General features: G+C 38.8%; 2 protein-coding genes across 3 annotated transcripts; one reads left to right on the forward strand and one right to left on the reverse strand.

Annotated features, from left to right (window-relative positions):
* Positions 1-34,027: 34,027 nt before the first annotated feature.
* LOC110912836 (polyadenylate-binding protein-interacting protein 4) lies at positions 34,028-37,882 on the forward strand. Its single transcript, XM_022157650.2, has 11 exons — positions 34,028-34,315; positions 34,795-34,916; positions 35,025-35,185; positions 35,468-35,582; positions 35,707-35,741; positions 35,818-35,899; positions 35,981-36,202; positions 36,792-36,890; positions 36,974-37,024; positions 37,098-37,170; positions 37,446-37,882. The coding sequence occupies exons 1-11, from the start codon at positions 34,138-34,140 to the stop codon at positions 37,601-37,603; spliced, it is 1,296 nt and encodes a 431-aa protein (XP_022013342.1). The 5' UTR covers positions 34,028-34,137; the 3' UTR covers positions 37,604-37,882.
* On the reverse strand, positions 37,835-41,473 carry LOC110912837. Of its 2 annotated transcripts, none has more exons than XM_022157651.2 (4): positions 41,317-41,473; positions 41,151-41,202; positions 38,963-39,952; positions 37,835-38,178 (listed from the first exon to the last, which is right to left on the reverse strand). In XM_022157651.2, exons 3-4 carry the CDS (start codon positions 39,920-39,922, stop codon positions 38,083-38,085), a joined length of 1,056 nt encoding a protein of 351 aa, XP_022013343.1. In that variant the 5' UTR covers positions 39,923-39,952; positions 41,151-41,202; positions 41,317-41,473; the 3' UTR covers positions 37,835-38,082. The 2 variants fall into 2 exon arrangements, with proteins under 2 accessions (XP_022013343.1, XP_022013344.1); XM_022157652.2 differs by having other exon boundaries at positions 41,151-41,204; positions 41,320-41,463.
* Between the last annotated feature and the right edge of the window lie 30,616 nt (positions 41,474-72,089).

Consider the following 72,089-nt stretch of genomic DNA (forward strand, 5'->3'; position numbering starts at 1 on the left):
GCACTTAAACACCCAGCGAGTTCCGATCTTCTTGTAGTTGTCGGGCCTGTCAACCAATTTCCATACGCCCAACTTCTCAAACTGCTGAAGTTCTTCTTGCATGGCTTCCACCCAGGAATCATCTTTCAATGCCTCCTTCCAAGATCTAGGCTCTTCTTGGCTAACATAGCAGGCGAAAGACCAATCATTTTGTTGTCCCGATTCTCGTATCTCAGCATACAAGCCAGCATTTTCGTTATTTCTGATTTGATTCCTTGTCCTTACACCACTGAGAACATCACCTATAATATTCTGCTGAGGATGAATGTTATGAATTCGGGTTTCAGAAACTGGAGGAACTTCAACATTTGACCTCAAGTTATTGATATTTAAATTCCCGATATCATTCTGAAGCTGTTGAGTTGTAGAAGATGATGCATTTTCTTCTTGGATAATTGGCGCAGACACTGGATCCGTTGCTTCTGAAGTACCTTGAACCGGACGCAGTGCTTCACCATCATTTGCATCAACATACTCCTCATCTTCCGATGACAAATTATAATCGACAGCATCATTAAACACCTCATTTGAAACGAGATTGTTGACAGAAGAAGATGCTTGTGAGTCAACAATGATTGGGCGAGCTAGCTGAGAGCCAGTCGCATTCTCGCTTTCAGACAACATTTGAGCAATTGCATTGTCATCATCAAATGTCGGCAGATTAAATGAGTCGAAAAGACCATCATAATCGAACATCCATGGATCTCCAGAAGGCTTCGGAGGATTAGAATATCTTTGAACTCTTACTTCACCCCATTCTTCAATCCTTTTGGTAGTCAGGTTCCATACTCGCAGATTAGGAGTAGCATACCCAAGGAAGTAACCTTCGATAGCTTTGGCACCAAACTTCCCGTCAGGCTCAATCATTGTACATGGTGCACCAAAAGGTTCTAGATATTCCAAGTCAGGAGTCTTCTTGTGTAGGAGTTCGAAGCACGTTTTTCCATGTCTTTTCACTGTGAGAACCCTGTTTAACGTGTCGCAAGCCGAGGCAACAGCTTCAGTCCAGAATCGAACTGGAAGCTGAGACTCAACCAACATGGTTCTTGCAGTCTCAATTAAGGTTCTGTTCTTTCTTTCAGCGACTCCATTTTGTTGTGGTGTGTACCGAGAGCTGTATTCATGAAGGATTCCTTTTGCAGTGCAAAATTCATCCATAACCCTGTGTTTGAACTCGGTTCCGTTGTCGCTTCGAATTCGCCTCACCTTTAGATTATAAAGATTTTCCAACAAGGTGATCAAATTCTTTAGAATTTCTGGATTCCCACTCTTGTGAACCATGAAGTCAACCCATGAAAATCTTGAATAGTCATCAGTAACTACCAAGCAGAAAACTTCCCCATGCACACTCTTGTGTTTGACAGGGCCAAAAAGGTCCATATGCAGACGTTCGAGTGGCATGTTTACAGTGTTAACCTTTTTCAATGGATGTGATTTCTTGATTTGCTTCCCTTTCTGACACGGCACACAGACATCTTGAAGTTGAAAATTCTTCACATTGACACCTCTCACCAAATTGTTTTTGACAAGGTGATTCATTTTTCTGAGGTGAATATGACCCATCCGTCTGTGCCAAGAGATCGTCTCCTTTTCAGTGACTTTTGAAATAAAGCAAGTAACTTGTTTTGACTGAGTTATTGCTTGGCTCATATCAAGGACATACAAATCATTGACTCTTGGTGCTGATAAGAGAATCCATTCAGCGGGAATCTTGAATCCTGGCTTTAGCACATAACAACCGGCATCATCAAAATGCACGGTGAACTTCTTGTCGCAGATCTGAGAAACACTCAGGAGATTGTGATCCAACTGTTGCACATAATTGATTTTGTCGAAACTCACAATTCCGTTTGAGATCATTCCCTCGCCGGTGATATACCCTCCTTTGTCTCCAGCAAACGCAACATATCCTCCTCTTATACTTCGCACATCGAAAAGAAGACGATAGTCACCCGTCATGTGCCTGGAAGCCCCACTATCAACAATCCAAAGACTATTAATAGTTCCTCCTGGAGCCGCCTGCACATGCAACTAAAATATCAGTTTGAGAGGGGGACCCAAGCCTTTGTGGACTTGGGTCGTCCTTGATCATCAAGGAAAGTGATCTCAATCACTTGATGATTAGGAAAAAGAACTTGTGGTGCTCCCCCTGATTGAATTACCTGTTTTTGTTTCCAAGCTGTTTGTCCTTTACTAGTATTTGTATTAATTGTTTTTGCATTTACTGGTTTTACAGTTGTAGATTTTGCTTGTACAGGTTTTTCTTCTTTGACCTCTGATTTTAAGGCCTTCTCAATTACCTTTTGATTCTTTTGTTTTAACTTCTTTTCCCTTTCTTTCAAGACACGTGGGTCTTGTTTCGGGGAAACAGGTCGTTTTTGGTAATTGGTTTCTTGGGGAGCACTTGTTTTTCCCTTCAACTTTTGCAGGTATGGGCAGTATCTTACAATATGCCCAACTGTGCCACACTCAAAGCACATTCTCTGCTCTACAAACCTTGGAGAAACATGTTGATGACCAGACGGAGAACCAGACAATGAACTTTGTGATCTAGATGTACTTGGACCTAAATCACATCCGTTTGTGTGTTGGGTGTAATTATTCTGATCATTTCTTTTTAAAATTCTAACTTGTTTTATAAAATCAATGTTAGATTTATCCTGAAATGTTTCAAGTTTATCTGTACCCTTGGATCCAACAAAGTTCACTTTCGGTTCTCTTTTCTTAACAGGAGCTCTTTTGTTTTGCATCTTTTGCTGTTGAACCTTAGGTTGCTCAACCTTAGATTGTTGAATTTTAGGTTGTGCAGCCTTAGGTTGAGTAGCCTTAGACTGCTCAACTTTAGGTTGTTGAACCTTTGGTTGTTCAGTCTTAGGCTGCTGAACTTTTGGTGCATGAACATTCTTGTTCTGAGCTTTCTTTCCCTGAACCTGACCCTTACCCTTTCCTGAATTGACTTGTTGTTTTCGCTCAACTGGTAGTTTTTGGTTTCCGTATTGTTTTCTAATTTGTTCACACGGAATTGGATCACATTGAGTAACTGTCACTTTGCCACTTTTGTTCCCCAAAAACTTATCAGTGCATCCTTCAAAAATTTGCTCAATTAAATCTTGATTTACATTTTTAATTGGAAAATCTTTGTTAGAATAAATTTTGCTATCTCCTTTGAGCGTATACAACAAGTTATTCCCTTCAGAGCTAACTACAGGGGATTCCATTGCTTTTGACATTTCAGTCTTACTCGGTTTCACTGGTGGATCACACAGAATGTGATTCTCGATAGGAATATCTGTTGTAACCGAGTTAGACTGTTGTTTCACAATTTCTTCAGATTCATCATCCGAAGAGTCAGCATCCTCAATAATGGGAGGACTCTGTTCCTTAACACATGATGAATCTGTCACATTCTCAGATTCTGATTGACCCGAGGATGATGTACCAGTTGTGAACCCGAGGCCTGCTGCAAAGTCATCTAGACCGAGTGGCACAGTAGGTTCAAAACGGGGCATATCCTCGTCATCAGGCAACTTGGAGTAATTGTGATTCATCGGGGGAGGGCATGATTTGTAACCAATACATTTTGCATCCCCCTTTTTCTTTTGGACATCAATAATGTGATCCAAAACATAGCGGGAATTGGAATAGCTTTCCAATTTCTGCTTGATTGTTTCAGATTCACATCGAGCTGTTGCTAACTCTACCATTTGTTTCTCAATTGTGTCAATTAGATTATTGTTAGCATGTTGTTTTCTCAAAACAGCCTTTTGTAATTCAGAAACATCATGTTTTAATGACGCAATTGTTGCTTTAAACTCCTTTTCATTTCTGGTTAAAAACAAGTTAGCTTCAGTTGCTTTAGAAAGATCTACAATCAATTCTTGATTGTGTTTGTGTGTGATTTCAAACTGAATTTCCTTTTCTGCATATTCTAAGCACTTTGCACATTCAGTAGAAGCAGAATTAGAGTCAGAGTTAGTATCACATACCTGAGAGGTTTGACCTTCTACATGAGCCATAAAGGCTGTATGAAAAGAAAAAGATCCGTCTTCAGAGAAAAATTGAGAAAGCTTCTCGGAAGTTCCAGCAGATTTCTGGCAAAGAATAGATCTCCTCTTGCATAATGCTTCAGCGTCAGCCAAGAGCTCATCAACCTCCAAATCTAAAGCATCACTTGATAAATCACCAGCATCAAGTGATTCCCCATCCATGCTCCCACTGTAACCCGAGCTATCTTCATCTTCTGAAGATTCACCAGCAGACGCGGGTTCTACAACTTTCTCAACCACTTTAGCATAACATGCTGTTCCACCATTTCCTCCTTCACCAAGCTGAAGATTCCAGTTGCAAATCTCATCAGCTTGAACCACTAACCCTCTGTGGGGATTAGTGTTTGTGGATCCAGATGTATTTCCTCCCACGGGAACTATTTGTCTGTCAGAATTATTGTTCTGTTGTTGTTGAGGCTGTCTTTGATTCCTGAAAGGATTCTGATTGCCTTGCTTAGATGGCTTCTGACATTCCCTCTTGAAATGACCCTTTTCACCACAGTTGAAGCATGTGACAGCATTCTTATCAAAACCATACTTGGTGTTGTTGTTGCTTTCCAAGTTGGTTCTCCCCGTCCTTTCCATGAACTCTTTTGCTCTTCGAATAGCACTAGCAAGAGCCCATTTGATATCCATCATCTCAAACTCTTCTTTATCCACTTGCTGATAATCTTCATTGGTTAGATTGATATTCCCAATCTGACCTGCAACTAATCAACAATAAGCACTAACCAAGGTATTCAACATCTCCATATGCTCCTTGGCTATTTCAACAGTGACTTTGGAAAAGTTGGAAGTGTCTAATCTGACTGTGTTCGGATTGGAAGTGGCTTGAAAGTTTGAAGAGTTTCCATAAAACCCTTGCTGTTGCGGTTGTTGCTGCTGAGCTCTGCTTGGGTCTAAGAAAGGCGGTGGTGTGAATTGTTGAGCTGTCTGTTGTTGTTGTTGTTGAGAAGAAGAATCTGGTCTTGAATACATCATCGTGTATGCTGAAGGATCAAACTGATTCGTTGTGGAAGGTCCGGTGTTAGAGATGAAAGTTGTTTGAAGCTTAGCATGCTGAGAGGCTGGCTTTTCTCCACTAATGCCACCTGCAATCCCAAAATACATCTCTGGATTCTGAGGAGTTATTGTTCTTTTTGCCTTTAGCTTTTCTTCTACATCTTTGTTTTCCAATTTCTGAATTAGCTCATAAACGGTGATTGTGTCCAGAACACCGTTTTCTTTGAGAATCTCAAGATAACCGCTCCATTTTGCTGGTAAGCCATCAGCAAATCTCTTCACCATTTCTTGTGGAGTGGCAGTGACTCTGAAGGCAAACATTTCACTCAACAGATGATGGAATCTTGTAGATAATTCTGCCAAACCCTCGTTCTCCATACACGTGAAACCTTCAAACTCTTTCTTCAGCAGCTCTTGCTTGATCTTCCTCGATTGAGCGTTTCCTTCACACCGTAACGTGAGCATATCCCACAAGCTTTTAGTAGTTGTACAGTAAACGAACTGGTGGTATATGTCTCTGTGAAGAGCTTGCGTGAGAATCATGAATGCTTTCTTTTCCAACTCAAATTTCTTCTTATTATCATCAGACATTGTGCTGTAAGTTTCTGGATTCGATCCTGCAACTTCCAACTCATTTTCAAATGGAGTGAAGAAACACATCCATAGATCTTGACCTTGCCCCTGAACATAAGTTCTCAGCCTTTCTTTCCACCATCCCCAATCATTGATGTGATTTAGCTTTGGCGGTTTTGTGCTTGTACCAGTTTCACTGTCGTTCTGCATCATTGCTTGAATGCTGCTGCTTTGATTTGTGACCAATGCCCATTGATTTGCAGTTATCATTGCAGCTTGAGGTGGGGCAATAGCCTACATCCATGCAGTTTTGTTGAACTCTGACACAGATTGTGTGGCTGATGATTGTGTAGCTGATGATTGTGGAGTCAGAGTTGTTGTAGTCCACGCGGATGGATCCCACTGACCGTTTGTTCCCATTTTATAAAAATTAATATATTAAGTGAAAATTGATTTAAAAATTTGAAAAACAAGTTTTTCCTTTTGAAAATTCAATGTTCACAAACTATGTTAATATGTGGAAATGAACAAACAGCCGAAGGATACTGGATCGAAAGACCTGAAAAACACACACTGTTAATCTTAAACAAATAAGGAACAAAGGATAACACTTGTTCGAAGGATCAACAGTGTTAGAAAGATCACTGTTGAGTTTCGAACAATAACTTCGAAAGATTCTCCTACACGAAGGATCCTTATCTTTCGAAATGTAACAGTAGCTCGAATGATATATCCTTCGAAAAGATTCCTTGGCTCGAAAGATAACTCACTGACTTCGAAAGATGTTCGAAGGATGGGTATCTATCGAACCTCCTTGATCAAAAGATGATCTTTCGACTTCGAAAGGTATCTTTCGATGAGCTCTGACACACTGACACAAAGTTGACAGGTTGGTGAAAAGGTGATGTGGTTGGTGGACAACTTTCGGCAGAAGGGATGTTCTGACTTCAACTTTTCACCAACTTCAGATTTGACTTTCAAAATATTGCCCAAAAAGGAAGGCTTCTTATCCAGAAACCAGTACCGAAGTTAGCCGGAATCTTGGCCGGAAATAACCAAACCTTTTAGAACAAGATTTTTTAGTTACCCAAACCTTCCCTTAACACACCCGGTTAGTTTAGAACACGTTTTTAAGGCTAAAAATGCAAGAAACACACTAAAAACGGGTGCTAAACCAAGTGAGTTTTGTCCAAACACTTCCAAAGTCTTGTACAAACCCGGTTTTTAACAAGGAAAAGAGCCACGGCTCTGATACCACTTGTAGGTCCCTCGGAGGTTGAGGTTAAACCTTATCCTTGTTATGTTTAACACTCTAGCAAGTGCGGAATCCAAGCTAGAATGCAAACTGATAGTTTAGATGAAAGCACAAGTTACAAAGAGAAAGAGTAGACAAGCAATATATCAAAGTTTTCTCTTGTATTTCAGTGGACACGGTTACAGCCCTTGACCAAACTGAAATGCTCTCTACAAGACCTTGGTTCACTCACATGCACTATAAACAACACTTGAAAGACTTTTCAAGACCAACCGTGAAGTGAAACCAACATGGGATATATATATCCATAACAGATAACATGTGTCGAAGGATCAGAAAGACTGTCGAAGGATCATCTATCGACCACAAACACTCCGAAGGATCCATACATACCTCGAAGGATGATATATCCTTCGAGGTCCATATGTTTCCTTCGAAGGTTATCCTTCGAGGTCATCGAAGGATACAAACCATCCTTTGATGACATCCTTCGAACACAAGTAAACTTACACACTAAGTGTTGACTGTTTGGCCAAGTCAAACCAGGAGGATGGTTGACTTGGTCAAACATACAGTCAAACACATATACAAATCAAACACAAGACGTAAACAAGACTAACAAAAGACATCGTTTATAACATTACAAAATACAGACAAAGTACAGACACAAGTGCACCAACAGTAAATTATCTTTTCCACATAAATCAAAGTAAATTAACTTATGACTTGGTAATATTTTCATAAAAGTGGTAGAACTAGGTAACTAACAAGTTTTAATGGTTGTGAGAAGCATGCTTCTACACAAGGGTTGAGATTTGTAGGTACATTATGTTCGGGAGACGACCGCTTTGTTGAAAAGATGAAGAGCACACGAGTCACTAGCGAGAAAACCAGGTGCATACGTTTCTTTTTATCTTTGATTTTTTTTAGTTAGCAAATAAGTGGAATGTAATTTGTATTTTATTTCCGGGATGAAATTTTGGGGAAGTTAGCCGTGTCACATCCCTTGTGCGTTTTAAAAACTCTAGTTCTTACACATTGAGGACAATGTTTACCTCAAGTGTGGGGATGGGGGAGTAAAAGTTTTTCGATTTTTGACCCGTTCATTTAAACACTACACATTGAGGACAATGTTTACCTCAAGTGTGGGGATGGGGGAAAAATTTCAAAAATTTTTCAAAAATGTCTTTGTTTGAAGCGATCTAAAAAGCACAAGTAACTAAGTTAACGAGGGATGACACAACCCATTTGGTCTTTTGTCATGGTCAAGTTCAAGTTAATAGCATGACGGGTATTTAGCGGGTGGTTATTTGGGAGTAATTCTCCTAAGAAACTTGCAATTCATGTATATCATATTCCATACCCATATACGTGAGATTTTGAGCCACTTGTATACATTATATATACACATATTTCTTTGTTTGAGTGGACCATTAGTCATGTATTGTAGAACTTGCATCTTTTGATACGTTTGAGACCATAGACCGAATACAAGCACGAGAATGATTAAGGCATTAGGTAAACCTTTTCCTTTTACACCATTTATATATCCTTACCCGAAATCTATCCCCTAGTCGCCAACTTTGAGCCTAAACCTTTCGTTTGACAACCCACTTAGCCCATAACCATAAGCCTTTTCTTTTTAAACCCGTGTGATGAAAATTCGATTATTATAGTTGTGAGTTGTTTTTATATATATAAAAAAAAGCAAAAATTCAGAAAATGTTGCGAAAAAAAAGAGAGATTGATAAAGCATTGAGAAAAGCAAAAAAAAAAGGAAAAAAAAAAGATGTGTAGCAGTTATTGAATAAAAGGCGAAAATTGTTGCCTATTAGATTGATGTTTATAGTTAGTTTTGTTTAGTATAGCTGTTTGTAATAAAAGAATCGAATTTTCGTCACCTTAACCACTTTAAAATATCTTATTTCCTACCCTTAGCCTTGCCCCGTTACAACCCTTTAAATACCTTTTGACTTGTGCTTAGTATTCGTGATCAGTGGTGGAGAATGATTGAGTTGCAAGCTTATGCGGGTACATGTTCTATTCGGTTTTTGAGTGGTTACTTCCAAAAGTGCTAACACATCATAAAATTAGCCGACTGGTAAACCAAGTGGAGTGAACATTGTGAGGGATATGCATTATTTGTGAGTTTCAAGGGCGGGTTAATCTTGGATAACCACTTTTACATGATTAATCATTTATTGCTAAATATGTCGAAAATTGTAAAAAGTTTGAACTGAGCATGACTTTAGACCTTAACCTTTGTCTCGGGAATGGGGAGTGTGTTTCTCATGCGACCCACGTGAAAGTGAAAGACAGATTTGCTTGAGGGCAAGCAAATGACAAGTGTGGGGATGTGATATGTGGTCGAAAACCGGTGTTCTTATTGGTGTAACTTGATGTTTTTACATGGGTTTTAATTTTGGATAGCCTACTTTTAATTAAAATTGTGTTTTGCAGGTTTGATGAAGTTTAAGGAGCTATTCGGGAGCTTTACGGACTATCGGGACGTAAAATGGACCATCGGAACGCGAAACGGGTCAATCGGAAGCGAGAAACACAAAAACAGAAAAATGGGTTTTCTGTGAGGCATAGCCTACGCCACCAGGGGCGTAGGCGACGCCCCCTCCTGATGCTAAACGAGATTTTTGGGGTTTTCTTGGTTGGTGACGAGTTTTAATGCTTGTTTTGACCCATTTCGGGAGTTACACTTTGAATAGAGTTTGAAATCACTTCTTGGAGCCATAACCTATCATCCCTTCCATTCTCAATCCATCTCTATCACCAACCTTCATCCGAATCAAGAATCATCATCACCCAATTCATCTTCATCTATATTCACCAAACCCTAGTTTCTTCATCCATTAATCTTTCAATCACCAACACTCACCAAAACCCTAATCCTCATCATTTCATCATTCCTCCAGCTTCAAGATGATCCTAATCAAGTTTCCAACATCCAGTGATCAAGTTCCTTCGATCATGAGCGGCTAGTTTCCTGGAGGTTTCACCCCGGTGTAGGTTTTTGTAAGTCTAGGGTTTTAACATTGTTCTTGGTTTGATTTTGTGACAAATTGCTATTTGATTTTGAAGCTTATGACAATTGTCTTGCATTTGTATTGAATTCATAAATTGTCGAGTGAAGATTAAATTTGACTTTATGAAATGTTTATGTGCAATTATGCCTTGTCTAGGTTAGAGTTTACATGTTCTTGGTAATGAAGTGCATTTTTGTCCGTTCTTTGTAACGTTGATAGCTATTGGCACCTAAGCCTTGTAACACTAAATTCGTTAGTCACTTTTGCAATTGAATCAAATCTAAAACGTGTAGAAATCCTAGGATTGCAATTACCGAACCAGGTGTGAACCTTGTTTATTTATCTTGTTTACATCATCAATTATAATTTCGTGCAATTGTTTAAGTTCTTGTTAGTCATAATTAAAAACTAAGCTTGTAGGTTCATTTCAACTTCTTTTCAAAACAAACAAAAACCATAAAAATAATCTAGTAAGCTTTATAATAGTGACAAACCGTTAACATCAATCAAGTCCATTCGCAAACCACATACTCTTCGTGGTTCGACCCCTTGCTACCACTAGCTATTTGTTAAGGGTAATTAGGGTTATAAATATTATCTTTGACCGGAGCGCGACACTCTGATCAGTCACCATTGTTTTGTGTGTAATAAATGAAGTGACAGTGATAAAGTATGATGTACGACTATGTATCTATCAGAAATCAAGAAGCAGTTTAACCACCTTTGTAAGCAAACACAGTAATTAAGCATTAATTATATATAAATTAATCGTACGGATACCTGAAATTTTTAGAGTTGTCACATTCTCCCCCCATTAAGAAAATTTCGTCCTCGAAATTTGTACTACCTTAACTCCTTATGGTTACGTCACACATGTATATATATATAAATAATATCGAGGTAGATAATCATCAAACCGAATCAAACCTTACTCACATTTGGTGAGTCTAAGAATATATAACAACCCGAATTCTAGGGTTAAAAATGTGTGTGCTCATAGTAGTTGATGTCAGAGGTACAAGACGTACTTGACGTATAGCCTAGTGTAAGCAGGGGGTCCACAAAAGAGGAGCCTTGACTAATAAGACTCTCAAACGATCGATCGCAATATGCACGCGACTTTTCACGAAACATAGCACCCGCTATATGAATTCAAAAATCATCAACTCAAATGAAATAGTAAAATGATCTGTCAACTGCCGAGTAGACGAGTGGTAAGGTTCAGTGTGTTGGACATTTTGAATTGCGAGAATACGCCGAGTGAGTATAAGCGAATCTGGTGTATCCTTGCCTTGATTTGTAGTTGCATCAGAAATGTTTAAATGGCAGGTCAAACGAAAGGATATGCAGTTTTGTGTGAAACGGTTGACCATGATTAGCACAAGCTACAAGTTTGTAATGACACCACAAGGTGTCGCAATGACATGATTCCATAATAGCGATGACTGAACAAGTTCACCGTGTTTGAGACCAGATGAAGATGTACCGAAACAAGCCGGAAGATTTGATTTACACAAGGTCATAAAGTTTGCAGTTGAACACCGAATCATTAAAGAGCCACTGTTTTGGTCGAAGATAAAAAAGTATTAAGTACTGCAAGGCATTTGATTGACAACGAAAGAATCGTTAGGAGATACTTTGTGCTTATGAAATGAATATATGTGCCATTGCCTCAACACACAATTGTGTTAAGACTGCTTCGATCGGGGATATCAAAATGGATTGCTAACAAATAAATAGGCAATTAAACTCGGGTATGAAATGAGTAACCCAATTAGCGCATGCTTCAATTTTGTGAAAGTATCACTGCAAGGTATCGAAATCAATCCACGATTTAGTGTAGTCATAGACCAAACAAGTCTACCACGACTCGAAACAAAAGAATCTGTGCCAAAGTATTAGAATATGATGCTCTCAATACATCATATGGCGTCTCAAATCAAACATGTGAACTGGATAAATTCAAGCAATTGAACTTAGTTTCAACGTAACCCAACAATAAACGTACATATCAACAAGGGAATCTTGGCATGATAGCAAACATGTAACTTGAAAGAAAACGGTTTCAAGAAAGTGCGTTGACTTGATAACAAAAGAGTCAACAATGACAAGAATGTAGGTCATTCGAATCACAAACCAGTAATTAGATTTGGCAACGTAATATCTGAACTTTAATGAAGCGTTTATTCGAAATGAAACCGCATGCGTAGCAAACGATGCATGGGTTATATATAAGTTTTCAAGTGATGAAGCGGTGCATTCTTACCAAAAGGGAGAAGTGACCAAGTATACGAAGCAAACGTGTGTTCGCTCTCAGCGAAGGAAATCAACGTGATGCAACTACTTGAGGGGAGTAGAAATGCAAATATCTACTCGTTAGAAGTGAAAGTGAGGACTTCAACGGAAGAAAATTTAAGTACTTTCGGTCTCGTTAACTGCAATGACAAGTTTGTCAAGTTAATGATGTTTGATTGAGTTGACAGATATGGTTCCTAAGTAAAACCCTTACGAGTTTGGTCCTGGGTTCCCAAAGGTCCTAGATATAAGTTTTCTTGGTTCTCCTAATTTCGTATTCCGTGTAGATCCGGCTTGTACATTGTGTAGGAAGCACCATTTTGTCTATGTCTAAAAACAAGTCATTGTCCCACAATTTCGCCCTGGTATACTTTCTTCCTGAATTCACTGCTAATAACGCCCAATTGTCGACCAGTCGGGTAATAGTACTTGTGTCCTCACAGTCAGTTATGTAAGAAGTTCGTTAATCCTTAGCAAGAGTCACTGACTCTGTTGGGTTAGCTCGTTCGGCTCCTGGTAGTTGATGTTTTCTTGAAAATCATCATCCTTCTTTTTTACGAGCAGAAATGGGGTTACCCAAGAGGAAATTTTTTTTTTGGTCTGTTATCTTCCTTCTCTCTCAACTTCTGAAACTACACTGTCAATTCTTGCATCCCCGAAGGTGTAAGTCGTTAAGGGGTATTGACTGCAGGTGCGATGCCTGGAATCAATCTGATGCGAAACTCGACTAGCCATAGAGGAGAAAATAATGGCAAGTCCTCGAGGAAGACCTTAGGATATTTCCTTGTCATAGGGATATCTTCGTGCTTTGGTTCTTCGGCTCCTCCTGTCCCCGATGTGGGCCAAGAAACAACATATTCTTTACCCAACATCCTTCGTGCCTTCAAGCAATTTGCAGTCTATAGAGGCGTACCATGCTTCATGAGTCACAATTGCTTCGTTGTTCGACATCGGGATGCGGATAACGATCTCCGCTTGGTTGCTCGACCGCGGGTCCATCCTAGTTACTACGTCGAGGCCGTTTATTAACCAGTTTTATCAAGAGTGGGTCGTGTATCTTACCCTCTACTAAACTAAGTATATTCCTAAATTCATGAGATGCGAGGCTATGGTCGGTACAGGTATCAAATAACATGGATGCAAAAATTTTGGGTTGATAAAGAACGTACCAGTAACCATATCTGGATCCTTGCATGTTTCACGAGCTCCGATGTTGGATGCTCCTTCATGGTCTTGGTTAATCTCCCTTGGGCAATTTTTCCCAAGTTTCCCCATACTACCGCAGTTATAACATCACTTTCCTTCCTTTCCACTTTTCGTCTCCTGTCAACATGTTTCCCTGTTGTGTCCCACTTTGCCACAGTTGTCACACTTCCTATTACTGCATTGCCCGGTATGATGGCGCTGGCATTCTTCGCACTTAGGTAGTTTACCCATGTACTTCTTTTCCCTTTTGGCCTTGTTCTAGTTATTTGCCTGACCACCTTCTTGAAATTCACTGAGCTCTCTTTTGTTCTTCTCAGATGTCTCCACTGGAGTTTCCTTCTTCTCGTCCGAGATTGAAAGTTTTACCAATCTAAGTGCTTCCTTAGTGAGCTGCAGGCTTATCATATGAGCAATCATAGGTTTTGGTGGTGTTGATACCATCATCAAGCTCAAGGCTTGAGGTGTCAGTTCCCAAATGGATTGCTCCATTCTCTTCAATTCGGGTTCCACCAGGTACGGAATGACTCGCGACAAATCGTAAAGCCTTCGCACGTGCTCCACCACATTTGGACCTTCCTTCTATAGTTTCCAGAATCTAATTCCAGCCTTTGGATATCCATCTAAGAACAATACTCCCTACGCATTATTTCCTTCAGCTCACTCCACGGCATCGCATATGCTACAGCCTCGCCCAATTCTCGAACCATAAGGTCCCACCATAACAGAGCCCCATCTTGTAGCAATCCGGAAACGTATGGGACTTGTTGCTCTGGCGTACAACCACTCGTTCGCACAACGGCGTCCACATTCTCAGCCCATTTTACAAAAGCTATGGCACCTCCTCTGCCACCAAAGTTCAGGGGTTTGCATTCTAGAAAATGCTGGTAGGTATAACCTGTATTCAAGAAATCATCATCACAATAGGTATTAGCAAGGCACTTTGGGGATTTTCTAGACGTGTCGAAATGTGTCTTGGATGACTTAAACATTACCGTTAGGTAGGTTTCTCCTTGAGGTACCTTCGCTGTGCTTGTAGCGAAGAACCTCGTGCCGAGCTCTGACTCGTGAGGCGTGCGCTAACCATTCTGCCTCGGTCAGTCGAGTGATCTCTTGATGCGACATCTTCTAGGAAGGAGTTCAGGTTAGTTAGGTCTCTTCTATTCAGGGAATGTAAATAGTCGTTTAGAATCACATGCATTCGCACATATTTAAATCATCATATTACACATCACGCAATACTACAAGCAAGCAATTGGAATCATGTTTACTGAAAGTATAACAAACAAACACGTATATCTCAATCATAGCACATTCCTGTTATATTGGTAGCACGTTTTACGATTAGGTTTTCATTAAACAGGTAAGCACATTGCATCAGGATCATAGCATCAGCACGTGATTTGGGGATTATGTTTAATGAGAGTATAGCAAGTACGCACGTAGTATTAAAATTTTAGTACGCACATAAGCGTCACTGATCGCATTTAACAAGGACATAGCGACTGAGCTTTCGTTGGTTGTTGGCCACAAGGTATTGTCGCATGTTTAATGACAATTGGTCCCATCGTTTTCCGGCCACAATTTCATTGTCTTACAAAATGTATCACATTATCAGGGTCACTGGGTCACCCTACCCTTGCCCAATAAGTATATCAGCATATCTGAATTATGTAGTCAGATGTGGTCTTCAAAATTCTTCATAATCTCGGCTCATCATTAGTGTCTTTACCCAAATGCAATCCGCATAGTCCAGAAATCAACCATACTGGTGACTGAGGTGGAGGAGGAAAGAAAAGTAAATTGTTACCCTGAGTGGAATCCTCCTCGAGCTTGTGTATGCATCGAAACAATTAGCTGATCTTCCGCCTGGCAGTAAAGGAATGAGCATCAAAATCCCATGTATGGTGTAATAGCAACGGTCGAGGGCGCAAAAGGAACCTTGATGTATGTGGCGGATCAAAGTATGCTGGCAATAGACAGGGTGGAGGACGGGGTGTCCTGCATAGACTTTTCAGACAATATGTTGTCTTGTGATGTAGGCTCCTAAATCATGTTTTTGGTTATGTAATGTTTTGCATTTGAAGTTGCCCATTGTGGTGTCAGCTCAAGCTTTAACATTCCGCGACTCATATCCTCAAACTGCAGTTGATGTTACAGGAGCAACTCATTTCGTGTGTGGCCTCCATAATGTGAGGGATAGTAAGGGTCTAAAGTTAGCATAGTGTGTTTATAGGAACCATCAAACCGGCTTATCGAGCGTTGTAGAGGTGAATGTAGCAAGCGGTGCGGCCCGTAGAAAATGTTGCTATAACAAAAAGGATCGTTATGCGGGTGCCAACCTGGAGCATCTCTCTGGGGTGCGGGTATGTCCTGAAAGAAAGTGATAGGCATGATGGCGCAATGGGCGTTGGTCTTCACAGGGGAAAGAAGCGATATCAGCGGTTGCGGGTGTAAAAACAAACATCTCAACAAATGAGAAGATTGCCCGATGCAAGTAGATATAAGGGGTGCAATGTCTGGCAGACCAAACAGAAACAGGATCGTGATCACGTAAAGGTGTAGGTTCAGCAGGCGTAATATCAAGCTGACCTAAATGGTGTAGAAGCTGGCTCAAGAGCAGGCTCTGGGTCTTGTAACGGTGTGGTAAGTATCAGCGGTAAGTGTGGGAAACAAAGGTGCATCCATAGGAACTGAAACAGGGGCTGAAACAGGAGCCACAGGGGGGTGTAACAGGAAACACGAAAGGTGGGAAATCATCATCATCGTCTATCCACCCATTGTCGGTGTCAGCATTTCGTGGATCAACATGGGTCCAAAAGGTGCACGGTCGATCATCACCGGCACACGATCAGGAAGTGGGGTGACAACAGGATCTGCTAACAAGAGTGGAGCATCAGCATGAGCATTAACAACATGATCACCCTCCAACTGTGGTGCAACAACAGGATTATCGTCAGCAGGTATATCATCAATGAAAGGAGCAACAACAGGTGCATCGGTATGAACAGGGTCATGCTCTAATGCGAGGTCGGGAGCAACAGCTGGCTCAGGGGCCACAGCAGGCTCCAGATCAACAAACTCCATGTCAAAGTCAGCTGGATCAGCAAACACAGGTTCGACAGGGGCTACAGGATCCTCCGGGGGCTGGTCTAAATGAACAAACTCAATGTCATGGTCGAGATCAAAGCCAGGTGGAAAACAGGATCTGAATCAAAGCCAGGTGCAAGTGCAGTGGATGACACCATGTCAGGGTATGTGTCGTGCGAATGGTGCTGCACTCCCTGCGTGTGCGAAGGTGCGGATGTCACAGACTAAAAGGAGTCTGGAACAGGTGAATGGACAGGTGTCTCCTCTGCAGGAGCATCAGCAAGAAGTAGGATATCACCAGCAGCAATATGGGCTCGCCCTCAAGTCATCCTCGAGTGGGTCCTCCTCAAATAGATCGACATCGTCGTCAGAGACAACGTCGAGGGGCATATCAATAGCGGGGTAAGCAGCAAGGGGCACAGGGGCAGGGATAACCGCGAGTGGCAAATCCCCAACAAGATGGCCATCAGCAGGCTCTACTACGACATCAGGCAGCGCAAAGGGCTGGAAGTCGTCATCGTCCGTGCTGGTAGTATCTGAAGTATACACCTCGTGCTCTGATGAAACTATGTCGTCTGATACTATAGCCATGGGGTCTGTAGTGTCCGACTCTCCAGTACCAGATGAAGGCATGTCGTCTGTAACACAAATACACATATGCACAAATAACCAATCATATAGTCAAATAAGCACGTTAGTCCCCAACAAGCAATCAAGTAATTCTCCTAGTCCCACTAGTCTAACCTCCCAGCCTCCCAGACTGAACCTCCTAGTCCCACTAGATTAACCTCCCAGCCTCCTAGGCTGACTCCCTAGTCCCACTAGACAATTCTCCCAGCCTCCCAGACTGAGCCATAACTAACAAATAAAATGTGCTCATACTCTTGTTTGTAAAAATGTTTTGTGACCTGGATCTGGACGTAGTGTATGCAGTGTAAAAATGTTTTCGTGAGAGCCCTAGTGATCATAGTCTAGACTCGAGAAGGAATCCTAGTTCGCTATGATCAAAGCTCTGATACCAAGCTGTCACACCATGGCTTTGCGGAAGCGTGGGTTAATTTGGTGTGACTTCTTAATACCATAGCTTAATCACAACAAAGCTATATGTAAGTAAAACCATGAAGATCATCCACTGATTTAAGTTTGAAAAGTAAAATACGACAACATTGCTTAAAGTTGACACATGCAACGAGTTACAACTTGACAAAATAAAAACATTGTTCAAAAGACACAACCACAAACATAAAACAAACACAGCTTAAGACTTGCGACTCGTCCAGGCAAGAGCCACAACCCCTAAACTTGGATGACCTCATTTCTCTTACGCGGCGTGAAAACGTAGCATACCTTGCCAGATCCTTAATTCCCTGAAATACATGTAAGTTGGAAAAATCAACAAAAATGTTGAGCGAGTTCATGTAAAGTGAGTATGCAAAACCTTTGTAACCATAAAAATCCCTAGTATGTAGCAATAAGGAAATAAAGAGATCACCAATGGTTTGCAAGGCCATTGATATGTGTGATGTGCAGTAGGAAGACTCAAACCTAGCAGATTTTTGCGATGGGTACAAAGTCACCCCAAGGTCCGTTCAGTTGGGCCTGGGGCAGGGCTCGCTACACCCAGATAGATCTACCGCTACTGTCCCTCGGTCCTAAAATGAGGATTAATGGCCTTCAGTTCCTGCCTACCCACTCACATGATCTAAGTAGTAACCCTCCTTACGCTAACCATACCATGTAAAAAGTATTCGTAATCATAGTAACATGTATTTCACCCCCGCAGTTTAAAAACTGAAAACAGTTAAGAGAAAAGGGGGGACATGAACTCACAGAAGTGCGTCTCGAAATAGTAATCTCCCAGTCAACCTGCTGCGTAACGACCTACACGTACTAACTTCTATTAGACGGACGGACGTGCCTTAGCTTAAGGTTTAATGTCTTTGGGAAATAGTTAGGCAACTATTTCGTATTTACACTTCGTAATTATGTATTAATTATATTTCTTCCCAAGGATGGGGGTTTTAATACATGGGCGTTTTTATAACTTCAGAAATACATTATTAAGTCCCACTTAATAAAATATATTTTAATTCATTTGTCTAAAATATTCTACTTCCAAAATATACATAAGTTACATTTAAAGTTGGTGTGGTAATAGTAATACCGGTGTAACTTTAAATATTTATATGTGAAAGCGTTGGTATTATTTTGGAGCCGTTACTTTTCAGTGTATTCCAGTAATATTATTTTTACTCTAAAAATAATATTTATGTAGTTCACAAAATAATCATAAAATCCACGCCAGTGTTACTATGAAAAATATATATATTCTAAATATATATATTTATCAAGTTTTATTTACGAAAATCCACCTCCAACACTCGGTAATTTTGTAATAAAAATCATGGCGAAATTTATTTGGAAAAACAAGTTACAAATATATTTATAGACATTTGTCATGAAAATATTCTAAGTGATATTTCAGGAAAAATTTCGCCAGAGTTTCCTCTGTAACTGGAGGTGGCCACGCTTACTAGCGTATCATTTTCTTTTCAAAATTCAATCAACAATTTTCCATTATCAGCAAACAATATTCAAACATTAAACTAGTCAAAACAAGTATAAATCGCAAACACATGAAGTTGTAAGTTATGTGAAAATACGTAGTAATCTTCCAACACTTTTAGTAGATCTCTCTATCTTTAAAAATAACATCGGTTTCGTGAAAACTTTATTTTCAAAGAACATGTAACTTTACAACTTCTTAGTCAAGAATTACGAAAATACTTCTTTGTTAAAACCTTTTGTCACACAAGTGTTTATACACTTGTTTGTTCACAAGAATGATTTTGGTCATGAAAGATCTGGCTTTTAAACATGATTTGTATCATAAACTTGGTTCTTCAAAAATACCACTTGTAGATCTTTAGATCTACTAGTTTAGAACTCCATTTTACAAGAAAAACTATTTTTACACAAGTTCATGTTTATGTGTGGAAGGGTTCATCATCTTGTATCTTTCAAGCTTAACATATTGCTAGTTCATGTTCCATGAACATGATCTAGCATGGTTAGATGACGATCCGTTCCACTACTAGCCACTAACAACATAAAATAATCATTTCTAAACAAGATTTATGAGTTTTACACCATTATTTACTCTTTAACCACCATGTTCATCTTTCTTACAAGACTTTTAGTTTTGTTTTCGCAAGTTCTTGATTTTTATTCGTTAAACTTCTTATTAACCACCTTAGACAAGATCAAGAGGGTGTTTAGAATCACTTACAACTAGCTCAAGGCTAGAGAAGAATCAAAGCGAAAACTAGGTGGATAAAAGCGTTGTAGAGAGGTCCTTGTGATTCTGTAAGCATCGGGTCTCCTCGTATGATCTCTAGCACACTTGTTTGTATGAAATTTGCTTGAACAAGATTTGGATGATGGTGAGGTAGAGGGTGTTGGGTTCGGCCGATGATATCAAGGGAGGGAGAGAGATGAGAAATTTTTGTGTGGTGATTTGTGAATGAAGATGAGGGACTCTTGTTTATATTTATAGACCATTCCATCTTAATTAACCATGGGATATTGTGTTTCGTAGATATTAGACAAGCCTCATTATAATAATCAAAAGTTGGTGGTGTGTGTTCCCTAGGGGAACCAATTCGGTTGGAAGGGGGGGGGTATTGGTTTGGTTTCAATGATATAGTTAGTAACTAGTTAAGTACTAAGGGTGTTGGTTAGTGTGTTATGAATTATAAAGGGTGTTAGGGTATTCGGGGACCCTAACTAGCTCAGAAAGGGAAAACAATGCCATTGACAATATTTTTATGTTCCGGGTAAAATCCGGTTGTTCGGTTGGATACTGATCCGTTAAAGTGCTTAATAAGCATTTAAAGTGTCTTTAATATTATTTTTAGTGACACAATGAATTCCCGACACTTTGGAAAGTGTCTAGTATTATTTTCCCATGTTTTTGCACCTTATTAGTTAAGAAAAATGTTGAATTTAGTAGTAAAGTGCAGAATTTTGTACTTAGAGCATGTTTTAGGCACATTCGGCCACTATAACTATCACCTAGTGACGCAGTCTTACAATCCTCACCTCCCTACATTCCCTACCAGTGTAGTAATCTATTCCCGGCTCATACTGGCCTTAGAGACAGTGTCTGTCTAGTGCTGGCTATGTCAGCATATCTACTGGGTTAACCGTTTATTGTGCTAACTACGCTTTTGTGCATCAGTTGGTCACCATTGTTTTGTGTGTAATAAATGAAGTGACAGTGATAAAGTATGATGTACGACTATGTATGTATCAGAAATCAAGAAGCAGTTTAACCACCTTTGTAAGCAAGCATAGTAATTAAGCATTAATTATATATAAATTAATCGTACGGATACCTGAAATTTTTAGAGTTGTCACACAGTTTACTTGCAAGCTCCTTTTATAAGTCATAAAATGGCCAAAATGCCCTTATGAGGCTTAATTCGGTTTTAAAACCTTAACGGGCATACATGTTGATATCCTACTGATATTATAACACATTTTTTAAGCATAATAACATTTGGAACTTGTATATGACTCATCCGGTTACCCGTTAATGCATATACGCGTTCGGTCCGACTTATGTAACTAGTTTACATTAGTTAGCCGAAACGGGTTTAACCTTATCATTTAAACATTAGATTCCAGAATATAATTGTTGGTGCACTACGTCTGTCGACTACGTCTTGTATCGAGTCTAGTGTTGTATAGGATTGAATAGGGCTCGAAAATCAAGAAACATGAGTTAGATAGGGTTTCGCTTATGTGTCCCTAGCTAGGTTCGCTCATGCGTCAAGATAGGTTCGCTTATATGACAATGTTCTAGGTTCGTTTATGTGTCAGATAAGGGTTTCGCTCTTGTGTCATGGTTGTATGAGCGAAACCTGCTCACATATATAAAGGATGAATGAGCGAAACCTTGAGCATAGTTGTAGGTGTTGTCTTCCGGTAAGCCACGAACTGCTGCCGAAGTATTGTCAGAGCTTGTAATTGCATTCATGATCAATACAACAACAGTTTAAAGTGAATCCAGTTGAAATTGCACCAGAACATTAGTTTCCGCCTCTTGTTTTGGATAGGAATTCTTCTGATCGACTCAAACAGGGCCGAAAACGATCCTACAAGTGGTATCAGAGCTCAGGAGGAAGAGTTATTGCCATTTCAGCTGCATTTATTCTGATTTTCTACACTTTCTTCAAAATTTTAAAAATTTTCACGGTAAAACTGGCTCAAATTCACACACAGCACTCGTAATCATGTATTAGTAAATCCTTGAAAGTTTTAAAGCTAAAATCGACCTAGATCTTAGAATTTTCGAGGTTTCGCTTGTATGGACTCGTGCAAAAAGTGACATCATCAGCATATTTCGCTCTTGTGACAACTTAGGTTTTGCTTTTATGGCACTTAGGGTTTCGCTTTTCTGAACACTTCAAGGTTTCGCTCTTAGTACACATTGTGGTTTCACTCCAAGATCACTTAAGGTTTCGCTTATTGTGACAAGCAGGTTTCGGTTATTGTGACAAGCAGGTTTCGCTTATTAAGTCACCTTGGGATTCGCTCATAAGTCAACTTGATATTTCGCTTTTAGTGACAACTTGAGGTTTCGCTCATTGTGACATTCAGGGTTTTCGCTCAAAGGGTCATTTTTGCCTAAGTTTGGAAATTTGTGAACTTGTGAACTTTGAACAATGGACAACGAATTCTATAACGCCTTTGCTAGTCCGATCACAATCACTCAGAATGCTTTGCTTGAAAACGAAACCGGAACATCTCAGAAACTGCCTAAACTCATGGATATTGATGATTACAACGTATGGTCTGAACGGTTTGGGAATTGGGTTGAGGCATATCATTTGGATGCGTGGGAACACACTGAAGAACCATATGTTAGACCCACAACAAATGGTGTGCAGCAAACAATCAGAGAAATGAGTACTGAAGATAAAAAGAAATATAGGGATGAGAAACTGATGGTGAGTCTGCTTCAGCAAGCAATAAAAGAAGACATTCTGATACTACTTCAACATGATGGAACTGCTTATTCAATTTGGACAGAATTGGAAGCAAAATTTGTTGGAAGTGATGATATGCTCAAAAACAAAATGTCTCTCATGAAGAAAGAATTTGATTTATTCCGTGGTTTGAAATTTGAAAACACCAAGCAAATAATTGATAGATATTGTAACTTGGTGAGAAATATGACAAAACTTGAAATTAAGAAAGATACTGTTGAATTGATTGAAAAACTTGCAGATGCGCTACCACATGAAACATGGGGAACATTTCTGATGATGCTGAGATCCAACAGAAAAGATTATAAAAATATGACACTGGGAGATTTCATCAAACACCTGGAAGCTCAAGAGATGGAGCAGAGGAAGATAGCCAGGATGAAGAACTATGATGGAGAACAGGACATCAGCTTGTATTACAAAAGTGGTGTTACTGGAACTACAAATCATTCTCCAAAAATTGAAACTGCTTTCAGTGTGAAAGATTCTTCTGAAAAGAAATCATCTCAAGGATCAAGTAGCACAAGATTTTCATCATTTGATCCAAACATTTCAGTAACAAAGAATGGAAGAAAACTTCAGTGCAATATTGTTCTAAGTCTTGAAAATGATCAAGATTACACTGAAGAGGTTGCTAAAAATCAAATGTCTTTGTTGGGAATGATTTTAGAATCATATAGTAGTTTTGTGGCCGGAAAGATCGGTAATCCAATGCTCACAAAAGAGGATTACGATCAAATTGATGCCGAGGAGATGGAATTAATGGACATAAATTGGTGCATGGCTAGCGTGTTGAGACGAGCTGAGAAGTTTAAACAAATTACGGGAAGAGATGATTTCCGTGATGCAAATGTTTCAACTCTAGGCTTTGATAAATTTAAAGTTACATGTTTTCGTTGCAGGGAAAATGGGCATTTCAAGAGGGAGTGCAAAAATCATGAAGCTAGTGGAGCCCAGAATCCTTTTGGAAACAACGATTATCACAAAAAGGCGATTTATCATCAAGTCACACCACCAGTACCGCATCAGGCACAAACTGCTCACGGAAGAGATGTGATTGAAGGTTCAAAAAGAGCATGTCTAGTTAATCAGGGCAAATATGATAATTTTACTTGGGATAAGTATCTTCCAACAAACAGCAAAGTGTGTTTGGCAGAACAAGATGATGAAAAGTTGGCAGAAGGTTTCTGTTGGGACAATTTTTGCCCAGATCAAGAAATCATGGCCAAAGAGATGTCCAAAAACACTTCAAATGTTAACGCTTTCATTGCAAATGCCTATGATTTGAAATGTGCCGAAAAGTGCAGAAAAGTAATGGAAGCTGCTGAAGCAAGACGAAGAAAGCTTGAAGAAGAGGAAGAGAGATTAAAAGTTGAAGCTGAAGCTGAGAAAAAGAGAAGAGCTGAATTCTTACGATCAAACAGAACAGTCAAAGAGGTTCCTAAATTTGAAGTCAAAATTGATGCTGAACCAATCAAAGTTCCTGAAAAGTGCATGAATTGTGATTCTTTAATCAAGCAGAACAATGAGTTGCTGCATAACATAATCAGATTGAAAGAATCCTATGATACAACGAACAGAGAAATCAACAACTAAACTGATTCAAACGGTGAACAAGCTGTGGCAATGAATACACTGAAGATAGCGTACCTGAGACAGCTTGATGATGCCAATTTTCATATAAAGAAATGTGCTGATCTGGAGTTGAAGTTGGCAACACAAAAGATAGAAACTGAGAAAGTTAGAAAGTTATTAGAAAGTTACTCATGTTCTACTTTTGTTGTGGACAGGATTTATCCGGTTGTGGAGGAATTGAAGACGTTTGAAGAAGTGAAGATGTCCGAAGAAAAGAAATCCGTGACAAAAGATGAAGATAATGTGAAGATTTCTGGTAAGAAACCAAGTGTGGTCTACAATAGATGTCCGCCCCCGGTCGAAAATGGATATTCACCTCGAAATCCAAATTCAGAAAGAGTCGAAAAGGCAATAAACCTACAATGGGAGTCTGGGCCGTTGGATAACTTGCCAGATAATATTGATGTCACATACACATCATCCGACACTGATCATGAGTCAAAGTTGATAAAAAGTTTGGTTGATCAGGTGTTAGATAAAGATGACATAGAGGAGTCAAAACCGGAGTCCAAACCCGAGTCAAAGTCTGAGTCCGATGCGTCAAAGCCATCAATCAAAAAGGACAAACGGGTTTATGACAAACAATTTTTGTTATCAAAATCTAATTTGAATGATGAATCATTCAAAGTGGCATATACTTTGAAAGATTCTGACAAATTATATTCTGATGAAGTTTTTCCAATAAGAAGTGTCAGATTTGAAATGATTCAAAAGGTTTTCAAAATTACAGAAATTAATATTTCTGAAATAAAAGATTTAAATCTTATTGGAAAACCTAAACAATACACTTCAAGAGAACAACAAAGAATTAACAAGAAAATGGGTTACAATTGTGGTTACAGTTTTCAAAAGAAACCAAACCATAATCGTAATTTCAAAAAGAAAGGTTTAGGATTTAATCAACCGAAAAACTGTAAAAATTAAAAAGTTTATAAACCAAAAACTGTATTTGTTTCAGGGAAAACATCAGAGGCTGAGAAAGAAAATCATTCAGAAATCAGACAAACAGAGAATTCCTTGCCAAGAAGCAAGAAGAGTTGAAGAAGAATGATGTTCCAAAGAAGATTGAAAAGAGAACCTGTTTTCAGTGTAAAACTGTTGGTCATGTTGCTAGGAATTGTCCAAAGACATTCAAACCAAAACAGGAAGTCTCTGGTAAAATGAAAGAGAAAGTTATTGATAACACTGAACTGAAAACCCGAAAGTTTACAGGCTTTGAAAATTCAACTTTTGAAAAAGGTGAATGTTCAAAAAATGTTTTGAAAAGAAAAGAAGATTTGAAAAATAAAAAATGGGTTGTGAAAGGTTCAGGTAACAATTCTGGTGATGAATCTGATTCCACAAAATCAGAGGAGCCACGTGTTGAGAAAAAGATTGAAAAATTAGTTCCAACTATGAACGATGAAAATTTTCCACCGTTGCGTGCTGAAAATTTTATGAAGAAAGTTGGAAAAACAGAAATTTCAAATCAATTTTATTTTGACAAGAAGAAATTTGATGTTGAAAAGACTTTCAACGGAAATGTGAAACGTATTTTTGGACAAATGGTCAATGGTAAGGCCAAAAGTGTCAAAGAATTTTATGCTTCTAAAAGATGTGTTCACAAGTCTGTTGAAAGCAAAGATGAAGAAGAAAATGTTGTTACACCCAAGGAAGGTCAGGCTTGGGTGGATATATTTTTCAAAGAATAAAAACCTGACTTGCCGGAGATCCCAAGTTGGTAATCGTGGATCATGAATCGGCATCATTCTTTATCATGTTTGAAAAATGTGTTTTAGAAGTTTTGCAGAACTTGCCGGAACTCCCAGGTTTGTAAGCGAGGAGTAGGAATCGGCACCTTGAGAATTCAACCAACAGATGGTAATTGGTTGAAAAACAGGTTTGAAATGCTTAATTGTTAATCCTTAAAGTGGTTGTATGTTTGTGGTTGACACAAGGGGTTCAGAATTTGAATCAGGTTGATGCTACAAGTGGTTAATTAAGGTCATTAAGTTGAACTTGATGTAATCCATATTCAAGTGATTAAATATGGGGATCAATTCATTATAAAGAGAATGGTAAAATCAACAAAACTTATTTTCCGGAAAAACTATTTTGATTAAAACAAACTTGAGTGTTTTGAAATCATTATGGGAAAATAGTTTGTTGTGAGGGGGAGTTCTGATTGTTTATGCCAAGCGAATGGAGAATTGAAGCGATTTGATATCGGTTGTCATGTTCTATAAAGTTTGTGTTTAATTTTCATTAGATGTATTTGAATTTTAGGGGGAGTAAGAAATTTTAGAAAATCCAAAAACATCAGAAAATTTGAAAAAGTCAAAAACATGATAAAACTGAAAAATGAGTTTTGGTTGCATAAAAGAGGAAATGATAGTACATCAGTGGACTATTACGACATGCTAAAGAAATGAAAAGTCAAAATGTGATAAACAATCTTACTGCAGATGTGTCAGTAGGTTTTTACACATTCAGTAAACTGTAACTAGATATAAACCTAAATACAAACTTGCTTATTCTGTGGGTTAACAACTTCTTGGATATATAGGTAACCCCTGAAATCTTGTTTGAAAGGTCCCTTATTCTGAGATACTAGGTCTTTATGCTCAGTGATATCTGGGGTATTATCCCAGGACTTCTGGTGTATGGAAATACTGACCTAGTCCCCGGATAATGCTTTCCGCAAATGCTTGAAACATAGCATTGCCCTCAGCAAGCTGATGAAACAATAAAATTGATAGTCGCTGCTGTTGTAATAAAAGATCCTCTAAAAGGGGACACACCAAAAGTCGAAGCCGTCATCTCTCTGCGTATACGGAAGTATCGACCTGAGCTCTCACGACCCTCGCACCCCACCCCTTTACAGATATCATCTGTGGTATACTCACCTGTAAGACTGAATATTGGGATCTGGATACGGGAGTATATTCAAGTAGTGGGACACACAAATAAGTTTAAGTAATTAAGACATTAATTGCATGTCTCGAAATAGTTGAACTTTGTGTGAAAATTTAAGTGGACAAACATACTGACAATCTAGGTGAATTGTTTAAAACTTAAAATGTAATCAAGCTTAACGGTGTTGGTGATATGTCTCAAAACTGATATGATCCTCTTGCACGAACTCACAAAAATATTGTTTGTAAATATTCTCTTTTTGCATTATTTTGTTTACAAGTTGTGTTAGTTACTTTCTTTCAGAAAATCCAAAAAGATTTTAGTGTGTTTTTAGCATAAATTTTGAAAAATTCAAAAAAAGATTTTCGACGACTGATATTGAACAGCTGATTTTCAAAATTCCAAGTGCTAAATATGAAGAACAGATTTGGGAGAGAGTATGTGAAGTTGTTAATTTTGCTTGATAAAAGCTAGGGAAAGATCCTGAATGCAAAATCATTTTTGTAGTTTCTTGCAAAAGTTTCTAAAAATTTGGAAGTTTAATCTTTAAAAGAAACTTATGTGTGGGTAGAGATTGTGCAGGTAAATGTGTGTCAGGTGACGATCCTGAACCAGATAAGAGACTGATCATGATCTTAGAATGAAGGAGAGAATTCCAGACTACGATCCTAGCAGAATGAGAGGGGGAGTCTGAAGACACCGTGTCAACATTCGAGAGAGAGGAGTTTGTTGATAATAGAGATAGAGATTGAAGATTCTTGCAATGACAAATACTTCAGAGGAAGATTGGAGACTGATAAAGACTGTAGGATGAAAACCGAAGACTCGACACTGAAGACTCCGTCAACATCCGAGGGGGAGTTTGTTGGTGCACTACGTCTGTCGACTACGTCTTGTATCGAGTCTAGTGTTGTATAGGATTGAATAGGGCTCGAAAATCAAGAAACATGAGTTAGATAGGGTTTCGCTTATGTGTCCCTAGCTAGGTTCGCTCATGTGTCAAGATAGGTTCGCTTATATGACAATGTTCTAGGTTCGCTTATGTGTCAGATAAGGGTTTCGCTCTTGTGTCATGGTTGTATGAGCGAAACCTGCTCACATATATAAAGGATGAACGAGCGAAACCTTGAGCATAGTTGTAGGTGTTGTCTTCCGGTAAGCCACGAAGTGCTGCCGAAGTGTTGTCAGAGCTTGTAATTGCATTCGTGATCAATACAACAATAGTTTAAAGTGAATCCAGTTGAAATAGCACCAGAACATTAGTTTCCGCCTCTTGTTTTGGATAGGAATTCTTCTGATCGACTCAAACAGGGCTGAAAACGATCCTACAATAATTAGTTTACCCACATTATACAAGTCTTTATACTTGTTGGGTCTAAATTACATTCTAATCCGGTCATCGCTTAATCTAGCGTATCGTACCGTATTTCATTCTTTAAGCTAGCCGGTCTAAGTCTATGACTTGAATAGGACATGTTAGCCTTCTAATTGGTTAAGATTACTATTATTCCAGACTAGAGCCTCCCGGTAAAAGCTATCTACACGTGTCTAAGTGAATTATACGACTGAGTTGTTAATTCTTGCATTTAAATCAAGTTATAACCCAGGTAAATACTTTTAACTTATTTTCCCTTATACGGGCTTGGGATACGGTAAATTATTACCGCTTGGTCGGGTATGGGATCACTTAGCCGGATTGTGGCTATCAAATTTGCATAACCCGTTTTATCCTGTTTTGTTTGATGACTTAAACATTGGGAGTTAACGCGACCGTGTCCTGGATATCCTCGGCTTATTTAAGTTACTAATGGCCACGACTTAAGCACAGGGTGTAGGCATACACCTGACAGATGCAAATGCTAAAAATATATTATGCCCACAAGGTTGGGAATAACTCCTTTGTGGGTTTATAAAGTGGTGTGTTGGTTAATCATGTCTCGATTTTTATATTGGGCCCTATATGTATTGACAAACATGTAAAACTGTGTACAAGATTAAAATTCTTAATTGTCCAAAGTTATAAAAGATATTTCGTGCCTTGTGCACCTAAATCAATTTTTGAAATATTTTCAAATGTGTCAATTAATTGTATTTACCAGTGTAAACTGGCGTATTTTCAGAAGACTAAGTGACAGATACTAAACGCAATAGGCCGGGAGCTGCTTGGTATCAGTAGAGGATCTTGCAAATCCTTAGGATGCCCAAAAGGCTGTTAAACATCATTTTGTACATTTATTAGATCCGCCCATGGATCCTTTAATACCACAGTCTGTATAATTATTATTTTGAACTTTGAACATTCGGTCTGTAATAGTAATTTCATTCTCAGCCTTCCGTTGTGCTATATCTGTGTTTAATTGTCTATGATGATATCAACTACCTCACGATACTCCCCACCAGGCCCACCAGGTTATGTTGGAAATATCGGGGTGTGACATCATGCGACTGAGGTCAGTTCAAACGGTTGGATGTTCTCTTCGCACGAATGGGCCATCCGTGTGAAGGAGTTCCATTCGCATGAGAGGGTTATGTTTGGTTGGTTTTGCGTATTTATCTGGTTTTAAGCATTTTAAGCATGCAAGTGTAAAGTATAAGTATATTGCATACAAAATTGGTGTTTTAAGCATTCTAAGTATGAGTTTCGCGTATGAGCGTGCATTCAAGTTTGCAACGAATATCGTAAGTATATAACTTGTATAAGTATGATATAATATAGTTTTATTATGATCAAAGACTCGGATTACAATGTTTGGAAAAGAAATACGAATACGATACAATTACAAGTTTCAAAAATAGAAATATGTCACAACCCTCGACCCCACCCTGGGAGCGGGAGCTGTGAACCAATCAAGTGGTACCGGTGTTTAATAAATACGCCTCAGAAAAATTTTTCATCAGGATCGTAGTTAGGAAATAATTTCAGAGTATATAAACATCAACTTTTAATATTAAACAAATGGGTTAAAACCCGTATTTCATTCAAATATTTTATAGGGATAAACCCAAATTAATAAAATATAAATTTCTTTTTTTTTCAGGTATTTATAGCCACTTTATTTAAGCCTTCAGTGCTCCATAGCTGGCTTCTATTATCTTTACAGTAAATTACCTGAAAAGCATTTTAAAAATATTTTATCAGCAAGAAATACTGGCGAGTATATTCCAGTTTACAAAAATAAGCTTTTATAACTTTACAATATTGAGAGCGATTACAATATTCATATCTACCTAATTACTCATTCAGTATTTGTCACGTTGGCAGTTATAATGACCGTGGTCATATTATTATTGGCTAACTCTTTATCCAATAGTAACGTTTGATTAGTAGTGTATACAAAACCCCACATACCGGTAGTAATTGTAGAATACAAAGACTCAATCACTGTAAGTATAATTGAAAACATTTGAGATTTTGTAACACGTTTTGGTAGAAAAAGAGAATGACTCACTTTGTAACTTTAGGGTTCAACTAAAAGCCTCCTAGTATAATATTGGGTATAACTCCTGAGCTATTTAATAAAATATATAATGCACTCGTGTTAAGTATAATAACCCAATTTAACTTTATCAATACATCCCGAGACAAAAGCCCAACGTACTTAGTCAGGCATCGCCTTGATATGCGTTGCTGGGTTCAAGATCAATCGGGCAGGGTATCGAATCAGTGATCAGGGGTTAAAACCCTTAAAACGAGGCAGAGCTTTGTAGGATTAGGGATGAATTATTAAATCAAATGGATGAATAAGGAGACAGAGATATGGCTAGAGAGAGAAAGAAAAAGAAAAGTACAAATGGAAATATGAAACTGAGCATTCTATTTAATTGTTGATAATTACACATTTTGAAATGAATGTTATTTAGATATTTTTATTATTTTATTTATTATAATTAATTCAGCTGCTTTGTTTATAACTTCTAAAATATGACGTTTTATAAAACGATGAATATGCCACTAGAACGAGAATATTTTTATCTACATTTTGATCTAAGTTTCATTAAAAACGGAGTAAGGTTAATTGTAATATATTTTTATTATTATAATTATTAAACAGTTCCTACATTCGCCAAAATGCCTCATATTTCTAACAGTCAATTTACCCATGATCTACCCGTTTAATAACATAAGTTTTTATATACTTTATTTTAAATTTTATAAATAAAAATTTTGGAAATGTTACAAAATACAAACATACTTTCTAAATGAGGAAAGTATTAAAATGCGAAGCCTTACAGAAACACACCATATATACCAAGCACTAGGTATGTTCACCGTCCGACATTGGCGAAGCTTAAATAGGGCCGAAGGGGGCGGGCGACCTCCCTGAACTTTTCACTCAGTAGTGGAGAGTATGTAGTTTTCGTATAAAAATTTTTGGGTATATAGGTTTTCAACCCCTCGGTTTTATAGAAATTTTTGGGTCCGGTGACTTCCGCCCCTGATCGGAAATCTCAAGCTTCACCACCGCCGTCCAGTTCGCCTGCTTTTGACAAAAAAATTGGACCAACCGCTAACTACAACTTTGGAAAAAGACAAACTAAATCGGTCGGTTTTCATGATTTTACGATTTTACTCTTCGGATTTTGACAATTTAGTGGTTTTAGACAAAAAAAAAAAAATTATATCCAAGCAAAGTTTTGTACTAAGTTTTGAAAAATTACAAGGATTATTAATGAGTATGATATATATACTAACTTTATATTCCTAAAAAAAATAAATAAATAATAAATGTTGAACACTTGGTTCCAATTTTCAAAATCAACCAAGATGTAAAGGATGTAACGGGACGGCGGTGGTGAAGCTTGAGAAGATATTTACTTTGAGTGGCTCGCTTGATTACAAACAAAGCATATATTAGAGAAAATTTCAAGTAAAGTGTGGTGAGATGACACTCTAGTAGGAAGCCCACCATATCAATCCACCACACAAAGGTAAGAATTTCCTAATGCAGTAAGAGAAAATTCCACTAGGTTGGTAGCAAAAACATATAACTAACACTTATCTTTTTTTTTTTTTTTTTTTTTGGAATATTATTAACACAGGCCGGCCTGAAAAAACAGAATCGCACCCAACCAAAAACTACAACATATACAAAGGATGATTACACCATTCCCTCCAAACAATGTTCTTATGAATGGACCTGTTTTTTAACAAAAAAACCTAAAGATCTCGCATCCCCAAAAATATCTTCACTATTCCCTTTACCGTTATCAAAAAAGTTTTTTTTTTTTTTTTTTTTTTTTTTTTTTTTTTTTTGCGTGTAATGGACTTTATTATAATACTATTCATTTCTCAATACGATTACAAACTAATGGTAGGTAGACGAGCAACAAGCTGCGCCGCTACCCCTTTCTGAATAGCAAACCCTACCCTGCTAAACACAAAATTCTGCCCCTTAACATGTGCGGTGTTACTGCTTACCACCTGTTGAACCCGCTTAAGGAACCGCACCGCGTCAGGGGCGAGAGCGCCAAATGTATCGAAAGCGAACGGGACGAACACGTGCTGATTCTCGATGCAAGCTTTTTCGTGTTTAGCTACTTTGCCCGCCTCTGCCTTGGTAATCGCATGTCCCGCCACAAACCCGTGGTCCCTTAACCCAACGAGGGGGGACACACCTGTCAAATCGACACACGCGTGTTTCCCTCCTTCCCATCCAAAAAAAGTTTTCGTTCCTCGCTTTCCAGATAGCCCAACACGTAACCATAACTAGACCCCAGATTATCTCTTTACCTTTTTTATTCCCGTTACATCCTTTGTGGATACCCAAAATGTTCTTGAAAGAGAAAGCGAAAACCGGCGGGCATTTGACCCACTCGCTGAACCTATAACTAACACTTATTTCATACAATGAACATATAACAAAACAATAATATTTAGTTGAGGTAGAAGATAAAGAGTAAATTATTCTTGAAGGTGTTAGACCTCATAAGAACTTGTACCAGATCTTTGGTTTTTAATTGTCAGCCTCATACCCTTACTAAATACATGACCCCGGACTAAAACATGGGAGACTTGTATCAAACAAGCGACATTGTTACCTTAAAGACTAAAAAATGTAATAACATGTACAAAGGGGTTGTTTGGTTCGCGGAATAATTTGTAATTGGAATTGAAATTTTTATAGGAATTAGAATTTGAAGGAATTGGATTTGGAATTTAAACATTTCAATTGGAATTGGAAATTGTTAGAATTGGAATCTCAATTCCATTTTTGTTGTGTTTGGTTGTCAAACGAATTGGAATCCATCACCCCGGCACCCACAACCACTAGTTCGGGTCGAAACGGTACGGGTTGAAATGGTTCGCAAACGGTTCGGGTCGAAGCGGTTCGATTCGAAACGATACGGGTCGAAATGGTTTGGATCGGAACCAGTATGGTAGAAACGGTACGGGTCGAAACGGTTCGGATCGGAACCAGTATGGTTGAAACGGTTGAAGATTCCAATGAATTTATTTTAATTCCTTCACATATAAGGAAGGATTTTGAATTCCTTTAATTAAAGGAATTTGAAGGAATTCATGTCTAATTCCAATTCTAATTCCATTGTCAACCAAAAACATGAAGATTGAAACTGGGATTTCAATTCCATTAAATTCTGCGAACCAAACATCTTAAGAGATGAAATTCAAATTCTAATTCCCTTAAATATCATTGAATTCCTGCGAACCAAACGCCACCTAAATTGTAATCAAGTGATTTCCATGATCTACTATCCAAAGAATGAGTTAATAAAGAAAAAAAGAAATTGTTAAAAGCAAAAATCCAAAATTCCGGTAGAAAGATTTATTATCCATTTATGGATCCAGTTAAACATTCTAAATTGTCCACCTAAAAAATTAAATTGTAACTTCCCTATTATTAATTAATTAATTAATAATACCCTGGTACAATAACCGGCCCTGCCTGCCTGCTTCCTGAATATCATGAATTTCAGCATCTAGAATAGAATAGAATAGAATAGATCTCCTCCTCCTCCTCCTCCTTGGTTTTTCTTTCTTGTTCATATTCCAGATGGGTTGCAGAAATGGAGAAGAAGACAGATCATCATCATCATCGGGGGGTATTATTGTAAACGATGTGCTGCTGCTTACAAGCATGTGTCTCATTGGGCTCTCCGTGGATGTGCACATCAAGGATGGCTCTGTTTATTCTGGAATCTTTCACACTGCCTCTGTCCACCACCCTTATGGTCTGTTTCTTTTCTCTTCTTTTTTTCATCATCTCATTGTCAATTTGGGATCTCAATCTATCAAATGCATTTCTGGAGTCATATAGATAGATTTAACCAATTAAGACACCATCCATATTCATTCATTCATTTAATAATAATAAGATAAGATGAAGATGCTATTACTGTTTGTTTGTTTGTTTGTTTGGGTCTGCTTGTGTTGTTTGTTACAAGGTAAAGTAAGCCAACCCAAACGCCAAAAATGAATATATAATCACTTTCAAAGGTGCCAAGTGCTTCAGGTGGCTGGCACCTCATGTAAATAATCACTCAAAGTTAGGGTTACTAGGAGGAGGTTTATTTATTTGCAAGACACGACTTCTGGTTAACGTGCCTCCTCGTGATTTTATCGAAACACCCCTTATATGTATGTATGTATGTATGTATATGGTTTTCAAAATGCACATCCAAACAACCCCTTTCATTTTTTGTTCGTGTAGCTATTGTGTTGAAACGAGCAAAGATGACCAAGAAAGGGAGTTGTAATTCAAATGTGGCCAATGAGGAGGTCATCCGGACACTCATAATCCAATCAGAGGATCTTGTTCAAGTAGTCGCAAAGGTATCCGTTTATCACTCACTCCATTTATTGTTAATCATTTTTTGTCACACACACAACACTGTCTAACATAAACAAAAAATGATATAAAAATTTTGGATTTTTTTACAGAAAGTAACAATTCCGGCAGATGGTTTTGCTGGTCATGGAACTGGAGATGAAACAGGGGCTGTTGCATGCTCTTTTCCTTCTAATGGAATTTCACTGACAGAATCAAATAAAACAATGACTGGCAAGTCAAATGTTGGTCAACCACACACTAATCAAACAAGGTAGGGATTTCGTAAAGCTATCCGTGTTTGGATGTACATTTTAGTTGTTTGAGAGTTTGAAAAGTTCTGATTAAGAGAAGGGGTGATTTAGGTATTTTTATTTGACCCTAAATAATCAGAAACAAATATATTCATCCAAACATTTAAATCCGATTATTGTGACTTGGATAATTAGTTAACCAATTCCAAACCCCCCATAACGCTAGTTACTCATAGAATTCTGGTTTCTCTATTTTCTTGCTATTGAATATTTATATCATTGGCATGCATCAATCAATACAGATGCTCATCTGGAACTGAAAACGGGTTTGCTAACGGATGTAGACCTCCTGTAAACACCATTCGATCAACCGATACTCTTGAAGTAAAAGATATAGATGCGAAAGATTCAACAAAGGTAACATCTTTTCTTTTCTTTTCTTTTCTTTCTTTAAAGAAATTGATCAAGTGATATAAATAAAAAGAATTCTAAATTGAAAAACTAGCAGATATTGTGTTCTCATTTTTTTTGTTGAATATAGAAGGAAAATTGTTTGAAGGATCCAGATGATAACAGGTATCACACTAGTTCCTTTTGTTATTTTGAATGTAATGATTTTTGTTGTCTTTGATATTAATTTTGGTTATTGTAGAAAGTATGGCAACCACACTAGCTCATCAGCTCCGAGTGAAACCGTCACTACAAAAATCTCAAATTCTAATCCAACCACTAAGGTGTGTAATGCGGATAGTGATTATTGAAGACGAGAATTGTTTTTTTTCTTGCTTGGGTTTTTTATTTTTTATTCTTTCCAGGAGTTTAAACTTAACCCTGGTGCAAAGATATTTTCTCCATCATTTCCTAATAAAAGATCAGCAACCCCTCAAGCAATGGTGACGGGTACAAATCTTGTATACAATCCCGACACTCATCCTAGTGGCCCACAGCCCGAAGTTGAAATCAGCCCATTTGCTCCCCGTTCCGTGCCTGTTAAGTTTGTTCCATATGCAGGCAATGATGTACACCATCCTCCTCCTGTAAGTTTAAATGAAACTGCTAATCACATGTTGTATTTAGAACTGGCAATGTCGATCAATTTACTTGTGTTTGTGTTATGTGATATATGTAAACAGGTCATATTATATTAAAAGGAGACGGATCGAAAGTCAGACCTTTTTTTTAAATGACGATTATTCTAAATCAATTTACTAAAAAAAACTAGATTATTAATAAGAGAAGGGTAAAGAAAAAAGAAATAGACTTTGGCTGAATTCATATGTAAATCCCTAGAACGTTATTTCTGCATTATTTAATTTCTAAGAAAAGTCATTTTCATAAAGTTTAGGGAGGTCTTTATGTTAGTAATAAAGTGTAGGGACTGGATCTATACGTTCTAAAAGTCAAGGGATTGAAGCATGTAAATAAAATCCAGGGACTTGCACAACAAAAGTTCATAGGTTTTTCTTTCTCAACCGTTCTTCCATAAAAGATATCATTTGGACGTACGTACATGCCAACCTGACCCGACCCGGTTAGACCCATACCAAATGATTATCTGTCTGACCCACCCATTTTTCCAGTTGTAGCTGTATTAAATGCGCACTTAAGTTTTACTTTTGCTTGTAGATTGTTGGATATATGACAAACAGGAGTCAACCCGCCAGATACGGGTCATATCATCCTGTCCAAACAGCACCTACCTATGTCCAACCAAGCTCTCAGAATGTAGTAAATATGTTCTTCTTAAGTACTAAATTTACTTTTGGATTTTGTAAACGGGACGGATAATTTTTCATTGATTGTTACAGGTAATGGTTGGACGATTAGGGCCCGTTGTCTATGTTCATCCGGTTTCCCAAGTAAGATGTTGCTACAATTAGTTGGTTTAATCTTATTAAAAGTTAGTGATTGATTATGTGTTTGTTGATGAAGGACATGGTGCCAAGCACGAACAGCTTCTCCTCTGTTTTAACTCCACACCAACTCCATGTCCCTAAACACCAAGGTATATTTATATAAATTATTTTATATATCTTATGGGTTTCTAGTATCACTTGCCCAAAATTTAGACATGATACAACCTAAAAAAAGCTCTATGGATGCACAAAACCTTCCCCGTACTCATTGCGCCACTTTTGTATGCATTGCACCTCACCGAGTCAGAAGGGCGCTTTTTACAACCCAGTTCAAATAGCAAAAAACTAACAGTTGCATAGGGGTGTAAATGAACTTGGCTTCCCTATTAACATCAATATCTTCTTATTTTGATTATTGATACAGGAACCACGGCGGGTCAAGCGTTGCAACTATCACCATTTGTAGGTGGTGGTCAGGCACCACCATATGTTTTGCCAGGCCACATTCCCATATCACAACTGCCTTACCCTGTCATCTCAATCCCCGGATCTAATGGCTTTTTAGTATCAAAATTTTCTTGATTTTTCTTTCTATATTATTGGTTTTAGATAGATAGATATTCATTGATTTCTGGGTTTCATTTTCTTCCCAGCCTTCATTCTGTTTCGTTCTTTTTTTTTTTTTTTTTTTTTTTTTTTTGTAATTCAAATACAGGATGAGTCCAACATATTGATTTTTGATAGTTTCCGAGTTGCTTTTTGTCTCGGTTGGCTGCGTTTTGTGTGTAATACGAACAGATAGCACATCAATAATTGATGGTTTCAACAGTTTATTTATTTTCCAACATCCTAAAACATGCATAAATTTCCACTTTTTACTAAGGTTAAAACAACGTTAGCAAGCAGATCTTTCTTTTCTAGAGCATAAACAAGGTAGATATTTCTATGAAATCAGAATGCAACCTAACACTTGCTGTTCTATTGTGCTGTAACATAAAAACAACATCCAACGTTTGGGTCCCACACCCAGCAACCTCGAGGGCTATGATTATTTGAGTTTATTACATCTTTCCTGGCTGACCAGTTTCGTTGCAACTTGTGCTTGGATGTCCGCTGTTTCTAGGAACCTGGTCATCCCCAATGTTTTGTTGAACAGCCTACACAAATACCAATATCTTACATCAGCATCAATATTTTCGATACACCGACATATTATTGGATTCGTCTGTCGTACTTGTCACTCGAGTTTTTCTAGCTCTTAATTACAAAATGTATTTGTTGCACATGAATGGGTTGATTTAAGTTAGGTTTTATCCCTAATTGAACAGAAAAATTAGCTTCAAATGGAAATGGCCCTCAGAGGTCAAATGGCATCTTTAATGCATAGAATATCATAAATAATTTTGTTCAAAAGTTAAATTATTATTGAAATAAGGTATCGAGGCCCACCAAAGTATCAATTTGATTTCGTTTACCCCCAACTTTGTCTAGAAATTTTTGGGAAACCAGACGACCAAATTCTTCTAAATTTAAAGCTTTTGTCACACTTAAAGTTGTGAACTAACATGTTGACAATACATCTAAAGTTAATTACTTTCAACAGTAAATAGTTTAGGGGCATTTTTGTCATTCTACACCTCCAGCTATAGCAAATGCTTTAAATATAAAAGAATCTTGTCAATTTAACAATTTTCAGGCAATTTTTTTGCTGTAAACAAACCAAATTGATACCTGGGTGGGCCTCTAAAGTAGTTGTAATGTTAGGGTGGCATTATTGAAGACTTTTAAATACTGGGGAGGCCCATGAATACATTATCCATTGGCCGAACCCATTAACAAACATGCCCCCTCCTTGCCCGGTGGGCCACCTCTAGTATCAAGGTGTAAGCCTTTTTCTTGTGAACACAGTGCCTAGTTTTGAGTTGGGAGCAAACATTTTACCTGTAAAAGCTCGGTCATTCTCCCAGTCCCGACATGCATCACGCCTCCCAATCCTGGTGGAGGCTGGAAATGATGAACCAAGTGTCGGGTTTGCAGTGGTTCAACAAAAAGAGGCTCATCTGATTCTGTTTTCACAACTGGATCCTGCACATCATTTGATTTTAGCGCTTGACCCCCTTCAGCGTTTTTAAAAGCAGCATTTTCATTTCCAGACACTGAGGGTGGAACCGTAAACTGGGAGCTAGTTTGAGACTCTGGCGGTTGACTTGTTGACCCATTTGGTGGGTATACCGCCAATGGCAGAACTGAGTGCACAGGCTTGCCTTGTGAAGCCCGCAAATGAGGTGCAGGTTGGTTGTGGGATAAACCGTTTGATAGGTTAGCTGGTTGAAGAATAACAGGGACCATGGTCCCTCTCCCACCGACTGAGGGGGCTAGCCCGTAGTTGGTTTTTGAGGGTGCATTTGTATCCACTGGGTCTGACCCGTTCCCGACATAAGTAACAAGCTGCATATTTTTTTCTTTTGATCTTCGTTTACGCTTACGCTTGGGTTGGAGTTCTGTTGGGAATGGAATTTCAGTTCTTTTGATCATTTCAACATGAGGTGCTACATCATTTTCAGGTGTCACAGGTGCTGTGTGGCCTGGTTTGAAAACCGCACCCCTTAGTGTGATCTTTGAGTTACCGATCCTAACCGCAAGCAGGTAACCTGCATCAAAAGTTGCCTCAACAACACCAGTTACAGTCTGCCCAACCATAACTTCAGTTGGATCATTTATCGGGTCAACTCGAGGAGCATTGTTGGTCAGCTGTACAAAACCAGGAGGCATACGAGCAGCTTGCGAACGGTCTTTTTTGGCCCGTCTTTCACTCGGATCCTTTCGTGGGCGGCCACGTTTTCGCTTTTCAGGAGCAGTAAGTGTGGCATCGGGCGTCACTTCTTGGCTCACCGGGTCCATTTCAGCAGTTATGACAATATATGCAGTTTACTGTTAAAATACAGAAGCCGTATGTGCATATAAATATACAAGTAAAGAGCCTCAGATTTGAAGATCCAATTTCCATAAATAACATCCCCAAGCAACGTTAATAAAAAAAATTTGAAAAATCAAATCTAGCAATCGATCGTCAACATAAACGTTAAAGACAAAAGATTTTACTTGCTGAGTGAGAAAACCAATGTTCACATACTAGAAAGTCAACCTAAACAACGAATGTAGGCTATGCAGTTAAAGCGGTCCAAAATCGAATAGCGGTCAAGGTCCGCTATAGGATATATAGGTTTTATAGCAGTGGTATGGCGGTGATATAGCGGTAATTTTCATACCATGCATAATTTATGTATTTTTATATATATATAAATATATCTTTGAAAAATATTAATAGTAATATCAAAATTCATAGTAATATCATATTATCAAAAACCTGTTGCAAATCAAATACTAATAGTAACTTTGAAGTATTTAATTTAAGAATTAACACAATCAAACACCGTTACTGCTATAACCGCTATAGGCCACCGCTATAGTACCGCTATAGCACCGCTATAGCAGTATTTAGCGCCGCTAATAGCGGAACCGCTATAGGCCACCGCTATTTGGACTGCTACACACCCTGAGGTCCGCTAACCGCTATAGCACCGCTATTGACTGCTTAGATTGTAAGGTAATTCTGCCATATCATTTACAACCTTTAACATAATTACTTAAACTTGAAGTAGATCGTATGACTAGCGCAAAAAAATGCACATGTACTATAATCAGGTTCCAGATGTCTAGACTAAGCTGCATGTAGGCTGTATGTACACTACGAATAACTTACAATAAGTGGACTAAGATAGATCTTCTCTATGATGATCCGTTTATGTATAATCGATCGTATGCAGTTCATAACCTAGTGTACTATAGTAATTAATTAAACATCACCACTTAATTATAAATCTGTTAGAATGAAATCATTAATGGCATGGCATTCATTTGACGAAATGATCCAATAAATAACTATCAAACTGGATGTCAACACTCAATCACATCAAACATCAATCGATTAAAACAAACATAATTGTATACAAGCAATGAGAGCAGATAAACAAAGTCAACCATAATTAAAGCTAGTAAACATGGAGTAAGATGCAAAACACCACATGTTGCGGTATACTCACTGAACAGAAATGAAATTTGCACTCACCGAACAAAAAATTACAGATTATCGAGCCTTCATCGTTCTATAGATCGTTCATCTGTGCATCAATTTGAGAAATACATACAGTGAATAATAATAATAATATAATTAAAGCGCATGAACAGTGGTTTGGATAGACATTATACGTGAAACCAGGGATGTAAATCCGTACCTTTAGGGTTTTGAAGGTGAAATTGACACTTGATTTGAAACCCTAGATTTTCTGTGTTAGAGAGTGAGGAGATTGTGAAGGTAGTTGGAGCTAATTACGGCGTTTTATTAACTTAAAAAATATCATTTGTTATAAATATACATAACTCCCCCAAATCCTTAACTCTTCATTTCATTTACTCTTAGACCATGAGGTGTGGTTTGCTTAGTCCCTTTGAGAACTACTCGTTACATAGGCGCCACATCACCATGGGTGGAGGACCATCCCCTTGGAGACTACCTAAGGGTGTGAAGGATAGTCCCAAATCTGAAAATGGTGGCCCACAACAATTAAATCTCTTTCTTTCTCTATGGCGGCCCACTAAATAAACATCCAGCCAATCACATGCCTCGTCCCAAACGGCTATTAATGGACGATTGCGACGCGATGGGGGAAGGGGGCGGTGTGCGACGGAGGGGACGAGCGGCGCCGGGTGGGGGACGACCCCCACACCCCATGGTCTTATGTTAACTAGTCTGATAAGGTCCCAATTAAAGTTTATACGAGAAGAAGGAAACGGGCCACAGCTGCCCATATGGAAAAACTAAATTATGTTTTTGGGCTTAAGCTGGATCCACTTGGTCAGGCAGGTGGCAGTAAATTGGAAGAGTGGGGAGCAGTTACTATGCCTATTATTAGCGAGAAAATGAAGGGTTGAAAAGCTGTTCCTATGCCTACTTTATGGAGCAGTTTCTAAGTGTCATGGTCTATTAAAGCAGGCTTTTTATTTTCAAATGGTTCATCCTTGTTTTTCATTATCAAAGTATTGTGTATTTGGAGACATTGCCCCTCTCGAATCGGGCTGTTTACTTCAATTCAAATAAAGTTTCCTGTTTGGATTATAGATCTTATCATTTGGTTCCACTGTCGGGAAACAAAAGATGGTTCAAACCCGGAGCACTTCTGATGGCAGCAGCTCAAACCCAGACCAAATTGCTGCTCAACTGGCTGCCATTACTGCAAAATTAGAGTCCATTGATTCAATGAAGGAAGACATTGCAGCCTTGAAAGGAGACAGGTCTAAAGGCAGTATCTTTGATGAAGGGGAGAGCTCGTGGAAGGGACGAGTCGGATACAAACCCTACAACAGAATCGATTTTCCTATTTTTAATGGAGGGGATCCATGTGGGTGGGTATTAAAGGCGGAAAAATATTTTCGGTATTATAAGATACCAGATGAGGAGAAGGTAGAAATATCATCTATGCACCTAGAGGGAGATGCCTTAGACCTCTATTCCTGGCTTTCGGATGATCATACTTTGACTTTCTGGGAAGAGTTAGTGCAAACCTTCACCAAAAACTTCGGTCCAGCCGAGTTTCAAAATCCAGATGAATACCTGTGCAGTATAAAACAAACTGCATCGGTACAGGAATACCGTCAAGAATTTGCCAGGCGATCTTCACGGGTTTCAAACTGGCCAGACCACTGTTTGTTAGGGGTTTTTCTCAACAGGTTGAAGGAAGAATTAAAGGCTGATGTGAGAATACACAAACCACGTACTGTTTACAATGCTATGAGTCTTGCTTTGGAATTTGAGTCTAAATCAAACCAACATCGACCCGGAAAGAGTTCTATTGGGGCACCAAATTCCAAACCACCACCACTTGATTCTAAAACCATTACCTCTTACAACTCTCAACCCTCTAACCAACCAAAAACTCCATTCAGAATTTCAGACACCGAAAAACAAAATCGTTATTTAAGGGGTGAATGCTTCAGGTGTGGGGAGAAATATGGTCCAGGACATAGTGGGTACACTAAAAATGTTAGAAGCCGAAGAGGACTTAGTGGAGCAGCAAGAAACTAAAATAACTAATTCTGATGAGACACAAGAGGAGACAGCAGAGATCAGTTTACATGCTATCCTCGGGAAATCGCATCCAACAACGATGAAAGTCCATGGTATGTTGAATTCTGTAGAGGTTTTAATTTTAATTGATGGGGGTTCCACCCATAATTTTATCTCAGATTGTTTGGTGAAAGAGCTGAAACTTGAGACCCAACCAATACCACCTTTCGGGGTTCAAATCGGTAGTGGTGATGTAATCCAATGTGATCGGATTTGCAAAAGTCTTTCTGTACAGGTTAATGATTTGAAGATTATTCAAGACTTTCACCCTTTTTCAATTGGAGGGGCTGATTTAGTTTTGGGCATTCAGTGGCTAGCTACCTTGAATACAGTTCAAGCAAATTGGAAAGAATTATTTATGATTTTTACTATTGATGGTAAACGATACAAGCTGAAAGGTATCAAAACGGGACCCCAAAAATCATCTAGTTTCCAACACTTGGCTATTGAACCAGTAAGCAACCCTCAAATTCCAACTCCACTACAACCTATTATCAACCAATACTCCACTGTTTTTGATGAACCCAAAACCCTACCACCTGTTAGAACCCAAACCCACTCAATCCACCTAATTCCCAACGCACCACCACCCAATATCCGACCCTACCGATACCCCCATTCGCAAAAAACCGAAATAGAGAAACAAGTCAACCAACTTTTGACAGCCAGGTTTATTCAATCAAGTACTAGCCCCTTTTCGAGTCCGGTCTTGTTAGTAAAAAGAAAGATAATACATGGAGAATGTGTGTCGATTATCGAGCCCTTAACAAGATAATGGTAGCCGACAAGTACCCCATTCCGAATATCGACGAGTTACTGGATGAATTGTATGGCGCAACGGTATTTTCTAAACTTGATTTACGATCTAGGTATTACCAAATCAGAGTGACTGCTCAAGATGTTGCAAAAACGGCTTTTCGTACTCATTCGGGGCATTACAAGTTCAAGGTTATGCCGTTTGGGTTGACGAATGCGCCTTCCACTTTTCAAGCTATTATGAACGATTTATTTCGTCCCTTTTTACGTCGCTTCATACTTGTATTTTTTGACGATATCTTGATTTACAGCCATACCATGGAGCAACACCAATCTCATTTGGAACAGGCCTTAAAGTTACTATACGACAATCAATTTTTCGCTAAGATGTCGAAGTGTTGTTTCATGCAGCCACAAGTGGTGTTTCTTGGGCATGTGGTTAGTTCGAAAAGTGCTAAAGTTGAAGACGAAAAGATTTCAGCAGTGCAATCTTGGCCAATACCTTCAACAGTCAAGGAAGTAAGAGGGTTCCTTGGTCTAACGGGATACTATAGACGTTTCGTTAGGAACTATGGCTTGATAGCACGACCCCTCACAGCGTTGACTAAGAAAGATGGTTTTGCGTGGTCAAAAGAAGCCCGAAATTCCTTTAGGTAGCGTTCGTTTCATGGAATGGAATGGAATGGAATTAGGAAGTTTTTCTTTGTAAAATTGATCTTGGTTGGGGGAGGGAGGAATTTGAAATCCCATGAATTTCTTTAATCAATGAAATTTGTGACTATTTCAACATTCCTTAGAAATCCTTCACTCTAATGAAGGAATGGAATGGAATGTTGAAATAGTCACAAATTTCATTGATTAAAGAAATTCATGGGATTTCAAATTCCTCCCTCCCCCAACCAAGATCAATTTTACAAAGAAAAACTTCCTAATTCCATTCCATTCCATTCCATGAAACGAACGCTACCTTAATGAATTGAAAGAAACATTGTTGTCCACACCTGTTTTGAGGTTACCCGACTTCTCACAACCATTTGTCGTCGAATGTGACGCTTCTTCTGATGGTGTAGGGGTTATATTGTCTCAAGCAGATCACCCCGTGGCCTATTTTAGCAAGGGAATTTCCCCTTCTAATCGATGCAAATCAGCTTATGATCGGGAGCTGTTGGCTTTAGTATTGGCGGTACAAAAGTGGAGTCATTACCTGCTTGGTCAACATTTTCTCATCCGTACCGATCATTACACCTTGAAGTTCTTACTTGAGCAGCGGATTACAACTACCGAGCAGCAGCGTTTACTATTGAAACTTATGCCTTATGACTTCTCTATTATTCACAAAGCAGGGAAAGAGAATAGAGGAGCGGATGCCTTATCTCGCCGACCCCATTCTGGTGAGTTATTGACACTAATGGTACCCTATTGTGTAGAGGTGGCTGAAATCAAACTGGGACTCCAAAATGACCGTTACCAACAATATAGTCAACAAACTACAAGTTGATCCATCATCAGTTGCTGGCTTCTCCATCATTGATCAGTTTTTATTCTATAAAGGATGCTTAGTGATACCAGAGATACCTGATCTCAAGCAGAAGTTGTTACAGGAGGCACATGACACCCCAACTGGAGGTCATGGGGGATTTTTAAAGACTCTTAAGTGTATTTCAGCCAGGTACTTTTGGCCTAAATTGAAACAAGATGTTCGAAATTTTGTGTAACAATGTGTAATCTGTCAACAGCAGAAATACCAAACATTGTCTCATGCTGGTCTACTTTAGCCCTTACCCATTCCCAATCAGATTTAGGAAGACCTCTCAATGGACTTTATAGTCCGTTTACCTCCTTCAGGTCGATATGATACTATTTTAGTGGTGGTCGATCGTTTGAGCTAATATGGTCATTTTCTTTGCCTCACGCATCCTTTCACTGCAAAAGGGGTGGCTGCAATTTTTTGTAAGGAGATAATTCGGTTGCATGGTTTTCCACGATCCATTGTATCTGATCGGGACGTGATTTTTCTCAGCATTTTTGGCAGGAATTATTTCGTTTGAGTCAAACTAAGCTCCAATTGAGTACAAGTTACCATTCCCAAACGGATGGGCAAACCGAAGTTCTGAACCGTTGTCTTGAAGCCTATTTACGGTGTTTTGCTAGTGAACAACCTACCAAATGGAGTACTTATTTACCATGGGCTGAATATTCGTATAACACCGGGTATCATACGGCAACAAGCACCACTCCTTTCACCGTCGTCTTTGGCAGGGAGCCCCCTTGTTTATTCCCTTATGTGATGGGGGAGACTAAAAATGCAGAATTAGAGCAGCAGTTAATAGACCGGGATGATATGCTAAGGCTTCTTAGAAACAATCTCAAAAAGGCCTAAGATCGGATGAAGAATCAAGCCAACCACAAACAACGAGATCTGACATTTCAGGTTGGTGATTTTGTTTTCCTAAAAATTCAACCCTATCGTCAGAAGAGTTTAGCCAAACGTCGATATGAAAAACTTTCTCCACGCTTTTTCGGTCCATATCGTATTAAACGGGTAGTGGATCCTGTTGCATATGAACTGGAGCTTCCACCTACTGCTAGAATTCACCCGGTGTTCCATGTGTCCATGCTTAAACCCGCCCATGGATCGTTCTCTTTTGAGCAGCAACCTCCATTACCTATCACTAAAGATTGGGAAATTGACTTGCAACCAAATTATATTATAGCTCATCGTTGGGTTTCCGAAGCTGACCATTTGGTTCTAGAATTGCTGGTATCTTGGTGTAATCGCCCAATGGAAGAAGTAACCTGGGAATCCTATGATCTATTGGCAGAACAATTCCCGATATTCCTCCTTGAGGACAAGGCGTTTTACCGGGAGGGAAGTAATGATAAGGTCCCAATTAAAGTTTATACGAGAAGAAGGAAACGGGCCACAGCTGCCCATATGGAAAAACTGAATTATGTTTTTGGGCTTAAGCTGGATCCACTTGGTCAGGGAGTTGGGAGTAAATTGGAAGAGTGGGGAGCAGTTACTATGCCTATTATTAGCGAGAAAATGAAGGGTTGAAGAGCTGTTCCTATGCCTACTTTATGGAGCAGTTTCTAAGTGTCATGGTCTATTAAAGCAGGCTTTTTATTTTCAAATGGTTCATCCTTGTTTTTCATTATCAAAGTATTGTGTATTTGGAGACATTGCCCCTCTCGAATCGGGCTGTTTACTTCAATTCAAATAAAGTTTCCTGTTTGGATTATAGATCTTATCATAGTCATTTACCTGCGTGATGCGGCGGGAGTGACGATTTACAATAGGATACTCGTTTACCGTTAGTGTATCAGTCTTTTCGTGATATATTGTATAGTACTTAAATTAGTTTTCTTATTCGTGATATGTTGGCACTTGTTTTTCGGTTACTTTATCGATTCTTTGGTGAGATACTTTTATTAATTTTTTTTGCTGTTAGTTTAGCAATCTTTCCATCAAATCAATCATAAGTACATAATGCTTTAACCATAATTCATTGATTGATACAAATATGAAATACAATATGCTAAACATTATAAATTTGCTAACAAAATTACAACGATAAACATTAATTGATAAAAAATAAACATTATAAATTTGTAATAATAAATACAACGATTTGTTTCTTTGTTAATCTCATGATAATGCTTTTTTATAATTTTTCTTTGCTTTGTAGGAGGAAGATGGGTGCTTCTCTCCATAGGGCATACAAAGCACAAGTTATTGGCGGGAGCCCGCCATATTTAACATATAAAGTTTTTTTATATGTTAAATATGGCGGGTTGCTACCAATCTTGTATGCCCTAGTAGAGAAGCACCTATCTTCCCCCTACAAATCAAAGTTCTATTGCCATCATCTTTCTTCGTAGATGAAACGTGTGGCCTATAGAGGGATACTTGCGGGTTTCTTAAGTCATCTGCTATAGTATACTGCTCTACAGGCTTCCCCCTCAAGATGATTTTGAAGTTGTTGAACTTTCTAAGGTACAACATAGAAGTGTATGCCTGAAAAGAATCGTTATATATCGTGATTACACCAAATTAAAAACATGTTGAACAGATGTAAGTTTTTAAAAAAATAATCACCCTTAATGAATGAAGAAGGCGGTATGAAGAAGTCCTTCGTCATTGAGCCATAAGTTGTATAATAACAAATAACATTTTCATGTCCGGTTATGCGTCGAAGAATCAAACAACATTAAAACAGCACCCATTCTGAGATGAACGGCCGAAAACAATCGTTGCGGCTGCGCTCGTTTTCAGCTGTTCATCTCGGAATGGGTGTTGTTTTAATGTTGTTTGATTCTTCTACGCAGAACTGGACAGGATGATGTTATCTGTTATTATTATCTTGTGGCTGCGCTCGCCGCGACTCCAATAGTACCAACACTTCCACCATGATATGCGTTTCTCAAAGCAACCATCGCAAGATTACCACTGTACAGTCGTGCCATCAACATAGCCAGCTCATTTGCTTCAGTTCCATAATTGACAAAATACACCACCTGCTATGTACGTCTTACATTATTATAATATAAAATTTTAAAACATTAAGCAACAGGTTCTTGTAACATAGAATCTAATGACACTTCTAGATCTTAACTTTTAATGGTGTTTTAATTTGTGTTTGAAAAGTAATCATGTAATAGAATAGTCAAAATCAGCTAATCATTAAAAAAATTACATGCAAATGACCCCTGATAATCAGAACCACTTTTATTGCATATACCCATAAACTGATTATTAGGTCAAACTAATCTTGCAGAAATAATGAAGTTACATCATTTAATTCAGTCACCTGTTCAGTAAGAAGTGTGACATTGGATTACCAACAAATAAACCTCCCACTTTTCTTGAATATATTCGCCTTCAGATCAGGCGGTAATTGCCCCCGCATTCTGTAGCTTTTGAACCTCTTCAATCGCTTTATCCTCCTCTTCGCGTTCTTGTTAAGGCTCAATAAACGGTGAGCCCGAAAGTGTCCCAATAACATACTGGTTGAACAAAGATTCTTGAATGACACTTTCACCAGCAATGTTTAAACAACACTCATTCCGAGATGAACGGCTAAAAACAATCGTTGTGGCTACGCTCGATGCGGCTGCCCCGTAGAGCAGTATAATATAGTAGATGACTTAAAAAACCCGTAAGTAATTCTCTACAGGCCACACGTTTCATCTATGAAGGAGGTAACACTGCATTGTCTAAGGTACAACATAGAAGCGTATGCCTGAAAAGAATCGTTATATATCGTGATTACACCAAATTAAAAACATGTTCAACAGTTGTAAGTTTTTTTTAAAAAAATAATCACCCTTAAAGAATGAAGAAGGCGGTATGAAATGTTGCTTGTGTTTCCGCTACTTTCTTTCTCACATTAGACAATTGAGCGGTTTCATCTGTCAACTTTATATCCTATATCATTAGACAAAATAAAACATTATTATCATTTTAAAAGGTGACTCGAACAGTCAACCCACGAATACCCATATCATGTTTATGTTCGTGTGTCTAACATAATTATTGGACTCTACTTAAATCTTTGTGTCCATGTTTGGTTGGACCCACCAACCCCGAACGCAACCGATTATTTAGCACAGTGCGAAAAAGTACTTCATTTGATCAATTCTTACCTCAAACCAGGTTGCGGCATACAAGGTGTAAAAAACCACCCTTGTTTGTAACTATATCTAGAGTATATTATATGTGACAACAAAAACACCAACAGAAATCATAAATATACCACAAGGCACAAACTAATCATGTACGTATTTGACGACCATATAACATAGATAGAGGTGGGCACTTTGACCCGTTTTTTTTTCAAATGGTTAATTTGGTTTACATTTCATCAATCACAGTCCAAATGGCTAAAGTTTAAAAACATAAGTAAAAATGCAATGGGTCAAATGGGTCGAAAATGAACCAAAGTGTAGTAAAACACTTGTAACTTCTCTAATTGCACAACCTCAGCTGGCCTAACCCGTTTGGATCGGTATTAAATGACCCATTTTAACCTGAGCTCATTACTTAACACATAGGACGGGCCATTTTCCCATCTTAAAAGAAAATGTTCTAACAAGATGACACAAGCAAAATGTATGATGTTTCTTGAGAAGTCAACTAAAGATCAAACCTTATTTGAAATGGGACCTTGAGCAAGATAAGGTTTCTCGTTCCTTAAATGATGGAAACCATAAGCCACTTGAGCATCCATCCCTAAAAACAGATTAAATAATAATTAAATTTAAATATATACTATGTATTAATCCCCAAAGAGAATAAAATAAAATACCTATGCTGTAGAACACCCCTTGATAGCATGAAACTTTCTCACGTATCTCCCCCCTAAAAAGCAAAGAAAACATATCAAAAAGCATAATTGTGAGATTAACAAACAAAGAAACTTGATTTTACCATCTTTGTATTTGATTGATATAACTATTTTTGGTCTTTCTATAGCGGGTTTTGAAATCTTCTCAATAGGATTTCAACAATCGAATCATAACGAATTCGGATTGTTAAAATCCTACTGAGAAGATTTCAAAACCCGCTGTAGAAAGATAAAAAAATAGTTATATCAATCAAAGTCAAAGATGGTAAAATCAACATCTTCGATATGATAAAATAAGAATGCATATTTAGCCATTCACTTCATATCAACCAACACTACAAATAAAAAACAAAAGTATTTATTTACATTCAACTCAACACAATTCTGTTAACCACACACACCTTCCAAATATTAGCCGAGAAAGCATTTATTCACTTAACTATATCAGCAGGGTCCTTTTTGTTTTTTCGTAAGTCGGTGCCAACTTTTTAGTTAGGTTATAAGGCTCAGACGGAATCATAAACCCGGCTGCAATGGATGCCACGCCAATGTGAGATCCTCACCTGATCATCATAGCCTTATTGTCAAGAAGAAAAGACGCGAGGCACCACCCCCATCATCCCATTAAACACATTCACATCAGGACACATCTATATTTCTATACTATATATATATATATATATATATATATATATATATATATATATATATATATATATATAATGCATATCCGAAGGGCAGTTTTCATAGTTTGCCAATTTTTAAGGGAGTTACAACATTTAATGCATCATGTACACCTCTTTAATAAAAACATGCGCACCGTATGTCACACCCTGACTTTTGCGGAAACGTATGATGTGTGACTTGATCAATATCATTGCATTCAATTATAATAAACAACTATATGATTAAAACATGATGTTCATCCATTTCATAAGTTTAAAATATTACAAACACGAGTCATTGAGTTTCAACCAAAAATTCTCAAGTTTACATTTCAAAAGTGGATGACATCAAAACTCTAAATTTATGTCTTAAAAACAACACTAGCGCCCAAGATCCATCCTATTTCCTGAAATACATGTAATTTTGAAAACATCAACAAAAGTTGAGAGAGTTCATGTGATTCTGTATGTGTTCGAATAATCTTGTAAACATTTGTAATCATTGTAAGTATGCCTTTTAATCCGGTATGAAAGCAGCAAGGAAATAAATCAATTAATGGTTTGCAAGGCCATTTATGTGTGCAGTGATGCAGGAAGGCTCAAACCTAGTGGATTTTGTACCGGGCTTTCGGCTGGAAGACATAGTCATCTCATAGGCCAAATCCCGGTCCCAAGGGTGGGGCTCGCAACACCCAAATAGATCTATCACTCATGTCCCTCGGTCCTACTACGAGGATTAATGGTCTTAAGTGTTGTGCCCACCACTCACATGATCTAACAATTCATTAACCATACCATTTGTAATCATTTGTAAACAATTGTAACATGTATTTCACCCCCGAAGTTATAAACCGAAAACAGTTAAAAGAAAAGGGGGACATGAACTCACAGATTTGCGTCTGTCTCCTGTATACCCAAAGTATGTATCCTTACGCCGTACGACAACCTACACACGTGTTATGATTTATTAGACGACTGGGTCATGCCACGACTTTTAGTCTTGTTTCTTATGACTTAGTATCTTTGTGTTACATCATTTGATGTACTTGTATTATTCCAAAGTTTATAATTATTTGTTAAAATAATAATATTTTAACTTAAATTATATTCATTAATTATTTGGAATATTTGTTAAAATAATATATCTTGACTTGGTACATCATGTATTTATACATGTATGTTCTCCCAAGGATGGGTATAATTATACTTGTGTATTTTTACCTAGTCTTGGTGGCGTATTCCAGTGTGTATTTGTACGTACGAAGATACGTATCTTCTTGTATTTATTAAGTATTCTTATACTTAATTTTTGTATTTAAATTTCTGGATTATTATTTTTAACCAATAATAATCACCAATTTATATTCTTAAAATATATATATTTTAAGAAATCTTTTGTAGAAAATAATTATCTAAAATTTTCCTTGGCAAAAATAATTATATTTTCATATAGAACTCAAAAATGATATATTTTTAAGATTAACTTAGAAAATATCTATAAATCCATTTTTCACCCCAAAAATAATATATTTTCTAGTAATTCAAGAAGATATATATATTTGTCTTGGCTCAAAAATATTATATTTCCTTATTGTCAAAAATATTATATATTTTTGTAACACTTGTAGAAATCATATTTTTGTTCTCTTGGTTTCCGAAATATCGTTTGTCAAAATATACTTAGGAAGTTAATTCCGGAATATTTTTGTAGTTTATATTCCTTGTTCGGTTTGTTCCAACTTTTGGGTATAATTTATATATTTATTTTCTTGGAATTTTGGTAATATTTTGTGTTGTGATTTTTGGTATTTTGGTGAGTTATATTATTTCAAGTCCTAAAATAATATAACTAATACACATAATATACAAGCAATCACACAAATGGTGACACCTAAATATATATTTTCCTAAATACATATTTAGTCACTTTTATTATAAAAAACAACCTCCAATATTTGTAATTTTTGTAACAAAAATTATGGCAAATTTTTACATGGAAAATCATGGTTAAAATACACTTGTTTAAGAATATTTTTCTAAGTGTTTAATTTTTAGAAAAATTTTGCCATAGTTTCCCCTTAAAAATGAAGGTTTCCATGCTTTCAAAGCATATCATTTTCTTTTAAAAATCATCACAAATCATTAACAATTCATACAATACTTACCAAGTGCCAAAATCATGCATTTTACACTACTTCATGAACTTGAAAATTTGTAAAAACTTGTAGTAACTTAGCATGATGTTAAGTAAGCTTTGTTACCCTTTAAAGTGTGGTTATTTATTTATAAATCACATTCTTGATGATTTTGGACTTTTACCACTTGTAACATGATTTTCTAAAAACATTTCTTTTTGAATTTTTCTTGTTACTAACATATTTCTACACTTGATTAATCACTAAAAAATGTGATTAGTTTCCTTAAAAACCATGTTTATGTAAATCTTGTAATTTAACTTAGTTTCTTGAGAAAATTATTTTTGAAATCACACATTTACAAGACTTATATTATAATTTGATCATCATCATTCAAGAAAACACTTCATACTTCAAGTTCATGCTTACACATAAGGATGATCATCTTGATCTTTCACAAGATCATCCTTTCATCTTGCTAGATCATATCTTTATTCACAATCTAGCAAGTTTTATATGATGTTTAACATCATTAACACAAAAATCAACAATCAAGAAGCATAATAACACTTAAACAACATAGACCATGGTGATTTAGAGATTTATGTTAAAGATTATGTTCTTGATTCTTTATGTTCTTCATGATTAGTTACTTATTTCATCTTTTAACCAACTTAACAAGATGTAAAATGGGATTAGAAGGATCTTACTACTAGCACAAGGCTAGGGATGAACACAAGATGAAGATGATGATAAACTTGGTGGTTAATAGCACCAGAGAAAGGTCCTTCAAGCTTCAAGATCACCAAGCTCCTTAATTAAGCTTCTAGCACCTTATGATCACTTGAAATTGGATGAGATTGAAATGAAAAAGGTGGTGGTGTGGGCGGTTGTTCACGGCCAAAAGGAAGGAAGGAGGGAGCGGAGTGAAGGTATTGGTGTTGATGAAATGAGGTTATGTGATGAACTTGTGGGTTTTAATAATAATTCTCCAACATTACCATAACCTTTGGTTTGAATGTCCCCACAGTGTTATACATATCTAATAAACAATTCAATAAAAATCATGGTGTGGGCCCACCATGTTGGCCGTGAACTAGAGGGGGGCGGGTACTAGTTAGGTTGTAATGACTTGTTAAGTTTTCTAGTTGAAATCTAATGTTTAAGTTAGAGTATTTAGTTGTTATGTAATTATATAGTGTGTTATGATGTTCGGGGACCATAACTAGCTCGGAAATGATAAAACAATGCTACTAGTAAAAAATTGGTGTTTCGGGTAGTGTCCGGTTGGTTACTGGTTCGTTAAGGTGCTAAACTATGCAGTTTAGTGTGCTTTATGTTACCCTTTGTGATAGTTTTGATTCCCAAAGCTTAGGAAAGTATTCTGGACCATTTAACCATGATTCTGCATAATATTAAGTTGTTTAAATGCTGATTTTTGCTGAATTCTGCAGAATTCTGCAGTTTATGTGAGTTTTAGGCACCTTCCGGCACTTAAACTATCACTAGGAAGGCAGTTTTATGATCCTTACTTTCCTAAACACTATACTAGTGTAACTCTTGTTTCCTGGCTCATTCTGTGTCTCAATACTATGTCTGTCTATGTACTGAACTCCCGTCAGCATTTCTGATTTGTCTGGTAACTGTGCTAACTTTGTTTCGTGCATCATTTGAATCATAAAGTGTTGCATGCAATAATGATAAATAATCTTGCAACATGTAAGGCACTTGTATGTATATGACAACACTTAGAAAATCATTCATGTCATTAACTAAATCAGGCACAGTCATTAATGCACAAATTACTGTTTAGCATTGTACGGAACATGTAGAAATTTGCCAGTTGTCACACCGTATCTGCTGGTTAGGGTTTCTCTATTATCACATTTCTCATTTCATAATTAATATCCGCCCACATTACTTTCTCTCTCTCGCTCTCTCTCTCTCTTTAGCGATTCTAGAAGTTCAGGGATATTCAAGGCTATTGATGAAGATTTCATCAGAAAGCACATAAAAAAAACATTTATACACTTAACTATATCAGCAGGGTCCTTTTTTGTTTTTTCGTAAGTCGGTGCCAACTTTTTAGTTAGGTTATAAGGCTCAGATGGAGTCATCAACATGTCTGCAATGAATGCCACGCTAATGCGAGATCCTCACCCGATCATCATAGTCTTAATTTTCTAGTTAGGTTATAAGGCTCAGATGGAGTCATCAACATGGCTGCAGTGAATGCCACGCCAATGCGAGATCCTCACCCGATCATCATAGTCTTAATTTTTTAGTTAGGTTATAAGTCAACTTGGTTAGATCAATGAATTATTAAATAGTTATTAATAAACGTAAAAAAATATTGGAAATAGTTGAGAAAAATAATATTAAATAAATAAAATGTTCATAAAGTTAATATTAATAAAGGAAATAGTAGATAGTTGAGAAACAATAAGCATTTTTAACCGTCGTACCTGTTAGAGATCAAACATAATGTAAATCGACCCGTTCATAAGAAAATTGATTGAAGTTGTCATATCTACTAAACATATATAATCAAGTATGATATAAATCGAAATTAAAATAAAAAAATCATTATTGAGATAAAAATACAATGAAATATGTTCAATCATATGCTAAAAACTATGCTATTAATTAACCCAGTTGGATATAAATTAAAGAGTTAAATGCCTGGTTGGTCTCAGTGGTTTGCGAAAATTGCAGGCTTGGTCCTAAGGGTTCACTAATTACACACTTGGTCCAAGTGGTTGCATTTTTTAAACTCAGGTATTCCTCAACACTAACCTTTGTTAAATTTTCCAGTTAAGTCTTTGTGAAATGACTAAATTGTCCCTAAACAATTAAAAAATAAAAAAAAAACAAAAAAGAGATCGGCCCACCCCTCATTTTCTTCTCCCCCATCTCTCTCTCTCTAACCCACCACCACCACCACCTCTACCTTCAACCCACCAATCCTAAAGCACAAACAGAACTAAAATCCTAATGCAGTCAAATTTCCAACTTAATCAAACGAAATGAAATGATTAATCCACATAATCTGCCAAATTGATTCAAAAATTCACATCAAACATAAACCAATAGTATCAAACAAGCTGATACATCGTCCCTTTTGCTTAATCCACAAATATTATTATTATTATTATTATTATTATTATTATTATTATTATTATTATCAATATCATCAATCATCAACCATCAACCATCAACCAGCAGTATCAAACAACAACCAAATCCAAACAACAACAATAATTCCAAAATTACAAACCTAAAGTGTCGATCCAGCGACGGCGATGGTGGTCTGAAGCCGAACTAGCGGCAATGACAGTTGGTGTTGTGGCCCTTTAAACAAAAAATATTGTAAACACTAAACTAGGAGCCGGAGCCGGTTTTCTTGTCGGAGCTGGCATATCCGTTTTTCAGGTGGCGTCCTCTGGTGGAGAGCGATGCTTGTGGCGTTATGGTTGTGTCGTGTGAAGCAGCAGGGGCGACGAGGCTGGTGTGGTGGTTATCAGTGGTGGTGGTGGCCTGCCCGGTGGTGGAGGTATTCGTTGGTGGTGGTGGGTTTCGGTGTTTGGGGTGGAGGTGAGAAGTGGCGGAGCTGAGATGGTGGCGGAGATGATATGGTGGCGGAGGTGATACGGTGGTGGTTGTGCTGCTTGTTTGAGAAGAGAGAGACTTGTGAAGAGTTATATAATTTGGTGGGTTTTGTTAATAAGCAAGGGTATTTTGGTCATTTATGTGACAACCCTCACCAAATCAGGTATCCGTACGAATTAATTACTATTTAATTAATGCTTAATTACTGTGCTTGCTTACAATTGTGGTTAAACTGCTACATGATTTCTGATACATACATATACATGCATCATACTTTATTACTGTCACTCCATTTATTACACACGAAACTATAGTGACAAACTTGATGCACAAAAGCACAGTAGCACCATGAACGGATAACCCAGTAAACATGCTGACATAGCCAGCACTAGATAGACACTGTCTCTAAGGCCGGTATGAGCCGGGAATAGATTACTACACTAGTAGGGAGTGTAGAGAGGTGAGGATTGTGAAACTGCGTCACTAGGTGATAGTTATAGTGACCGGATGTGCCTAAAACATGCTCTAACTACAAAATTCTGCACTGCATTACAAAATTCAGCATTTAAGCTAACTAGTAAAGTGCAAAAACATGGGAAAATAATACTAGACACTTTCCAAAGTGTCGGGAATCCATTGTGTCACTAAAAATAATATTAAAGACACTCTAAATGCTTAATTAGCACTTTAACGGATTAATATCCAACCGAACAACCGGACTTTACCCGGAACATAAAAATATTGTCAATGACATTGTTTTTCCTTTTCTGAGCTAGTTAGGGTCCCCGAACACCCTAACACCCGTTATATTACATAACACACTAGTAACTAACTTAAAGTTCTAACTAACATAACTAGTTACTAACTATATGGTTGAAATCAAACCATAACCCCCCCCCCCTAACCGAACGGTCCCCCAAGGGGACACACTCCACCAATTTTTGGATTATTTTATTAATCTATGTCTAAAATCTAGTAAACATATTATATGTTGGATAATGGGGAATGATGGATTATAAATTTACATGAAAGGTTATCATTCTCATTCACATAAACACTTCACCAAAAACATCTCTCTCTCTCCCTCTCCTAGTGTTCGGCCAAGAACACTTACCCACCCACCATCACCTTCAAGTTTCGATCTTGCTATTCCACATACATCCCAAGGTGCAAGAGTTCATACGAGGAGACCCGGTGCTTTCGGAATCTCAAGAACCTCACTATGTTGCTTTTATCCACCTTGTTTTCGCTTTGATTCTTCCCTAGCCACGAGCTAGTAGTATGTGCTTCTAAACACTCTCTTGATCTTGTTTAAAGTGGTTAATAAGAGATTTAACGGTTAAAACTCGAGAACATACAAGATTAAATCTAAAAGTCTTGGAAGAAAGATGAATATGTTGGTTAAAGAGAAACAACTAGTGTAAATCTTATGAATCTTGTTTAGATGTGATTATTTTATGTTGTTAGTGGCTAGTAGTGGAACGGATCGTCATCTAACCACGCTAGATCATGTTCATGGAACATGAACTAGCAATATGTAAAGTGTAAAAGATGCAAGATGATGAACCTTTCCACACATAAACATGAACTTGTGTAAAAATGATTTTTCTTGTAAAATAGAGTTCTAAACTAGTAGATCTAAAGATCTACAAGTGGTATTTTCGAAGAACCAAGTGTAAGATGCAAATCTTGTTTAAAAGCCGGATCTTACACAACTAAAACCATTTTTACAAACAAACAAGTGTGTAAACACTTGTGTGACAAAAGGTTTAACAAAGGAATAATTTCGTAGTTTTTGGACTAGAAGTTGTAAAGTTACATTTTCTTTAAAAATAAGTTTTTCAAGAAACCGATTTTATTTTTAAAGATAGAAAGATCTACTAAAAATGTTGGAAGGTTACTACATAATTTTACACGACTTACAAGTTCATGTGTTTGTGATTTATATCTATTTTTGACTAGTTTGATGTTTGAATGATGTATGTTGATGATTGGAAAATTGTTGGTTGAATTTTGAAAAGAAACTGATACGCTAGTAAGCGTGGCCACCTCCAGTTACAGAGGAAACTCTGGCGAAATTTTTCCAGAAAATAACACTTGGAAATATTTTGTGACAAGTGTTATGAATATATTTTTAACTTGTTTTTCCAAATAAAATTCGCCATGATTTTTATTACAAAATTTCCAAGTGTCGGAGGTGGATTTTCGTAAATAAAACTTGTTAAATATATATTTAGAATATATATTTCATAGTAAGACGCTTGGGGTGATTTTATGATTATTTTGTGAACTATATGTATATTATTTTTAGAGTAAAAATAATATAACCTGGAAAATATCATGAAGTTACGACCTCCAAAATAATACCAACGCATTCACGAATAAATATTTAAGTTACACCGGTATTGTTATTATCACACGAACTCTAAAATGTAACTTATGTATTTTCAGAAAATACTCTTAAATGCGTATTTTGATAAAAGTATTATTTTGGAAATTGTATGAAATAAAATATAATATTTTGGGAAAAATATGTATAATTTGGAGATAGAATATTTTAGACAAATGAATTAAAATATATTAAGTGAGACTTGATAATATATTTTTGAAGTTATAAAAACGCACATGTATTAAAACCCCCATCCTTGGGAAGGAATATAATTAATAAATAACTAAGAAGTGTAAATACGAAATAGTTGCCTAACTATTTCCCAAAAACGTTAAACCTTAAGCCAAGGCACGGCCGTCCGTCTAATAGAAGTTAGTACGTGTAGATCGTCACGCAGCAGGTTGATTGGGATTTACTATTTCGAGACGCACTTCTGTGAGTTCATGTCCCCCTTTTCTCTTAACTGTTTTCAGTTTTTATACTTTGGGGGTGAAATACATGTTACTATGATTACGAATACTTTTTACATGGTATGGTTAGCGTAAGGAGGGTTACTACTTAGATCATGTGAGTGAGTAGGCGGAAACTGGAGGCCATTAATCCTCATTGTAGGACCGAGGGTCATTAGCGGTAGATCTATCTGGGTGTAGCGAGCCCAACTCCAGGCCCAACAGAACGGACCTCGGGGTGACTTTGAGCCCGACGCAAAAATCTGCTAGGTTTGAGTCTTCCTACTGCACTTCACACATATCAATGGCCTTGCAAACCATTGGTGATCTCTTTATTTCCTTATTTGCTACATACCACGGATTTTTATATTACAAAGGTTTTACATACTCACATTACATGAAGTCGCTCAACAATTTTTGTTGATTTTTCCAACTTACATGTATTTCAGGGAATTAGGGAATCTGGCGAGGTATGCTATGTCTACACGCTGCGTAGGGGATATGAGGTCATCCAAGTTTAGGGGTTGTGGCTCTTGCCTGGACGAGTCGCAAGTCTTAAGCTGTGTTTGTTTTTATGTTTGTGGTTGTGTCTTTGGAACAATGTTTTTATTTTGTTGGGCTGTAACTCGTTGCATGTGTCAACTTTAAACAATGTTGTCGTATTTTACTTTTCAAACTTAAATCAATGGATGATCTTCATGGTTTTACTTTCATATAGCTTTGTTGTGGTTAAGCTATGGTATTAAGAAGTCACACCAAATAAACCCATGCTTCCGCAAAGCCAGGGTGTGACAGCTTGGTATCAGAGCTTTGATCATAGCGGACTAGATTCCTTCTCGAGTCTAGACTATGATCACTAGGGCTCTCACGAAAACATTTTTACACTGCATACATTACGTCCGGATCCCGGACACAATAGTTTTTACAAACAAAAATTATGAACACTTTTTTTTTTCAAAATTTATGGTTCAGTCATATAGACTGAGGGGCCAATCTGAGAGATTGGGAAGGTTCTGGTCCGAGAGGCCAGGAGGTTCAGTCTGAGAGGCTGGGAAGTTAATCTAGTGGGACTAGGAGGTTCAGTCTGAGAGGCTGGGAGGTTAATCTAGTGGGACTAGGAGGTTCAGTCTGAGAGGCTGGGAGGTTAATCTAGTAGGACTAGGAGGTTCAGTCTGAGAGGCTAGGAGGTTAGACTAGTGGGACTAGGAAAATTACTTGATTGCTTATTGGTGACTAACATGTTTATTTGATTATATGATTGATTATTTGTGCATGTGTGTGTGTTTGTGTTACAGACGTCATGCCTTCATCAGGTACTGGAGAGTCAGACACTACAGATCCCATGGCCATAGTATCAGACGACATAGTTTCATCGGAGCACGAGGTGTACACTTCAGATACTACCAGCACAGACGATGACGACTTCCAGCCCTTTGCGCTGCCTGATGTCGTAGTAGAGCCTGCTGATGGCCATCTCGTTGGGGATTTGCCACTCGCGGTGATCCTTGCTCCTGTGCCCCTTGCCGCTTATCCTGTTGTTGATATGCCCCTCGACGTTGTCTCTGACGACGATGTTGATCTATTTGAGGAGGACCCACTTGAGGGCGAGGCCCATATTGCTGCTGCTAATATCCTACTTCTTGCTGACGCTCCTGCAGAGGAGGCTCCCATTCATTCACCTGTTCCAGACTCCTTTGAGTCCGTGGCATCCGCACCTTCGCACACCCAGGGAGTGCAGCAAGATTCACACGACGCCGACCCGGACATGGCGTCATCAGCTGCACCGGTTCCTGCACACAGCTTTGAGTTTGATCATGATGTTGATGATTATTCAGATCCTGTTTTTCCACCTGGTTTTGATCCAGACCATGACATTGAGTTTATTCATTTAGACCAGCCCTTGGAGGATCCTGTAGCCCCTGTCGATCCTGTGTTTGCTGATCCAGCTGACTTTGACATGGAGTTTGTTGATCCGGAGCCTGCTGTGGCCCCTGAGCCAGTTGTTGCTCCTGACCCCGCATTAGAGCATGACCCTGTTCATGCCGATGCACCTGCTGTTGCTCCTTTCATTGATGATATACCTGTTGACGATCATACTATTGTTGCTCCACCGTTGGTGGATGATCATGCCGTTGATGCTCATGTTGATGCTCCACTTCTGTTAAAGGATCCTGTTGTGGCACCTCTTCCTGATCCAGTGCTGGTGATGTTCGACCGCGCACCTTTTGCGACCCATATTGATCCACGATACGCTCACACCCGCAATGGGTGGATAGACGATGACGATGACTTCCCACCTTTCGTGGTGCCTGTTACACCCCCTGTAGCCCCCGTTTCAGCCCCTGATTCAGTTCCTATTGATGTTCCTTTGCTTCCCACACATACCACAGATGTTCACCGCACCGACTTACCTGTCACATTTCTTTAGGACATACCTCCACCACGTCCTGGGGAGGGTTCATCTCGTCAGCCGTTTGGTCATACACCTTTCATGTCAGGAGGAGATCAGTTTGTGCCTCAGATTTCTCATCCTACTGTTGTTCCCACTGTTGCACCATTTACTGTACCATCCTTCGCTCCATCTGGTGAGCCGTTCCTTTGGACTACGCCCCCCATTATGCCACCATCTGATCCGTATCACCCATATCACATGGGGTATTCTACGGAGGATATTCTCAGATCTTTCATGATACAGCAGGAGGCGCTAACCCGTCGCGTGCAGGAGCTGGAGAGAGCTCAGCGACCCCCGTGCTAGTGCCAGACTCCTCCTGCAGTATCACACCCTCCGCGTCCACTTTCACCCGATTCTGCAGCTCGCTTTTGGACTCCTGAGCAGCAGATAGCATACTTGATGCGCTCTCATCGTGCTATGGAGGAGGATTGGCTTCATATGCGACGTTTACTCTTTTCTCATTTTCCCCCTCCTCCACCGCCATCAGCTTAGGCCTTTTTGTACGACGCACGTAGACTTTTGATGAGAGGACCGCGATTGTGCAGACTTTACAGCCTTTTTGGAGACCGCATTTTGGATGATTATGACTTTTGATGTTTTGTATTTTGGTTGTTGATGTCACTGATTTGATAGTTTGGACTAGGGCGATGTGGCCCTTAGATACTGATGATGTACGATACAGTTGTGAACTTGTAAACCTTACATTGTGGTCTTGATCTATGACAGCGCAATCGCAGTATTCTCATTATATGTGATGTTGATTGATGGTTTATGTTCTATAACATGAGATGTTATGTGGTTGATTTATTTATAACATGAGATGTTATGTGTTGATATTGTTGAATACATACGTACACTTTACTTACTATGACCTGACCTACGTGAACACATCTTTTAGAAGATGCCGCCGAGACGTGGTCCACACATGCCTACCAACGAGGCAGAACTCCAGCAAATCATTGCTGCCGTGCGCAGTATGCAGCCTCGCAAGGAGGAACCAGTGGAAGTAATTCGAACAACAACGGCAATAACAATAGACCTCATGGTAATGTTAAGTCGTTGAGACATACTACGATACATTTGGATATTTATAGCACGTTCGCTAATACCATTTGTATATTCTAACGTATGTGCAGGATGCACTTACAAGCAGTTCCTTGACTGCAAGCCCGTAAACTTTGATGGCACCGGAGGTGCTGTTGCATTTGTCAGATGGGCCGAAAAGACTAAGTCTGTTCTTTGAATGAGCAAGTGTGCTCCAGAACAACAAGTTACTTACATTTCTGGGCTATTTCTGGATGGAGCCCTATCCTGGTGGAACTTACAAGTGCAAACTCTTGGTGAAGCCGCCGCTTACGCGATGACATGGAATGAGCTGAAGGAGCTCATGCGAAGAAAGTATTGCTCACGTGCGGAGATTCAGAAGCTAGAAACGGAATTCTGGCACTTGAAAATGAAAAGTCCCAAAATTGCGGAATATGTTTAGAGATTCCACGACTTGTCTCATGTGGTACCTTATATGGTTACACCGAAATTCAAGCGAATCGAGTGCTTTATTTGGGGTTTAGCTCCTCAGATCATGAGTATGGTCACTACTTCCAAGCCTGCAACAATCACAGAGGCCATCGATCTGAGCGTCGCTCTTACTGAGGAGGCCATTCGCTTGAACAAGTTTTCGAATGTTAAGCCAAAGAAGAAAGAGACTCACGTAGAGTCGTCTGGTGAGAATAAAAGGAAATTCTCGAACTTCAAGCAGGGTACAAGCAATGCCGGCAAGAAAGAAGAATCAAGCACACCGGTCCGAGCTGCAACCGGTGTTGAGAACAAAGGAAAGGGTTATATGGGCACACTGCCCAAGTGTAACAACACATGCCAGCGCCATCATTCTGGTCGGTGTGGACCAAAAACATGTGAAGCTTGTGGGAAAGTTGGCCACTTGAAGGATACTTGCTGGGTTAGTGCTGGCCGGGGTGGCCAAGGAGGTTTTGGTAATAGGAACAACAACCGTGGTGGTAATGGAAATCGTCCACAAGGGAATAATGGAGGCAATGGAAATCGAGGGAACAACGCAAATCAAGCTGGGGACGCGAATCGAAATCAAAACAACAATCAAGCTGGGAATGGAGGAGGTAATGGTCAAAAATTGGCTTGTTTTAACTGCGGTGACATTGGGCACTTTAAGAGGGACTGCCCAGGATTGAATCAAGCCCGTGGAAGAGTGTTTAACATTGAGGCGAGGGAAGCGCGCCAGGATCCCAATGTTGTTACTGGTACGTTCCCTATAAACCAACGCTTTGCATCCGTTTTGTTTGATACTGGTGCCGATTATAGCTTCGTGTCATTAGAATTAAGAATATGCTTGGGTTAGCTGCTAGTAAATTAGATATCCCGTACTCAATTGAACTGGCTAATGGAAAGCTGGTTGAAGCCAATGAAGTTGTCCGAGGTTGTATAATCGAGTTGGGAGAGCGCGAATTCACTTTGGATCTACTACCGGTCAAGTTGGGAAGCTTCGACGTGGTAGTAGGGATGGATTGGTTATCGAGCAACAAGGCTGAGATTATTTGTCACGAAAAGATCATTTTCATCCCAACAGAAGACGGAGAAACAATCGTGGTTCACGGAGAGAAACGCGACACGCCTCTAAGAATCATCAGCTGCCTGAAAGCTCGAAAGTATCTACAGAAGGGATGTGCTGCCTTCCTGGCACACATCGTGGACAAGAAAGCTGCTGAGCCAAAGATCAAAGACATCCCTGTCGTGAAGGAGTATCCTGAAGTCTTTCCAGAGGACTTGCCAGGATTGCCACCCCAAAGGCAAGTGGAATTCCACATTGACTTAGTTCTAGGCGCCGTGCCTGTGGCTAAGGCACCTTATCAACTTGCCCCGTCTGAGATGCAGGAATTGTCGACACAACTTCAAGAGTTGTTAGACAAGGGATTCATCAAACTAAGCTTCTCACCTTGGGGAGCTCCGGTCCTGTTTGCCAAGAAGAAAGATGGTAGTTTTCGTATGTGCATTGACTACCGGGAGTTGAACAAGTTGATCATCAAGAATAGATATCCTCTGCCAAGGATTGATGATCTATTCGACCAGCTGCAAGGTTCAAGCTACTACTCGAAGATCGACTTGCGATCTGGTTACCATCAACTGAGAATACAAGAGGAAAGCATCCCGAAGACAGCCTTTAGGACTCGCTATGGACACTACGAGTTCTTGGTTATGCCGTTTGGGTTAACAAACGCGCCAGCTGTTTTTATGGATTTGATGAACAGAGTTTGTAAACTGTATCTCGACAAGTTCGTGATTGTATTCATAGACGACATTCTGATTTACTCGAAGACAAAGAACGAGCACGAACAACATTTAAGAGCTATTTTGGAGTTGCTGAAAAAGGAAAAGTTGTATGCCAAATTCTCGAAGTGCGAATTTTGGTGGCGCGAAGTCCAATTTCTTGGACACGTGGTTAATAGAGACGGAATTCATGTGGACCCCACCAAGATCGAAGCGATCAAGAATTGGGAGACACCAAAGACACCAACCGAGATTCGACAATTCTTGGGTCTGGCTGGTTATTATCGAAGATTTATTGAGGATTTTTCAAAGATCGCTCAACCAGTGACACTCCTCACACAGAAGGATAAGAAGTTTGATTGGGGAATCAAACAGGAAGAAGCGTTTCAGCTGTTCAAAGACAAGCTTTGCAATGCGCCGATCTTAGCGCTACCAGAGGGAACTGATGATTTCGTGGTATACTGTGACGCCTCACGTCAAGGTTTAGGTTGCGTGTTGATGCAACTCCAGAAAGTTATAGCTTACGCTTCGCGCCAATTGAAAGTTCATGAAAAGAACTATACCACGCATGATTTGGAGTTAGGCGCGGTGGTATTTGCGTTAAAGATCTGGAGACATTATCTATATGGCACGAAATGTACAATCTTCACGGATCATAAAAGTCTACAGCACATATTCGACCAGAAAGTGTTGAATATGAGACAAAGACGTTGGGTCGAATTGTTGAATGACTATGACTGCGAGATCAAGTATCATCCGGGGAAGGTGAATGTGGTCGCCTGTGACAACTCGTATTTCAGAACCCATTTTTGTGTTTAATGTAACGTATGTGGACCCTATGTGATTATGTGAACTATGATGATTAATGAGATGTTATGTCGTTACGATATGTGCATGTATGTATGTAGTTGGCTTACACAAAACAAACCGATCGCACAACAACTCGATCGCACAAGCCTTTGGGCTTTGGTCCCTTATTACTCTCGGCCTACACTCTTTTCTTTGGAACCGAAACCAATGGGCAACCCATGATGGGTTCGGCCCACTTCCTTTGCACGCATAACCTTAGGAGGAGGGGGTATACTCCTCATTAGTTGCAAAACACACAATACACACAAACCCTATTCTTTTCCTTCTCTCTTGAAGCCGACGACGAACACCCCCATCTCTCTCGAAGCTTTTGATTCGGATCATCCTCTTCTCTAATCGGTTAGTGTTTGTGTTTACCGATTACATGTTTGATGATGTTGTGACGTGTGTGCTATAATAATCTTGCATGATGATCTAGGGTTCTTGTTAGCATGATTGATTATGATGTTAGTTCTTAGTGTTCATGAAATCGGCTCGTATGTGTATATTGGAATATGTTCATATTAATCAGATTTGCATACTATAGATCCAGATCCGAGTGCTTGATAATCGGCTGTTGTGATTTAATTGTCGAGGTGGTTGTATGATGGTTAGGGTTTGCTTATTGATACAAAAGTTCATAAATTTGATGATCCGGATTGAATGGTTGAATGTTGTTCATGTTTATGATATTAGGGTTCATATGAATTGCTTTGTTTGATCGATAATTTGCATGATCTAAAACTGATTGGTTGTTATTGACAATTCCCTAAATGGAAACCACGAAACTGATTGCAAGCTTTTAGAAACAATTAAACTGATCGCACAAGTTACCCAGTCGCACAAGTGCCAGACGCACAAGTGCAGTCGCACAAGCTGGGTACAGTCACTTTAAGCATCGTATACAATCAGCTTATGCATGATCGCACAAGACCTTGTGGATCGCACAAGGCAGTGCCGATCGCACAAGGCTTGGGCCACACACAAACAATCGAACTGTTGGGCCTTAAAGCCCAATATCCACTCGCACAACCCAACCGGATCGCACAAGTCGTCCGGATCGTACAAGACTAATTGGATCGCACAATTTACTTTTCGGTTAACTGTTGGGACATGTATATGTTTGGACTGTCTATATTAATTGGGTCGGGTATCTTTGGGACGTGTATATGTTAGTTCTTAGTGTTCATGAAATCGGCTCGTATGTGTATATTGGAATATGTTCATATTAATCAGATTTGCATACTATAGATCCAGATCCGAGTGCTTGATAATCGGCTGTTGTGATTTAATTGTCGAGGTGGTTGTATGATGGTTAGGGTTTGCTTATTGATACAAAAGTTCATAAATTTGATGATCCGGATTGAATGGTTGAATGTTGTTCATGTTTATGATATTAGGGTTCATATGAATTGCTTTGTTTGATCGATAATTTGCATGATCTAAAACTGATTGGTTGTTATTGACAATTCCCTAAATGGAAACCACGAAACTGATTGCAAGCTTTTAGAAACAATTAAACTGATCGCACAAGTTACCCAGTCGCACAAGTGCCAGACGCACAAGTGCAGTCGCACAAGCTGGGTACAGTCACTTTAAGCATCGTATACAATCAGCTTATGCATGATCGCACAAGACCTTGTGGATCGCACAAGGCAGTGCCGATCGCACAAGGCTTGGGCCACACACAAACAATCGAACTGTTGGGCCTTAAAGCCCAATATCCACTCGCACAACCCAACCGGATCGCACAAGTCATCCGGATCGTACAAGACTAATTGGATCGCACAATTTACTTTTCGGTTAACTGTTGGGACGTGTATATGTTTGGACTGTCTATATTAATTGGGTCGGGTATCTTTGGGCTTCAACGGGTGAATCTCACAAGGTTGCTGGACTTGTGCGAGCCCAATCCTTTGAATCGCACAAGCATGCATATATTATGTGTTTGACTGTAAACGTGTTACCATGATCGATACGTGTACATAACCTGTTAATTCCGTGAAAACTTATGTGCATTGCTTGAAACCAAAACCTGACTTGTATGGTAACCATGTTAGGACGTGGTTGACCACTTATAACTCAAGTAACCTCTCTGTGTATCTGCCGAGCAAACCAAGGTGAGTTCACACTTCCATGGCATGGGATTCCCAGTGGGTTGGGAATGGGGTTGATAGCTATGATAGACTTGTACGTTCGCCACAACTAGACTACTTACCACTGTCCTCGGGTTGTGAAGGGCACTTACGTAAAACCTACGTAAACTCATGCATACTACTGTCCTCGGGTTAAGAAGGGCACTTACGTAAAACCTACGTAAACTCATGCATACTACTGTCCTCGGGTTAAGAAGGGCACTTACGTAAAACCTACGTAAATCTTACACGTACTACTGTCCTCGGGTTAAGAAGGGCACTTACGTAAAACCTACGTAAACTTCGTACACACCTCTGTTCTCGGATTGGAAAGAACACTTACGTAAAACCTACGTAAACTCATACTGGTACAACTAGTCTAGTGCATACGACATGGGAAACCCCCACTAACGGAACATACATTCGGCTTAGTTAATAACACATAGTTATGCAACGAACTTACTATTGCTGATACGAACTCATTGACTGAACAATCATTGTGAACTCGCTCAACTAGTTGTTGACTTTCTGCTACATGCCTTGCAGGTCAATAGGTATTCTGGGAGCTTGCACTAGGAGGCGCAGTCGTTGTGGACATGGATCGTGGATGCCATGTTAAACATTTATGACGTTTCAAACTTATTACTTATGTTGGGTTTTACATTATTGCTTCCGCTACACACCTGATTATGTTTCGGTTTTTGAACACCTTTCGTATTGATGAATGATTTTTACTTATGACCTATAATGTTCAATATGATTGGTGGCTTGATCCTGGTCATGTCACGCCTCCATGCGGTGATACTCCGCGTGTGGATTTTGGGGGTGTGACAGATTGGTATCAGAGCCATTGGTTATAGAGAACTCGGTTTTAATAAGGGGAAAATGTTTTTGTTAAAACTAGACTATGACCAGAACTGTGCTCAACGATCCACAACGACGCTTCGCTCCACGTGCAAGACTCAACATTCTAGGTGATATGGTATATGTTTTATTGCCTACTTGCTAGATTACATAGACCTTTGCTCATGGTATGCTTAGATACACATAACGACTATTGCTTGAGAACACTTGTGTGCTTACTCTCTTATGTCATCGCACTTTTCGCGAACCTCTCTCACTTATGTTCCCTTTAATATGAAGATCATGAGTGGACGCGTTAACATGACTCAAGCCCAGTTGACGGCTCTGATTAACGAACAAGTTGATGTGGCACTTGCAGCCGCACAAGCAGAAGGTATACCCTGCAGTTGCAAACTCACTCTAGGATCTTTAGATCCTACACTCCTAAACCAATTCTTGTGTTAAAGCTTGTCCTGTTCTTATACACAACATGTCGACACGCTCAGCTACCTGTTTGTACTTTCAAGAATTTCATGGACTGTCGTCCTAGCACTTTCAGTGGCACAGAAGGAGCAGTTGGACTCCTCCATTGGTTTGAAAAGCTCGAGTCCGTATTTGAGATGTGTGAATGCCCTGAGGCTCGCAGGGTGAAGTACGCCACTGATACTCTCGAAGGCATTGCGCTGACATGGTGGAATGCGCAAGTTCAGATTTTAGGATTGGCATCTGCTAACGCCACCCCTTGGAACGATTTCAACGAACTGATCAAGCGGGAATACTGCACTCGTGATGACATCCACAAGTTGGAGGTGGAATTCTTTAATCTGAAAATGGCGGGGTCGGAGATTGAAGCATATACAAAGAGGTCAAACGAGCTGGCCATCTTGTGTCCAACTATGGTGGACCCTCCTATCAAGCGTATTGAGTTGTATCTCAAAGGGCTAGCACCAGAAATTCAAAGTCATGTGACAATGGCCAACCTTGATAATATCCATGATATTACACGCCTTGCTCATCGCCTCACAGATCAGGCAGTGGAACAGAACAAGCCGCCCAAACGTATCAGTGCTACGAATACTACTACTTCCGCTACTCCCAGTGAGAACAATCGGAAATGGGATGGGGATTCCATCAAGGATTCAGCTACAGCTCAGTCTCAGGTACAGCAGCGAAAGACTGATAACTACCAGAGCCCTGGTCAGCAATCTTCTGGTAGCCAAAGGCAGGGTAGATATCGAGGAAATCACCCAAGATGCAACAATTGTAACAGACACCACAGTGGCCAGTGCAACAAGGGTCGTTGTCAGAGGTGTCTCAAGATGGGTCATGTGGCCAAGGATTGCAGGAGCCCACGGCCTGCAACTCAGGATCACCGGCAGCATCAGCAAACACCGGAGAATCAGCAACAGGGCAACAAGGAATGTTTTCATTGTGGTGCTGAAGGTCACTTCAAGAGACACTGCCCCCAGTTAAACCGAAACCAGAACAACAACAACAACATCAATGATCAGGGCAATGGGAACAACAACGGGGGAAATAACAATGATAACAACGGCGCTAGGGGTCGAGCATTTGTGCTGGGTCAGGGTGATGCAAGGAATGATCCTTACGTAGTGATGGGTAAGTTCCTTCTCGACGACTTTTATGTTTCTGTATTATTTGATTCGGGTGCGGATACCAGTTATGTGTCTTTAAAAGTTAGTCAAATGCTTAAACGTACACCAACACCTTTAAACACCAAGCATGTTGTAGAGTTAGCTAATGGTAAGAGTTTAGAAGCCACGCACATAGTCAAGGGTTGTAACATCGTTTTAGCTGGTCAGACCTTTTCTATCGATCTTATCCCTATAGTTCTGGGTAGTTTCGACATCGTTATCGGGATGGATTGGTTATCCCAACAACAAGCAGAAATCCTATGCTAGGAGAAGATTGTTCGTATTCCCCGTTCTGGTAAAGAACCTCTCGAAGTCCAAGGCGACAAGAGTGGTGCCGTGGTTGGCATCATCTCCTTCCTGAAGGCCCAGAAGTGTTTACGAAAGGGCCACACTACCATTTTGGCACTCGTTACTAATGCATCGATGAAGGAGAAGAGATTAGAGGATATCCCAGTTGTACGCGATTTTCCTCAAGTGTTTCCTGAAGATTTACCTGGGCTATCGCCTCATCGCCAGGTCGAATTCCAGATCGAGTTAGCTCCAGGAGCAGCACCAATAGCACGTGCACCATATCGCTTAGCTCCATCAGAACAGGAAGAACTGTCCAAACAATTGCAAGAACTCTTGGATAAGGGTTTCATTCGTCCTAGCTCTTCGCCCTGGGGAGCTCCAGTACTATTTGTGAAGAAGAAAGACGGTACCTTCAGAATATGCATCGATTACCGTGAACTCAACAAGGTTACCGTGAAGAATCGCTATCCTCTTCCACGCATCGACGACCTGTTCGACCAGTTGCAAGGGTCGAGCTATTATTCGAAGATAGATCTGAGGTCAGGCTACCATCAACTGAGAGTCCGGGATGAGGACGTCTCCAAAACAGCATTCAGAACTCGTTACAGCCACTACGAGTTTCTAGTTATGCCATTCGGGTTAACAAACGCGCCTGCGGTCTTCATGGATCTTATGAACAGAGTGTGCAAGCCATACCTGGACAAGTTTGTGATTGTATTCATCGACAAAATCCTGATCTATTCTAAGAGTCAGGAGGAACATGAGCAGCATTTACGACTCATTTTGAAACTACTTCGAGCAGAACAGCTGTATGCAAAGTTCTCGAAATGCGACTTCTGACTTTGTGAAGTCCATTTTCTAGGCCATGTGGTAAACAAGGATGGGATTCATGTTGATCCATCCAAGGTAGACTTGATCAGGAACTGGCCTGCGCCACATACACCAACGGAAATACGCCAATTCTTGGGTTTGGCGGGTTATTACAGACGGTTCATCAAAGACTTCTCAAAGATTG

Source organism: Helianthus annuus, chromosome 15, assembly GCF_002127325.2.
Source record: "Helianthus annuus cultivar XRQ/B chromosome 15, HanXRQr2.0-SUNRISE, whole genome shotgun sequence".
Lineage (NCBI taxonomy): Eukaryota > Viridiplantae > Streptophyta > Magnoliopsida > Asterales > Asteraceae > Helianthus > Helianthus annuus.

Excerpts from the sequence above, each read along its gene's own strand:
- LOC110912836 (XM_022157650.2), top strand. The coding sequence starts at position 34,138 with ATGGGTTGCAGAAATGGAGAAGAAGACAGATCATCATCATCATCGGGG. Across the intron at positions 34,316-34,794 it reads CTCTGTCCACCACCCTTATG|CTATTGTGTTGAAACGAGCA; the intron begins GTCTGTTTCTTT and ends TTGTTCGTGTAG. Across the intron at positions 36,891-36,973 it reads TCCAACCAAGCTCTCAGAAT|GTAATGGTTGGACGATTAGG; the intron begins GTAGTAAATATG and ends TGATTGTTACAG.
- LOC110912837 (XM_022157651.2), bottom strand. The coding sequence starts at position 39,922 with ATGGACCCGGTGAGCCAAGAAGTGACGCCCGATGCCACACTTACTGCT. Across the intron at positions 38,179-38,962 it reads GAATGACCGAGCTTTTACAG|GCTGTTCAACAAAACATTGG; the intron begins GTAAAATGTTTG and ends GTATTTGTGTAG.